The sequence below is a fragment of the Notolepis coatsorum genome (genome assembly GCF_963971535.1).
Source record: "Notolepis coatsorum genome assembly, chromosome: 1".
Taxonomy (NCBI): domain Eukaryota; kingdom Metazoa; phylum Chordata; class Actinopteri; order Aulopiformes; family Paralepididae; genus Notolepis; species Notolepis coatsorum.
The window spans coordinates 312,276,723-312,337,922 of NC_140165.1; the positions used below are offsets into that span (position 1 = coordinate 312,276,723).

A 61,200-nucleotide genomic window follows, 5' to 3' on the forward strand; every position below is an offset into this window, starting at 1 on the left:
CAGTTTTGTTTGTACAGTTGTACAGTGTCCCCCACCCACCCCTCCTACCCAACCCCCCCCCCCCCCCCCCCACTCCTACCCAACCCCCCCCCACCTCCAATGTACAGTCCCCCCCCCACCCCCACCTACCCAATCCAATGTACAGTTTCTACGTCAAATGTATATACTCTTTTTTTTCTGGACTCTTTTTGTATCACAAACAGTACTGTAATTGCAAATCTGGTATGTCATAAATGTATAGATGTAGCAGTACTGTCTATCTGTATGTCATGTATGTCATATATGTTACGATGAATTGAAAATGGGGGACCCTGATGTAAACAAGACGAAAGTCTTTCTCTGGTCTGCATCCCCTTAACAATTGTATGTATTGAGCTGTACTGTACTGTACCCATTCTGCAATCTGTTAATAAAGTTTTCAATCAATCAATCAATTCAGTCAACACTGAGCTCCTGGCAGGGACCTTCAGTCTTCCACCTGGGGCCAGGTTATTATATTCTAAGGAAAGCACACGGTAACCCATCAATTGACCTATCTCAAACCTGCCCTCTTTGCTTGATCCTCCAATCGCAGCCGTTGCTTGTCAGAGCAAAGCAACAGTTGTGATTGGAGGATCAAGGAAAGAGGGTGGGGTTTAAGATGGGTCCATTCAATCAAGAAGGAGCTCATTCTCTTCTCCACGTTCCTCACTTTAGATGAGCTGATTAGACAAGTCACGATCAACTGTGCTGGTATGGGCTTGCTGCTGCACAAGGTGAGGGATGAGAGCCGCATGACCATCGCTACCTACGAGACGCTGTACGAGAGCAGCATGGCCTTCGGCGTGAGGAAGGGCCTGCAGGCGGAGCAGGAAAAGTCTGACTTGGAGAAGAGGGTAATGTGACCTACCGACGAACATATAACATAGAAATTATAATCATTCTTTCATGCACACATCCAATCCAATCCAATCCAACTTTATTTATAAAGCGCTTTAACAGCCACAGGGGCACAAAGTGCTGTACAGGGGGAGCATATTAAAAACTATTAGCAGCACTAAAAATAGAAAAAAAAAAAAAACAAGAGTACCAAAACAGAGATAAAAAACATTTGGTAAATATAGGCAGCAATACAAGTTTAAATAGATCAGAGTACTTACAAAAAAAAAATTTAAAAGCAAGGGAAACAGTAACAAAACGATACAACAACAACACAGTAAGACAATAAGATCATAAAATCAACAAGCTACATGGTGTCGAAAGCCAGAGAGAAGAGGTGGGTCTTAAGGAGGCCTTTAAAACGGGGCAGTGATGAGGCCTGCCTAATCTGCAGTGGCAGCTCATTCCACATTTTGGGGGCGGCAACGGAGAAAGCACGGTCCCCCCTGAGCTTACGCCTAGTTGTAGGCACTACTAGGAGCAGCTGGTCAGCTGACCTGAGAGAGCGAGAAGGTGTATAGACCTGCAACAGCTCAGAGAGGTAGGGTGGAGCAAGGTCATGAAGGGCTTTAAAAGCAAATAAAATAATTTTAAAATGAATCCTAAAGTGCACATCAGTACGAGAAACACAGCAACACACCCTGTAGTTAGACATTAAGACCCAGTACAGATGAGAAGGATTACCTGTCATATTAATACTAGTCAGCAATATAAATACTTGTTGGGTTAGATACTAGTCTATATATAAATACTTGTTGGGTTAGATACTAGTCTATATATAAATACTTGTTGGGTTAGATACTAGTCTATATTTATAAATACTTGTTGGGTTAGGCTAAATTGCACCCGGCATAGTTGGTAAATTTGCTATCACTGTGTGCACAATTTAAAACAATCCAAATTCGAAACACACACACACGACACAAGGCACCCAAGAAAGTTCAGTTAGGTGTCCAGCAGAGGGCTCCATTTCTCTTCAGATAAATTCACTGTAAAAACCAAAGTAGCCGTCCAACTCCACCACCACCATCCTTTTACACAGGTGGTGACCTTGTTTGAAAGAAAAGTGTTACCAAAAGTCATGTTGACACAAAGACGTATGTTTATTATTAATCCTCCGTGTTTAGATTAGTGATCTGGAGAAGAAGACGCGGGTGAAGGAGAGGAAGCTGCATGAGGCGAAGGCTAACTGTGGAGAGGAGAGGGAGAGGGAGAATGAGAGGAGAGAGGCAGAGGAGAGGAAGCGTCAGGAAGAGGTGGAAAGCCGGAAGAACACCCTCATTGATCTGAAGGTGAGGAGCACAAGCACATGATAAACCTGTTATGTTGGAAGAATCAGACAACACGTAGTTTCAGCATGTCGGTTTTTACTGAACTCAAGACACATGCATTGTCACGTACACCAGAACATCAACGTCAACGTCACGTTCGGCCATATGCCGTAACGTCAACTCAACAGAATAACACGACACTGTCGCAATAGTTAGAACACTAGTTAAAGTGCTGGCACTCGCTAGAGTACCAGACGTAACATTTCCCCCCCCTTCACTCAACCTAGGAGTGATACTCAGTCTCAAAGTCATTCAGGTGTGCAGGCCTGTTGCGCGCTCGGAGTGGGCGGGGCCCGGGCACTGCAACAGCCAACGGCGGAGGTCCCGCAGCCTCAGGCTGAGCCGCGGGTGCTGGGGCTGCAACATCATCAAATTGTCTGTCCTGCAGAGCTATAGCCGCGGGTGCTGGGGCTGCAACGTCATTGAATCGTCTGTCCTGCAGAGCTACAGCCGCGGGCACACCCTGTCCCGGGGCAGCGGGAGCCTGCACCCTGCGCAGTCGGCCAGCATGCCAACGCGTCCCATCAGCCAGCCTGAATGAGGCCGGGCCAAGCTGCTGTCTGACCTGGACCGGGTCAGACCAGAATGACCGGAGCTTGTTGTCCCGGTGGGGTCGCCGAATCCTGACCCAGTCTGAGACGGCGATGGTAGGTGGTCTCGCATGTCGGGTCCTGTCGAAACGGTCCTTCATCCGGCGCTGGCGTGCGTTGACTGTGGCTTGAAGCGGGTGGGCTGGAGCCTGAGCCGGAGTAGGGCGCAGCCTGTCCAGGGGCAGCTGAAACTCGCGCCCTAGCATGAGGGAGGCTGGGGAGACGCCTGTGGTGGCATGTTGAGTGGCCCTGTAGTGCAGGAGCGTCTGTTGGAGACCGTTGATGAATGTGCACCCTTGTGCCAGGTGGGCCCTGATGCCATTCTTCAGGGATTGGTTCAGCCGTTCCACCCCCCCGTTCGCAGCCGGGTTGTAGAACGACGTGCGGATATGACGTATCCCCTTACCCCCCAGGTAGGAGGCCAGTTCGTGGGAGATCATTTGGGGCCCATTGTCTGTCGTGATCCTCTTGGGCAGGCCCCAGCGTGTGAACAGGGACTCGAGAATCTCAATCAGCACCCCGGCTGTGACCGAGCCCACGGGCGCCACCTCAGGCCACTTGGAGTGGAGGTCGTAGATCACAACGAGGAAACGCTGGTGATGCGGTACCCCGTGCAGTTCACCACAGACGTCGAGCTGCAGGTGCTCCCAGGGTTGGGACGGCCAGTCCAATGGCTGCATGGGTGGGGGCGGGGCTGGGGCCCTGGTCTTCCCGCTCAGAAGACAGGCAGTACAGTCCTTGACCAGGGTCTCGATTTCCCTGTCGATGCCTGGCCACCACACCAAGTCACGACACCGCTGTTTGAGCCTGACTATGCCCAAGTGGCCCTCGTGCGCCATAGCAAGGACACGCGCCCGAAGGACACTCGGGACCACAGTACAGAGCCCACGAGCGACGCAGGAGTCGTTCCAGCATGACAACTCGTCCCGGAGTCTGCTATAGGGAAGCAGCTCGTCAGGTGTCCTCGCCGGCCAACCCTGCCTGATGTAGGTTGAGAGCGCAGAGAGGACAGGGTCAGCAGACGAGGCGTCCTGGAGCTCCTGCAGCGATACTGTCTCTTGGAGGGGAGTGTGGAGGAGCTGGACCAGGTCATGCTCAGCCTGATCCCGATCGGGAGTCGAGGGCGGGGCCGTGGGGGAACTGGGGATGGTGCGTGACAGTAGGTCAGCTACTACGTTGTCCCGGCCCGGCGTGAATTGCAAACCGAAGTTGTACTGCTGCAGGCGGTCAGCCCAGCGGTGGAGGCGGAGCGGTTTGTGGCCAGTGCCTGACGTGGCGAGGAGGGTAGTGAGAGCCTGGTGGTCCGTCCTAAGCGTGAATGAGCGGCCGTAGAGGTACATATGCCAGCGCTCACATGCCCAGATGCAGGCCAGGGCCTCTCGCTCCCCCACTGAGTACCTCTGTTCTGTGGGGCTAAGGGCCCGTGAAGCGAAAGCGACCGGCCTCTCCACACCCCCGTGCAGCTGTGACAGTACCGCGCCCACGGCTGCGGCGGAGGCGTCACACGTGACGAGGGTGGTGCTGTCTAGGTCGAAAAACGCCAGGACTGGTGATGAGGTGAGCTGGGACTTGAGGAGGCGCACAGCCTTCGAGCAGGCAGGCGTCCAGAGCCAGGGCTCGTCCTGCTTCAACAGCTTCCGCAGCGGTGCAGTTGTGTCGGAGTAGTGTGGCAGGAAGCGGAGGTAGTACGCCGTCATGCCCAGGAAAGAGGCCACCTGGGCCGCTGAGGTGGGCTCTGGGACACTGTGTATGGCCTCTGTGTTTGACTGGAGCGGGTACATGCCGTCAGCCGAGAGGCGGAACCCAACAAAGTCAATGGTCGTGGTGGCAAAGACACACTTCTCGCCGTTGAGTGTGAGGTGGTGCTTCGCCATCGCACTTAAGACACTGTGGAGGCTCGCGTCGTGACTCTCGGCGTTGGCCCCGTGCACCACGATGTCATCGAGGTAGATGGCCACCCCGGGGATTCCGGCGAAGACGGAGGCCATGATCTTTTGGAAGCAGCTGGGGGCGGAGCTTAAGCCAAAAGCCATGCGTTTGTAACGGAAGACCCCCCTGTGGGTGATGAACGCGGTGAGGTTGCGGCTCTCTGGGTGTAGTGGCACCTGGAGGTACCCCTGACGAAGGTCCAGCTTAGAGAACACCTTGGACCCGTGGAACTGGGCGGTGAGCTCCTCTGTGGTTGGCAGGGGGTATTTATCAGGGACGATGGCCTTGTTTACCGCTCTCATGTCCACGCAGAGTCGCAGGTCCCCTGTCTTCTTCTTTGCTACCACCAAGTTGGAGATCCAGGGTGACGCGTTCACCTGTTCGATGATGTCGTCGTCCAGCATCTTCTGTAACTCGGTGGCGATGCCCCCACGGAGAGCCAGGGGGGAGCGGCGAAGGGGCTGGATGACCGGAGTCACTTTTTGGTCTAGCAGGGGCTGGTGAGCGAAACCCTGGAGGCAGCCCACGCCGTTGAACAGTGCCGGCCACTGTTGCTGCCAGGAGACAGCGGTGACGGTGTGGATCTCTGAGCCTGTGGTGTCCAGCAGAGAGAAACCGAGGCCACTGAAGAGGTCGAGGCCGAGGAGGTTGGTCCCTCGGCGTGCGATGTTGAAATTGAAGGCAGGCAGTGTCCTTTCTCCGTACCTCACCGGCAGCTGGAGGGAGCCAACGATGTCAATCTTGGAGTCGGCGTAGCCTTGCAGGGTGGTGGTGGGCGGGCCCAGTGGTTTGTGGGAGAAGAATTGAGAGTATGTCGCCCAATTCAATAGAGACACTGTGGCTCCAGTGTCGAGGAGGAGGGGCAGTGTGATGTCACCAACCACCAATGAGCATGTTTTGAATGGCACTCGTCCTGAGCTGACATTATGGATGATAGTGGTCGGTGGCTTGGAAGCGCTAGCTGGGGCTGACCTGCAGACCTTTTGGAAGTGGTTTAGCCTCCTGCAGTTGGAGCAGGCTTTGCCACGGGCAGGGCAGGTCTGGGCTCTGGAGTTGTGTGAAAGGGAGCCACAATTCCCGCACGGCTGGCGTGAGCGGTCACGTGACTGGGAGGCTAGCAGTATATTGTCCCCGCCGTCGTCTGCACTCACATTGAGGAGGGACACCCTTGAGCTGAGCGTGCTCGCAGCCTCTACTGGCATGTGTGTGTTGGGGCGGGGGGAGGTAGACAAACTAGCTGCACAGTTCATAGCAGATTCCACCTGCACTGCTAGTCTAATAGCTACTGCTAATGTCAGCTCGTCATTTTCCAACAGTAGTCTTTCCCTGATTTTATCACTGTCAGTGTTCAATATGAGTTGGTCTCTCACCATTTCATCCTGTAATGCCCCGAATTTGCATGAGCTAGCCAAGCCCCGTAGGTCCGCGACGTACTGCGTTATTGACTCGCCAGTACGTTGATGTCTCCGTCGGAACACAACTCGACGGAGGAGTGCAGTCTGTGGAGTGGCGAAATGTCCCTTTAGGAGCGCCACCACCGACGTATATGTGTCACTGTCTAATGTGCAGAGCGTTTCACACACACGCTGTCCCTCCACGCCTAAACAGTGCTGTAGTAATGCACGTTTTCTCACCGCGGACAAGTCCAAACCGGTAGCCAGGATATACGTCTCGAACGAGGAAATCCAACGCGCCCACGGGACGGGCGGCTCACCGGGCAGCGGTAGGAAGGGTGGAGGGGGTGGGATAGATAATTCAGCCATCTCTCGTCGCCAATGTTATGTTGGAAGAATCAGACAACACGTAGTTTCAGCATGTCGGTTTTTACTGAACTCAAGACACATGCATTGTCACGTACACCAGAACATCAACGTCAACGTCACGTTCGGCCATATGCCGTAACGTCAACTCAACAGAATAACACGACACTGTCGCAATAGTTAGAACACTAGTTAAAGTGCTGGCACTCGCTAGAGTACCAGACGTAACAAAACCTTGACGGAATAGCACTTAAAGTTCCTCCATTCAAGATGATACTTGACAAAGAGTTAAACGGCATTTACTTTAGGGATGTTCTTAAAAGTTTTAAAAGTAAATGGCTGTATTTATATAGCGCTTTATAAAAGTAAACGTAGTAGTTCAAGTTTTCAAGTTTTGTTTTATTTGTCACATGGTACATCATGTACATTACAGTGAACTGCTTGGTTCTGTATGAGCCCCCTGATCATGTGCTTCATACAGTCAAACAAATGTAAAAAGAATAAAGACCAAACACTAAAATATACAATATACAAACTAAAGTGCAAAATGCAAACAATGAGGTACAGAATGCAAACTTTTTTAAATGCTAAAATGTACACAGGGTTTGATTTCATGTGCTTGGGAGTGTTCATTCCTCAAAGTATCATAGACGACTCTAAACAAGTATTTAGCTATTGGTCCATTCCTGCTAGCTCTGTTACTCGGTCGACAGCAAGCGGATGCGAGGTATAATAAATGTTGACACTACTCTCTAGACTCTATAGAGCAAACACGACACCACACCGGTTTTTTAATGCATTCTGGAGGTGCTGTGAGTTGTGTGTGTGGAGACCACATTTACGGTGGCCAGTTTCGAAATGCATGCCTCCCCCGTAGGTGCTCTTTGAGATTGGTTTTGAATGTGGGTAGTGGTGGGAGCATCACGTTCTGTTCTCCCCAAACCCCACGAGAAAATGTTAGTTTAAACACTACTTATTAGGGATGTCCGATATTATCGGCCGACCGATATTATTGGCCGATATCGGCAGTAAAATGTGATATCGGAAAATATCGGTATCGGTAAAAAAAAAGAAAAACAATAACAATTTTTCTTTTTTTTTTTACATTTATTTAACCTTTATTTACCCAGGCAAGCAAGTAAGAACCAATTCTTATTTTATTTATTGTCAAAAGTATGCATGTTGGTTTAATTCAACAACAAGAGATATGTAATGTTAATTTTTACTTTTTTAATTATCATATTTTGCACAGATAATGCTTACATTTAGAAAGCCTTTTGAATGCATCCAGTGAAATTATTAGTTACCTGAAATTATTCAGTTTTTTTGGGGGGAAACCCTGCATATATCGGTATCGGTTGATATCGGTATCGGTATCGGTATCGAAATTAAGAGTTGGACAATATCGGAATATCGGTATCGGTAAAAAAGCCAATATCGAGCATCCCTACTACTTATACTAGTAGTCAACAACGTTTTAATTCATGGTAGAGTTGAAGTAAACCTAATAATGTCAACCAACGAGGAAAAGAAGAAGAAAGTACAAGGACGCGCCGCAATTGAAACTCGCTCAGCGACAAACAAACGGGACGAGCCGCACCATGAAGACGCAGAGGGTGAACTTGAACTTGACGCTGGGTGGTCGCGACGAGGCGAGTCAATGGGAAAATATCGCTGCCCGTGTGGTTCGCGATGTGACTGAAAAGATAAGTGCACCGATGGACCTAAAGCTTACTGCCCTGATTGCAACACTGGAGGGCTTTAATAGCCGACTGTCGGACAATACCAAACGCATTACAGAGGCGGAATCCCGCATCTCAGCGGCCCAATAACAGCCTGTTCCAGCTGCTGAGGTCAGGCAGACGCCTGCGAACCCCAGCTACTAGGACAGAGCGGCTTAGGCTCAGCTTCTTCCCCCAGGCCATCAGAGCCCTGAACAATGAACACTGAGTGCTCAGAACATTGAACTATCCACACACAAGCACACATGAACACACACATGACATGCACGCTGTGCACGCTCACACACGAGCAGCCACTTAACACTTTAACATGAGCGGGCACACACTCATGTCGCACACACGCACACTTATGGCCAAAAGGAAAGGACACTTTAAATTAGAATAACAGGAACAGTGTATTGCACTACCAAAGCTAACTAGCATGTCCCATATGCTCTGTAAATAACTATGTACAGATACCGAGATGTCACTCCATGTTACCTGTTACCTGTTTACTGCACAATGTTGTTTTTTAAAAAAATTTATTCTATTATGTTGTACCACTGTATTGCACATCGTTGCGGGCAAGACCACCCGCATTTCATTGTATACCTGTATGCCGTGACAATTAAAACTCTTGACTTGTTGACTTGACTTGAGGACAACACATCAACAATAGAAAACGGACTGAAAGAGCTGGAAAAAACAGTGACGACTAATGCAACAGCGGGCGGAAGATGCCGACAATCAAAGCCGACGTGAAAAAGCGTTTGTATCATGGGTCTGAAAGAGGGGACAGAGGGCACACAACCTGTCAAATTCTTCGAGACCATGGCTTCCAACTCTGCTTAATATCGATACAGAAAAAGGCAGTGTGAAGATTGACAGGTGTCGTAGGGCTGCAGGAGAAATCCAGCCTAATAAAACCAGACCTGTGGTCATAAATTATACTTCACATAAGGTTCTGTACTGTAACTATTATGAGACAGTAAGTTTGTAATTTTTGTTTACACCATATATCAACAGACCATTTTTCTTTATACATGAGAAACATTTGACTTCTGAGTATCACACAATAGTCGTTTCTGGAAAATGAATGCCAAATCGCTCACATAAAATAAGGATTCCAACTCATTAGCTGAAGGATGACGATGCAAAATGTCCCCTATTATATATAGGACATGAGGTGGTAATTCTCCGACAATGGCCTTAAAGATAAACAGATACCAATGATTATTGAGTATTGGATTATGCTTATTCTGAATTGACCCTTTCATTGGCCTTGAGGAAAACGAGGTTTCATGTATCTAGCTGTGGGCGTAGCTGTTTCCTGCTCACAGACTTCTCTGTAAGACCTTCTTCCATTTGTCTTCCTCTTCTTCAGGCCAAGCTGGCGAGTATCTTCAGCAAGTGACTTCAACACCAACGGTGTCATCAAATAGTGTGCTAGTTGTATGCTCCCATTGCACCCGCATCCCCCCAGACAACTTTCCATGCCACCTGGCTCTGCCCACCTGTTCAAGACTTCTGGAATTCCGTCATCTGTCAGTAAGAAAAAGCAAAAAAAAAAAAGGAATTGTGTGCTTGTTCTAATTGTTCCCAAACCACATAGTAATATAACCCAAAAGAAACATCCCAGACTACACTGGTATAGGGATGGGTACCGAATTCGGTACTTTTGAGGTACCGAACCGCAACACGTCGGTACTACAGAGTATCGATTCAAGTGAGATACAAAAAAAATCCAATTTTTATTTTTATTTTTTTACCTTTTTTCTTCTTCATGTCAACGTTCACACGCACAATATATGTTTACCTAGGATTTGACTTGATTCAACAACAAAGCAGTCGGAGCAATGGCAAGCCGAAAACGGTCGAAATTGTAGTTATTTGAAGTTTGGATTTTACACTGGTATAATTGTTGTCCTTTGTTAACTCGTCATCACTGTAAATGAGGGAAACCTCAGTGCTTTCACGAGTATAAATAAAGGTTTGAAATGAAATAATTAGTTACATATCATTCCCTCAGTATACGGTTAAAAATAGTCACAGCCTCTTGAACTTCAAGAGATTATTACATTTATAACATATGAATGAAAAATGAATTCCTTCCCTTTCACTGGGTCCTACTAATCACCACAAAGTACCAGAAAATACCCCAAAATACCCCAAAGTACCCCAAAGTATACCCCAAAATACCCCAAAGTACCCCATAATACCCCAAAGTACCCCAAAATACCCCAAAGTACCCTAAAATACCCCAAAGTACCCTAAAGTACCCCAAAATACCCCAAAGTACCCAAAAATAGCCCAAATTATACCCCAAAAATACCCCAAAGTATACCCTAAAATACCCCAGAATATCCCAAAGTACCCCATAATACCCCCAAAATACCCCAAAGTACACCTAAATACCCCAAAGTATACCCCAAAATACCCCAAGTACCCAGAAATACCCAAAAATACCCCAAAGTACCCCAAAGTATACCCCCAAAGTATACCCCCAAATACCCCAAAGAACCTCAAAGTTCCCCAAAGTATACCTAAATGTACCACAAAATACTGACTCAGAGGTAGAGCAGGTCAACTAATGATCATATGGTCAATGGTTTGGTCAGTGGTTTGAATCCCAGCTCCTTCTGTTCACATGCCGAAGTGTCCTTGGGCAAGACACTGAACCCTAAATTGCTCCCAATGAGTCTGGCTGCCATTGCATGGATGAGCAGAAACTTCCTGAAATTAAATGGCAGCTAAATTGAGGCCCTGCTCATCGGCTCCAAATCCACCCTCACCAAATCACAAAACACCCCAGTTCCAAACATCACCATCGACGGCTTCCCTGTACCCTTCTCCCCCCAAGTAAAAAGCCTTGCTGTCATCCTGGACGGTTCCCTCTCCTTTGCACCACACATCAAAAACATCACCCGGTCTGCCTTCTTTCACCTCCGTAATATCTCCAGACTCCGCCCATCCCTGTCCCAATCGAATACAGAAACCCTGGTCCACTCATTTGTCACATCCCGGATCGATTACTGCAACGCTCCTCACCGGCCTTCCCACTGTGGTAGAACTGGTTTTCCCCCACCACCCCAAATTGTAATTAACCCCTCCCTGACAGACAGCCCATTGTCCCCCAATATCCAAGTTCTGTCTAAACCTGTCTAACCGTCAACCCTACTTGCCTGTCACCACCCCAAGCGCGCCCCCCCCCCCGGAGCAGAACAAACCACACAACCCACCATTCCAGACAAACCACCTCAAAACACGTCACCCCCCCATCCAAGGACCCGAAACCCCCCCATGGAACAGACCACACCCTTCCAGTCCGACCACTCACAATGGACACACCTCTCACTTCTCTTGTATATAATGGACCCAATGTCATCGATCGAGGAGCTCAGTTGGGTACACTCGGCCAGTGTGCACTCTGAGTCATGCTGCCGTAACTCTGATTTACTTGAACCTATTTTGGTGTATTAAACCCATGTTTTTCAAGTCTACCTGACTGTCTACATTGATTGATCCGGGAACATTTCTCCCACAATTGGCCTCACGGACAACAGGATTTTTTTCTCCGAACCACTGGCAGAATTTCTTCACCTGGCAGCAGAGGAGGGGTATTATTATTATTACGTCGACAACACACGGTAAAGATTAAAGCCTCCGCCCCCCCTTGCCTCTACGCCAGGTGAAGTGGATTTTTGTCATATATATATATGTAAAGAGTTACGGTTGGATGGTGGGTACATTATATGTATTGACTCTGTATGGGTATGTATTTGGTATGTATTGGTATGTATCTGTATTTGGTATGTATTGGTTCTGTGAAGTCGCGTGTGCGCACATTCCTTACCTGTGTGGACAGCAGTGGCGTTGTTAGCCCTGGGCTTCCGGGGCTTTAGCCCCGGATGTTTTTCTCCTAGCCCCGGAGCTTTAAATATTTATTTTTTATTTTTTATTGTTTACATTTTTTATTTGTATTGAATTTTTAGGTGGCAGCATCCCCACTGTGTGCTGAATGTTTGTTAGTGTTTAGTATTTTTTGTTGGTTTTTAGTAGTAGTTTTCATTTCATTCGCCGATTTGTGGACTTTTTTTTTGTGTCCTGAAAGGCGCCTTGCCTTATAAATAAAATGCATTATTATTATTATTATCCAGGAGGGAAAAGACACTTTGGATAGTAGGGACTGCATCTCTGCCTGTCCTGGCCAGGAAACACTTTGCAACTGTGATCTCCTCTGGCAGTAGTTGGATATTGTAATGTATGGCGAGGGGTTGCAGCAATTCCACTGAGAGAAACTGGTCTGAGGCTGGATAACATGCCTGTATGCCTCTCATAAGTTGTTCTCCAACTCATGAGAACCTGCTCTCAAGCTCTTGCAGCATTCTGTCGAGGACTGGATAGAACAGTCTCTGGAGCCTTTCTCACTCACCAAACGGGATCGAATCAGCGCCCCCGGGGATGGGGGGGAGTGTTCTCACTCAGACGGACACACCCCTTTTGGGAGCGAAGCGGCGCTGATTCGTTTTACCCCCCGCTGAACCTGGGACGGTTGGAATAGGTGGTTTCGGATGCAGGCCAGTGGGAGCGGGGGGCGTGACACACACACAACGTCGTTACTGTAATGCTTTTCATGGTTGCTTGAATTTTGGGCAGATAAAACCACACAGCAACAACTGGACAATACCCACAAAAACGATATTTATGGGCAATTTGAGAGTTCAGACCGCAACCAAACAAGCATGTGGAGCCTCACAGCTCAGTGGATGAAAACATGAAGCCACGTTACAAACAGCACTTCCCTGGCTCGCATTAGGCCTGGCCATTTTGTTTGCCATGCTATGTCTATACATTGGTTTCTTGTTCAATGCATTTATTTCTATTAGACCAGTGGTGCCCAACCAGTCGGCCGTGGTCGACCAGTAGATCAATGACATGCAATATAATTGCCACGAGCGATGGGATAATGTGATGAACAGGCTAAGCCAACTAGCTTTAGCCGTTAGCTTAGCGTTTGCCACAATGCTATACTGTTATACTGGCATATTCCATTCACGTTAGCATGTAAGCTAACAAAATCAGCGCTGACGAGACTAAACTCAGCTTTTGGTGTTCAATTGTGTTGATGTTAGTTTTGTTTCATCAACAAATGAGAGGCAGAACACACAGTGAATGTATCCGTTTTGTTTATTGCACGTTCTTTGCTGAAAAATAAGTGCTACAGGCTATACTAGACTAGGCTAAGCTAACTAGCGTTAGCCGTTAGCTTAGCGTTAGCCCTGGGAAACGCTCAAAAGCGAACTCTACAACACCATCCATTCGTGATAAAATGGGGTGGGTTATATTGACAAGGCTTGACAACAGAGGTTCAAATATAACTTCATATTTATTGGTTATTTGTTCATTTTATATCAGCATCCAGTCTCCGCCGTCGTGTTAAGACACTTCCTGTTTACATTTTCGAACGTGACATCGCCTACGGCAAGCGTAAACGCTCAAAACGCAAACCGTAAACAGAACCCGGAGCGAACCAAGACTGAAGTGTGTATACAAACTAGAGGGGGGAGAGGGAGGGGGGAAGTTCGCATCAGATCTCGGAACGGGCTAGAACGGAATGGAATGGAAATGAATGGGTGAGTGAGAAAAGCCCCTCTGTCTCAGCTGATCTCCTGAGCTGAGGTTTGAGCTTGTGCCACAAGATGACTCAACTACATACTCGTCCATCCTTTTCTGCTTCCTCCTTTGGCTGGTAGTATGTTCCTCAATCCCAAGGCCATTACATATGGCCTTTGTCCTGTTATACATGTCCACTGCCATCTCTGAGGTGCGATAACCTTTGAGTGTGTCCTGCACTGTACTTTTAAATAGTACAGATAGGTATTGAAGATGTGCACTTTAACGCAGCAGCACCTGGAGCCATCTATACCCATGTCCAGTGTCCACTGACAAAGACATGCTCATGATACTGTGATAAACTATAAGCTTTAATCAAACCCTGGTTCATTTCCTCGGATAGTCCGGTTGGTTTGGGGTGGTGTGAAAGCTCATTCACTCTTGCAAGTGAACCCTGCTGCGGTTCATTTGAGATGTGAATGCAAAGCGGACCAAAGGCAGGAAAAGACCCAAAAATGTAATATTTTTTTTATGAGAAGACTGAAACATATGTATATAATGAAACACACAATACAGTTTTTTTCCGATTGCTTAAGCACGATTTTGAAAACAGGGCCCGGTGTTTCAAAACACTACACATTATTAGCACAACCACACACACAATTATCAGAACACCTCAGATCCTTTGCTAAATTAAACACTTGTCAAAACTATACACTAATTTATAAAAACTACACGTTGTTACCATATGAAACACACGTTTCATATGACATAATTCTGTTTGAACCAGTTACACACTGCTGTGCTTAACCTAAAACACATTTAGCAATTCTACTTCTCAGTGATTAGAGTAGTGAAGTGAAGTACACAGAGAATGCAAATATACAATAAATTCACCAAACACTACACAAGACCAAGGCTGTAGACTGATGAAAATATAATTTATTTATCTCCATATACCCAAATCAATGATGCAGACTGATGAAAATATATATGTTCTCCATATAACCAAATCAGTCAACATTTCAACATGGATAATCACAACAAAACATGTCCCAGTTTTCATGCTACTACAGTGTGCATAACACTAAGCTCAGCTAATATCAGACAAACATAAAATTCTGTATCCAGTACAGATTAAAATTGCAGTAAAACAAAAATAGAAAAAATTTAAATAGAGTACAGAAAATACTAGACATTATCTCTTTGCCTAGCTGGATCTGGCAAGAGAATTTTTTGTTGTGATTCTCCATGTTGACTGATTTGGGTATATGGAGAGAAAATGTATATTTTCATCAGTCTGCATCATTGGTTGTCTTTCTTGTGTAGTGTTTGGTGAATGTATTGTATATTTTCACGTTCTCTGTGTACAGTACTTCACTCTCCTTCCATTTTGGTTGAAGACAGGTGAACTCACCTGCTGCATTTTTATAGTGCTTAAACCTGATTGGTGTATCTACAATTAAGCAATGGTGTGTTTGTGCATCTGATGGCTGTGTTTAACCAATTGGCTCATATGTGTGGTAATGCAAGTGTGTTTAGTGTTTTGCAAATCACTGTGTGTATTGTTTTGCAAAGTGTGAGGCTGACTGTGCTTATAGGGGTGCAAATCTGGGCCTATCTTTTGCTCCTTGAGTGTAAGGTTTTGATAATTGTGTAATACTTTTGATTTGAGTGTTTATGCAATCGAAGAAAACTGAAAAGACTAGAGATTAACTGTTTATTTCTTTTGTACATACTAGGCTGTGCATATGTTTGTTTGTTTATTTGCTTATGTGTATGATTCTTAACTGTTTTTATTTTGTTATTGGTGTATATGTGTGTATTAGGGGTGTAACGGTACGTGTATTCGTCCCGCGAATTTACGGTACGGCCGTCACGGTGCGGTACGCGCAGCCATTCGACGAATACGCCCCACAGCGCACACACACGAGTCCCACATGCAGGCACTTGTGAGGTCCGTGCGAGAACAGCGCGTGGCACACAGAGTCCCCGACTTCAGTTCAGAGCGGCGAAAGTGCATGGAGAAAGGCACATTTACATTGGAACAGCTGCAGGGTCATTACAGTTTTCTTTCATTTTCTTGTTCGCCCAATAACGTTAACCAAATGAAACCAATGGAAAGAAACACACACGCGTCGCAGACACACACACACGTGCCAACAAACACATCAACATTCTCCCCCGCCGGACTCACAAGCACAGCTCATCAAATAAAAAAAAGAAACATACTTTTACGGACAGATCATCTGAGCTCCACTGTGTTTAAATCCAAATAATCTTCTGCCATTGTTGTAATATGTCATCTGTTCTCTAGTATTCAGTCTCGTCGTGAAGTTAAATTCTCTCTAGAAGTGAAACTGAAACTTAGCAAGGATAAGTTGTTAAAGGGGCAGTAGGCAAGTGGATGCCTGAACACAGAATTACACTAGAATCACTGACTACCACGGCAAGCCTATAGAAAATGATTCTATTTAATAATAATAATTATAATAATTATCATAAATATAATATATTATGTTTATTTTTTTTATTATATTAATAATAATTATTATACTTTTTTTCTTCTGTTGTACCGAACTCGTACCGAACCGTGACCCCAATACCGAGGTACGTACCGAACCGTGTACCGTTACACCCCTAGTGTGTATGTATGTATATGTATATATATATATATATGTATAGCGGCACGGTGGTGTAGTGGTTAACACTGTCGCCTCACAGCAAAAAGGTCCAGGGTTCGATTCCCGCTTGCGGACCAGGTTTCCATGATGCAAGGTACCCAGGTGGGGTATCTCCCAGGCCTTTCTGTGTGGAGTTTGCATGTTCTCCCCGTTCTCGCAAGGGTTTCCCCCCCCGATAAGATAAACCCAATGGAAAAACATGCACAACAACAGATCGCTAACGCTGTGGTGTCCTTGACGAAGACGGACAGGAGCACTTGGATTGGTCCCCGGGGCGCGGCTCACGTTGACGCCCTATCTGCTCCCGGCTGCCCATGGGGGGAAGGACGACGGGATGGGTCAAGCGCAGAGACTCAATCGCATCGGCGACCGAGGAAAGACAATGCATGTGTGTGTGTGTATCCCGGTGTGTGTGTGCCGCTCCAATTGCATGTCCAGTTCGTTGCATGCCGAATAAAGACCCCCCCCCCCCTGCATTACAATGTATGTATATGTGTATATTTGTACTCCTGTTGGGGCCTCTTGGACCAGATCAATGTTTTATCTGGCTAAATAAAGGTTAAATAAATAAATAAGAAACTGATGATTTGGTCCTGTTAACGTTAGGTTATGGCTATAACCAAGTTCTGTTAGTTAGGGGTGACGCTTGGCATCACTACTGCACTCCCTCGCGTACGTGCACGCGCACTGAATAAATTCCACAAATGTACCTTTAATACCAGTATTAGTCTGACCACACCCCTCATCAGCTTACCTTCATAAGCAGGTGTGTGGTCACCTGCTCTCCTTCCCAAGCTTTCACCACAAGGTGAGGTCAAGGGCTGCAGCGGCCGTCTGATGCCAAGCGTCACCCCTAACTAACAGAACTTGGTTATAGCCATAACCTAACGTTCTGTTTCGTTAAGGGGCTCCGCTTGGCATCACTACTGCACAAGGGGAGGCCAAGCGGAGCCGCTGGCTGACAAATACACCCCGCTGACAGCCCCCCACAACCATCAGAACAGGGAGGGCCGAGCCCCCCCGACCCCCCCTAATGGAGGGCATCCCCCCTATTAGGGGCTTCACGGGAGGGCGACGGACCCGACCGTGCGAAGAGGCACTCAAGCAACTCAACGCACAGGGTGAGCAGACCGTGGCTTGACCCCACGACTACACCCACGCACAACCCGCATGCCACCCGGGAACGAACGGAGGAACGACCTCGTTACTGCCCCCAGAATCACGGGGTCAAGGGCAAACCCAACCCCGTGGCAAGGCCGTAGCAGCGGAGCGCGAAGGAAGACCCAGACCCACCAAAAGGACTGGACTCCCCGGAATGGGGGCCCGGAGAAGTCCATGATGCCAGCATCAAGACCCCACCAGGTGGGCACGTAGTGCCCCGCCCCCCACATCGCCAGCGTATTCGGACAAAGGCCCCTCAGTTACTGCACCTGGTATTCCCAGGCGGTATCCCAACCAAGTACTAACCAGGCCAGAACCTGCCTAGCTTCCGAGATCGGACGAGATCGGGCGTGTTCAGGTCGGTATGGCCGTAAGCCGAGCGGGCCCTGTCCCCCCAATAGTACACCGCCTGGCACACTGACCCTGCAGAACAGGCAGTCAGCATGGCCGTAAGCACACAAAAAAGGTTAACCAACGGAAGCAGGCAGCGCACCGGGGAAAAACCAGGCAACAGGCTGTTAACCCTAGCCTGGAGACTGCGGACGAGACAGGCGCCAGAGGGGACAGCTGAACACAGCTGCCCCGGCGGAAGGGGCGTATGCTGGCGTTGTTGCATGACCAAGCCTCCATTTAAAAACCCCCACCCAGAGGGGTTGAGGCAGAGAAGGCTGACACGATTGGCAGACGTCATGAACGTGCAGGGGCACCCTCAACCGGGTAACCCGGGAGTTGACACTGCTCCAACACACCAGGGAATCAACCACCTTGGTGTTACCCAATGCGGTGGTTGTTCCTATAACCCCTCAAGAAAAAACTCCAAAACACACCTGCGGGTATACACCGGCTATACCGCAGTACAAGTGTCTCAGTTTTCAAAAAAGGGTTAACCCAGGCCTACGGGTCGACGAACATTACCTCGGACCGGGCCTGGCGGTACGGGAAGCACAGGGTCACCAGAGGAGGTCAAAGACCACCCCCAACAGGCCCCTCTTCGCCATGCGTGAGAGAGGAGCGAAAAATAATGGAGAACCAGCCCCTAAGCACACCGTACTTGGTATTCCCAGGCGGTCTCCCAACCAAGTACTAACCAGGACCAACCTGTGTAGCGGCCGAGATCCGACGAAATCGAGCGTGTACAGGTTGGCATGGCCGTAAGCTATTACGACAGTGCTGAGTAAAAACGTACCCAACCAGGGTCTCCATAGCGCTTAACCCCGTGACACCCGGACCGACCTGGCATTTTTCCCCCTGAAAAAAGCCCAAGTCCCTCAGGGTACCAGAACAGCAGATCTGCATCCCCGGCGGACAACGGGTTCAACTGATCCGGTCCAGCGTGACCAGAACCAGTCCAGAGTCCTAACCACGCCGACATGCCAACTCCAGGAGAAAGGGCAGATATGCGTGTCGATCTTAACATGAAAAAGAAGGCGCCACCCAGACGTTCGGCCGAACCGCGCCTGGTGGCCCACCCCAAGGGCGTGAGACCCCTCTACATATGTTCAGATCCATTCCGTCATCATCCCCCAGACATGAACGAGAATCCGTCGAAAAACCAACCCAGGTCGTGGGATTTGGTCGTCGGAAGAGGAAAAACCCCCATCTCAGTTGCTTTATAAAAACGCCGTTTCAACCACAAGCAACCAAGGCGTGCCAGTCAGTCGCCTGTTTACAGCGAGCTAGCACTATACGTGCGTCGGGACACACCCCCATCAATGAACAGGCTATTTAGACCTGTCATTGAATCCCCAAGGCGCCCAGGGGAACGACAAGAGGGGTGTGACACTCCCTAACTCCAAAACTTCTTGAATAGAAAAGAAGGAAGCATCAACAGTATGTATCCCAGTCTACACAGCCAGGGGTAAAAAAAATTCACATTTTTACATCCCACCACCCTCCCATAGGAAGGAGACGGGGATCCCCAGAGAGACTTCCCACGCGAGCTGTACAGATTGAAAAGAATATATTGCACCTTGAGCCATGTAAAAAATTGGTTTTAGGGCTCTCCGGGGAAGAGGCACTGAACCCATACACACTCAATAATCGAATTGAATCGAATACATATACAATAGAATAGGACCCTTCTAGAGGGTCCACTCACTTTGACAATCTGAGGAGGAAGGCTCTGTACTCAGATGGAGGCTCCCTCACATGGAAGAAGGAGTCCGAACTCACAGAAGACCCGAATAGGCCCTTGGTGAGGAGGAGCCCTGACCACCCTCCTGAAACAGATCCATCACATGGACCTGAACAGCACACGGAAGTCCTACCAACAGAGACGCGCACGGTGACGTACTCTATGGCGGGGGAATTCCTGCGGTGCACACGCCCAATATACCAGGCCGTGGGACCAGGAAACTCCCCCCCCCCCCCCCCCCCCCCGTAACGTGCCGAACCGCCACGTGACGGGAACCTTGAAGGACAGGGGGTGTACCCCTGACCGACAGAAACAAGGGGGAGAGGAAAGGTTACCAGTTCACCCCTTTACAACCCCACACCCATGATACGATGTAATGACAAAAAGAGAATATGACACAGTCATAGTCAGCTCTATGAAGCGTTTGACAGCTCCACACAGCGCATGAGCTAACCTGCTATCTGATTTTTACTAAGGAAAAACACAGAATAGAGAGGGCTCTAAGAGCCCCGGTCCAACATACACATGTGCTTCTGTGGCCAGTCCAACCCAGTTGTAGGTCACATGACACACACAACCCATCATCACCTACAAAAAATGGCAAAAACACTCAACAGAGGAACGCCGTTTTTCACAATGAGAGAATACATCATTCTCGATTAGTATCGGCCACAGGCCTTGCTAAGCACACACGACAGCGACCAAACCATTTTTTCTTTTAGGAAAATAAAGTTTCTCCAGCTGTTTTAGCACAACCTCAGCAATCAAGCTAAGAGTTACATCGCATCCCTACCACACAAAAGACACAATTAGTGCACAAACATGTCTGATAGGAGGATGAAAAAGTCCCCAGGGAACCGGGGGGAAACACAATCCTCTTGTTTTACCCTCAATACGGCCAGTTAAAACAGGAAAACCTGTTAATATGTGAACACACTGTTCATTGTCATCACAGGCTGAGAAAAGAACATTCTTTTACTCACTTGTCACCAAGCATAGCTTCATAGGTTAGTTACCTTAGTTGTGAGTACACGGTACATATAAACACCATGATGTTTCTCACACAACAACCAGATCATTACATCCCGATTTGCACGGAGAAGCTAACTGCCAGTGACAAAAACAGCTCACACATAACCCGCGCCGTATCCCAAATGCATTGCAGCAACACACGTTTTGGGAAAAACATCGTTATTCACAATACATTTAGAAAAGTAAAACCAGAAAACGTGTTATAAGGTCTGGTCAAACCTGTTCCTACCCGGAACGTAGATCAGCGAAGTGCAGTCACAGACACCGTAGGAACACAGCCGCTCCTGTGTTGTTCGAACTGGGCAGCGTCGCCGCTCCAACCCGCACTACAGTCCTTTGTTGATGCAACCTTGCCGTCCTGGCTCAGGGCAGGGTCGACGAAACATCCCCTGTCAAGGATGACGTCGTAGTCAAGAGTGTAAAACATGTTCAAATCAAAGCACGTTCAACAGAATAGCATCAAGCTAACGGCCGCTCCAACCGTTCGGGTGCTACTGCTCCTGCTCGCGAGACGCCGAGCTAACGACGCACGCGACCAGAAGCGAGCTCACGGCGGCGCGCGAGAAGCTAAGCTACCCCGCGCCAGGCCATGGCCTATAGCAGCAAGCTAACGTTACCTAGCGATCACGACATGCTAGCACCGCAGCTAACAGCTGACTGGCTAACAGTAGGCCCAACCTGAGCAGGCCATGCAGCGATCCCAGCAGGCTAACGCAGCAGTTAACAGCTGACTGGCTAACCGTAAGCTAAGCAGCTATCAACTGAACCTGTAAACAATGACATAACACTCACCCAGACAGGCCGCCGTTCTGAACCTCTCCTCACTTTTTAAGAGAAAAGAGAAAACAAGATGTCAACACCGCTTCACAACGGTGATTTTACCAACACCCGACGGAATCAGCACAATACCAACTGGCCTGTGTAGCTGACTTTGAACATGGATCTGCCGCTATCGCACATCCATGCACATATCCCCTCGTGAAGGAATACTCTCATTTGGATATGAAAGATGGGGCCTTAATACGGTGACAGAGAGAATCCACTCGTCCAAAACACACAGGGATCACCAGTGTTAATGGTCGCGGCCCACTAGTTAAACTATAATGGTCTTCAGACCAAGGCCTTCTGTCGCCTAGGTGGCTGAACAAAGAACCCTAGCCTGGGGCCGGTTTCCATAAACATTGTCAAGTAGCCCCCATAGCACTAACAGACAAGTGGAGCCTGCCAGCAAAACACTACTCACCCAACCTGGAACGCACCGCTTCTCACAACAGCGGCATGTCCGACAGTTCAGCTGTGGCCTGACAGGTTTCACCCCAACAAACACAGCAAGGAACTGCAGTTGAGAAGCATGCAGCGGCGTGCTCCCAATACGAAAACCGGTGGAGGATTTTTAGAATGATCAACATCTTCCAGACACTCCAGTACGAAGACAATATCGCCGTATTTTCTCGAAAATAGTGAGAGAGAAAATAAAGATATGATGTCAACGTATCTCCTTGTAAACAATATTTTTCTCCACGTCAACTAACAACACGTCAAGTGGGGTACTACCGAGGCACTTCCTTGTGGTGAAAGCGAGAAGGAGGAGAGCAGGTGACCACACACCTGCTTATGAAGGTAAGCTGATGAGGGGTGTGGTCAGACTAATACTGGTATTAAAGGTACATTTGTGGAATACGCGAGGGAGTGCAGTAGTGATGCCAAGCGGAGCCCCTTAACGAAACAGAACTTTGAATTTTCTATGGGCACTGCCCAGATCCCTCTCATGGACCTGGACCTCACTTTAAAAACCTCTAATCTAGTTCTTCAGTATTCGTCTAATTACTCTAAAATTGCATATTTCTGTGTAAAAACAAAAAAAGGGGTGGCAACGCCCCCCCTCCACCCGCCGGGCTGAAGCCCCCAATGTATTCTAACCCTAAAAACGCCCCTGGTGGACAGGGTGCTCCTTGATCTGTGTGGACACATCGCAAATTCTCCTTGATCTGTGTGGACAGATCGCAAATTCCTTCCTTACCTGTGTGGACAGGGTGCTCTTTGATCTGTGTGGACAGATCGCAAATTCCTTACCTGTGTGGACAGGGTGCTTCGGTTATCAGGGCCAGTGCGGAATCAATACAAATAATTCTCATTCTTTTGTTTTGTATTCACGGCGTACGCCTATATTTACTGTTGTAAGTTTGTCAGTCTCGTTTCAGCGTTTCACGTTACTCGTTTGTGTCCCTGTTTAACGTCTGTCTGTGTGTGTGTCTCGTATGTGCGCGCTGTGAATTTTGTTTGTTTATGTATCGTAATCAGACTAGAGGGTTTCCTGATCATATAATCTACTCTGCGTTGTGTTCTATAGCCCTAAGTCTGTTACTAAAAATTGCTGTTGTTGCACGGCGGAGGAAAAAGAATCAATGAGAGATTTGTTATTTCTCAAGTGGTGGTTTTATTCAAAGTACCAGGGCCCTCATTCATCAACGTGTTCTACGCACAGATCTGTGCTTACCCTGTGCGTACGATCATTTCTAAGCAAAGAGTGGGATTCATCAATTTCGATTTGAACTTGACTCCGTGCTTACATCTACGCACAGGTCAGACCTGGCGTACCTCGCGCCCAGTGGTAGAATATATTATTACAACAAGGAAATGAGCGTCTGTGCATAATAACACTGGATGTTCTGTACGAACCGTAGTTCATTATAGTTCATTGTAAAATAGCAACAGTAGTGTAATTATGGTCAAAACCCTATAAATAGCATTTGGAATAATAGATCTTTCTCTCAGAATGAATGCAGCATGGTTTATATAGCGTTATCGGAATATACGGGGTGTAGGCTACTGACTGACTGCGCTCCGCGTAGCTTGATTGATTGATTGATTGAAAAGTTTATTAACAGATTGCAGAATGGGTACAGTACAGTACAGCTCAGTACATACAATTGTTAATTGGGGATGCAGACCAACTTTCGTCTTGTTTACATCAGGGTCCCCCATTTTCAATTCATCATAAATCATAAAGCTCAACTCGTTATTATTTTGCGCACAGACCGCCGAAACACGGGAACGTTTTGATTATATTTAAAAGGCTTTACGTTAAACGAAACAAGTGGAATTTCGAAGCTGTAAGCAGAATAAGTCATATGAATATAGTGTTCTTCCCCCTTTTTACTGTATAAGAAAGAATAGAAAACGCATTGCAATGACACCATGCAGATAGTGGACAGACTATATGATGGGATTCAAGTTCGCGTTTTTGTTGCTCATAGGCATGCTGTCAGAGTATGATATCTTAATCAAACATTCTAGAACATTTGTCATCACAGATCATGTCCTAATAGAACATAGGCTATGGCATGGATCGTGATATTGTGTGGACTGTAATTATTACTGTACCGGCGGTACCACCCATTGTGACAACAGCCTTGTGAGTCCCGCACACAAACATGATGGAATTCAAGTTCATGTATTGAAAGGCATGCAGGCTACATCATACATGCAGTGAGATTCATTGTTCTTGTATATGCTCTCGTATTATATTGTTTATATAGGCTACCCAATACTGACATCAAAATAGATTGTAGTATGCCTCTAGAAATCATATGCAGCAGGTAGAAAATTGACGGAAGATCCATCGCGATTTGGAATAAAATTGAGGAGAACTTTAATCCCTGCCCCTGGGTATTAATCAAACAACACGGGAAAAGGCAGTCATATTCCAGCGCGGTCTTTATTAGCCGACAACAAAATAGATGCCTCTAAAAATCATATAGCCAATCGAACACAACTAATAAAGGCATTCATATTACAGCACGGTTATAATGACACACAACCAACGCCAAACAGTGGTCAACGAACGGTCTTTATTAGTATTTTGAGCTGTCCAGGCAGAATTGCAGCAATGGTCTTAGGGAGCCGTTGATATCTGACATCACCGTTTACAAATCCGCCTTTTATTTATCCCATAATACGCGATAGTGTCTTCTTGGTTCGACAGCAGTGAATTCTCCGTGGAGTTTCTCAGAGTCCCGCTCGGGTCAGTCCATTATTTCACATCCCATGGGGGGTGTTTCCTCATTTTCATGACCATATATGGATAATCATGCACAAGCATTGACGGTAGAACAAAGTGGTATTCATCAACACGGAGGAGCATAGAGCCTGCTTACGCACCGTGTGATGAATCCCGACTTCCCTGTGCGTACACTAGTTCTACATTCTGTGCTTACGTGTGGAAATAGAAATGTTCTACGCACACTATTGATGAATGAGGGCCCAGGAGTGTACAAGAATACTCTGATTCAATCAAAATGAATGTGCAATGATATTAATGTACCAAAGCACTATGCCGCTTGTCATTAATATCAGTCTAAAAAAGTTGTTTAAAGAATATAATCTTCATTGGCGTCGGTTGTTGATTTCTTGTTGCCAGGAGACAAAGGATGGTATTCTCGTTCAGCGTCTTCAAGCAGTTCTCTCTCCGTCTTGCTGTGCATAGAATGTTCACGAGCGGCTTCTCGTCTGCCTTTGTGCAGCCGGTTTTAAAGGTTAAATCCCTCCTCTGAGAGAACGTTAAACTAGTACGTCAGAGGGCGGATCTTCTACGTCCTGATTGGCTAAGGCTCATAGCGGCCATTTTGGATTTAGAGTCAGCGGCCATCTTGTTTCTTAAAGAGGCAGTCCCTCTATCTTTAAGGACAAAATACTGTTTCTGGAGTTTTAGCATTCAAGTATACAGCATTTAATTTTACCAACTAAAAGATTAGAGATTAGTTATGACTATACTTAAACAGTGAATGTAAGTCTTTTCCTGGTTTTAATAGGTATCTAGAAACTGTATTTAGCCCTATTTGGTGTTTTTAACAAGAACAAAGGAATCTATAATTTTGATTATAGGATCTTCAAATGATTATCTATTATCATGCCCCAAATGCGTACCGTTCGGTACGACCTCCACGGTTCGGGGCATGTGTGTATTGTTCGGTACACGGTTCGAATGCGTACCGTTCCACCCCTAGTGGACACTAAAGACACAGACTAGAGAGAGCGCAGGCAGGACACAGACTGACTAAGAAACAACTGGTTGACCATCAAAATACTTGCATTAACGTAAATTAAGCTTTACAGAAACCAAGGATAACCCGACAAATTCATAGTGATACTTGAAATGCAGATTTCTCCTTGTTCCCACCAAGGTCCGCCTCGATGAATGGTAGTGGGGAACACACAACGAAACACAACGTTGATATGCAGGTTTCTCCCTGTGCCCCACCGAAACGTACTTAGCAATAAGATTGCACCCCAGCCGGGGAACGCACAACGAAACACAATGCAATATTTTAAAATTAACTTATCTTTGTTTATTTATACAACTTACCTTAGACACAGGTGATGATGTTGCCGTCATGAAAGGCTACCTATTTTCCCATACTAACCAAATAATTAACCAGTCATTTTCATCATCTCTCTGTTCACGAAGGCACAATAATTAGAGATACGCGTTCTGATTAAAATCAGACAAAAGTAGAATTGCCCAAATAAAAGATTAATGATGAAAATAACAACTTGCATGCTATCGCCTCCTTCCATCCTCTGCTTATAACGACTAAATCTCTACCATTTCAAATACTTTCCATGACTGCAAGTATCAACTACCAGAACTAACTATACACATGATACACATTAGCTCATAATTTACACAATGATTATCAAAATATACAAAGTGTACATTTACATTGTCGTCATTTAGCTGACGCTTTTATCCAAAGCAACCTACACGTTTTATACAACAAGACAGCAAGAAGGGTACAAATCTATGAGCTGAGTAACAATGTTCATCAGAGTGTTGAGTGCTACAGTACAGGTTAGTATATATTAGGACAAGTGCATGACAGTAAGGTTAGTTAGGAGTAGATTTTTTTTGTTGGTGTATTAGAAGTAAATTAATTAATACGATTTAGGAGTAGACGAGACAATAAATGAGTATATTTCATGCAAAACACCTGGCTGCCTAGATTCTTTTTCTTTTCTATGTGAGCGGCAAGAATACCAAAGTGGAAAGAACCAGAGAGGTCATGACTAGGGATGTCCGATATTATCGGCCTACCGATATTATCGGCCGATATCGGCATTAAAATGTGATATCGGAAAATATCTGTATCGGTTTTCAATTTATTTTTTTCGATTTTCTTTTTACATTTCTATAACCTTTATTTACCCAGGCAAGCAAGTAAGAACAAATTCTGATTTTATTTATTGTCAAAAGTATGCATAATGTTGTGTTAATTCCACAACAAGAGATATGTAATGTTAATTACCTGAAATTATTCCATTTTTTGGGGGGGGAAACCCTGCATATATCGGTTGATATCGGTTGATATCGGTATTGGAAATTAAGAGTTGGACAATATCGGTATATCAGTATCGGTAAAAAAGCCAATATCGAGCATCCCTATTCATGACCCAAACACCTTCCAAGACATGACACCGTTAAGGACAGGTTAGTACGAAGATGCTTCCACTCAATGGTAAGTTCAAGCTAATCACAAAAAAATAAAGAACATGCATAATGGTATTACACAATGAATTGAACTATGAATTGAAATAATCCTAAATGATTTTTCCTCTTTAGCAGAAAGGTGATGACCTATGTATGAGGATTGAGGAATTATCTAAATTGCATATTTTATCCCCCTCAGATTTATTGGTGAGAGGACACGATGAGTGAGAAGGCGTGACACGATGACCAACCTGAACCACGCAGGGCCTAAGCGACCGCCAAAGAACCAACCAGACGGGATCGATGGAAGGGCAACTACAGCGACCACGGCAGAACCACCATCCAACCCAGCCCACGCAACACAGACGTCCCCAAGGGAGAGAAGCAGACGCAAAAAGGATGACACACAACAACCGCCAGCAAAACCATGGCGAAACCGTTGCGGACCAGCAGCTACTTTCCTAAGAGGGCAGTGGAGCAGCGTCTGAGCACAAAGCAGGCCTAACGCCCACAGTCAAAATAAGACTTCTTACAAGGACAACCAAACGAACCTCATCTGTTCACTTTGTTATGTTTTTTTATATTTTATTTTCTTATTACTGTCTGGCCGTGCCATACGACCAGTGAAGGGAAATAACGGCGTTACTAATGGTGTTAGTTTTTTCAGTAACGAGTAATCTCTTCCAATCTTAATAACGCTGTTACCGTTACTGCCAAAAAATGCGGCACGTTACTATGATTGAAGCTGTTTTTTTCATCAGACCAACTAGATCTCTGCGCAGAGAGGCAATACTTTTTTTCTTCCTTGTTAGTGGGCAGTGCACAAGACAAGCGCATACATGCTGACGATTGGCTGAGGTTGAGTACAATGTCATGGTAAGCCAATCAGAGGTAGAGGTTGGCGGGTGTTCGAAATCAGCAGAGTCTGACACACAGCGACAACACAGTCAACGACAGACCGCGGTCCCCAGGTCCGTGTACGTTTTGATATTTTGTTTGGCGAGCCCAAATAATCCAAAACGAATCCAACGAACAACACAAGCGAGCAGTCAACGACAGACCGCGGGTCCATGAGCGTTTTTTGTTCACTCTTGTGCTAGTTGTGTTGCAGCCAGGGCCGCCTGGGAGAAATGCGAGGCCCTGTGCGAGATTTACACGCGAGCCCCCCCCCCCCCCCCCTAAAAGGTCAACATATTCTTAAATAATAGCACTGCCCGAGGCTGGGCATGATACAGTCAACATATAGCAAGAGAGAGAGCGAAAGAGAGCTCCCGTTCTACAGTCAATATACAGTGTTATCGCTGCACCGACCCGGCAATGCCCCTGACCCTCCACCAGAGCAAGGCCAGAGAGAGAGAGAGAGAGAGAGAGACACACATTGGAAAGAAACAACCCAAAACCAGAGCAAATTGAAATGCTATTTGGCCCTAAACAGAGAGTACACAGTGGCAGAATACCTGAGCACTGTGACTGACCCAATACTAAGAAGATCCTTGACTAGGTACAGACTCAGCGAGCACAGCCTAGCCATCAAGAAAGGCCGCCATAGGCAGACCTAGCTCCCAAGCGAAGACAGACCCACTGCACACAAGATGAGGTGGAAACCGAGCTCCACTTCTTAACAACCTGCCCACTATACCAAGACATATACTTCCCACAAATTGCAAAGACCCAAAGAGACTTTGAAAACATGGACAATAACTCAAAACTCCCATACCTACTGGGAGAAATACAAGAATGTGAAATAAAGCCCATTTGAATTGAAGAGAGAGAGATAGATAGAGCATGTCTGTGTGTGTTAGAAAGAGAGAGATAGAGAGAGAGCATGTCTGTTTGTGTGTGTGTGTTAGAGAGAGAGCATGTATATGTGTGTTAGAAAGAGAGAGAAATATATAGAGAGAGAGCATGTCATTTTGTGTGTTAGAGAGAGATATAGAGCATGTCTGTGTGTGTTAGAAAGAGAGAGAGAGAGAGAGCATGTGTGTTTGTGTGTTAGAGAGAGAGAACATGTCTGTGTGTGTGTGTTAGAGAGAGAGCATGTATGAGAGAGATAAGCAAGACAGCTAAGATGAGCCCCTAAAGGATATTCAACTTTTAATGGAAGAACAAAACAGAAGGAAAAGATAACTTCACAAAGGCAACATGAATATACATAGATCCAAAAGGACAAAGATCAACACTTAAATCCAAAGAGAAGAGGGTCTATACCAGAGAAAACAAAGTAGCAAGGAGCCAACGGCCGACATCAGCTAAATAGGCTAACTGCAAATAGAGTAGCCAGGTACTGACACCAGGTACACACCGTTAGCTACAACAGCTAGCCGGCCCGTTTGGCTAAATATAACGTTAGCTACGTTAGCTAGCCGGCCCGCTTTGGCTCAATATAACATTAGCTACAACAGCTAGCCGGCCCGTTTGGCTCAATATAACGTTAGCTACGTTAGCTAGCCGGCCCGCTTGGCTCAATATAACATTAGCTACAACAGCTAGCCGGCCCGTTTGGCTCAATATAATGTTAGCTACGTTAGCTAGCCGGCCCGCTTGGCTCAATATAACATTAGCTACAACAGCTAGCCGGCCCGTTTGGCTCAATATAGCGTTAGCTACGTTAGCTAGCCGGCCCGCTTTGGCTCAATATAACATTAGCTACAACAGCTAGCCGGCCCGCTTGGCTCAACATAACGTTAGCCAACATAACGTTAGCCTTAGCCACGATAGCTAGCCAGCCCGAGAGAGAGAGAGAGAGAGAGATATCCACGGCGGGAATAGAATAGAGTGCATTAAAAACTCACCAAACGTCCAAGAGGATGGAGACAACCGCGTGGAGTTGACGAAGTTCATCTGCCGAACAACCGTCCTCTTCATCTTGGCATAACAATGCTGCACGCGCTCTCTCAAGGTTAGCTAACGCTAGTTAGCCTTTAGCTAAAGCTACTAGCCGACATGGCTATCCCGACTGAACCACACGTTAGCACTCGATATTATAACGTAGCTAAAGCTAACTAGCTGTCCCTGCCTTTAGCTAAGCCGACATGGCTAGCCTGACTGAACTGTCTAACATGCAACAACTTTCATCTTCAGTCCATCTGCCGAACGACCGTCCTCTTCGTCTTGGCTGGCATAAGCATAACCTCCAATGCTGCACGCGCGAAATAGTCAAACGCAGCTGACGCACGCCGGCTGACTGTACACACATGTAACCCCTCCCTTCGTTGAAACCAATAGTATGTCTGCTGCAGAGCCCCAGAGCTCCAATAGTGAGTATGTCTGCTGCAGAGCCGCAGAGCCAGGAACAAGTCAGACACATTCTACAAACATGTCTAATGTGAAATATATAAGCATATAAGCAAAACTAGATTTTAGGTCTGTGATGAAAAGGGGCCTTTTTTATTTTTCTTTGTGCGAGGCCCCCCTTCCCGCGAGGCCCTGTGCGACCGCACTGCTCGCACACCCCCTGAGGCGGCCCTGGTTGCAGCGCAGGACACTACAGTAGTGGAGGCTCTACTGCTGACAGCCTTATCAACATACAGCAGTGCTGCACTTCCTGGTTTAATAGCAGTCTTCAGGTGCTCAGAGATATATATATATCTGTATGTCATGCATGTCTTAAATGTCATGATTAGATTAGATTCTTATATCTGTATGTTGTGTATGTCATAAATGTCATGAATTGAAAATGGGCGACCCTGATGTAAACAAGATGAAAGTCTTTCTCTGGTCTGCATCCCCTTAACACATTCATGGCCATTTGGATCCGTCTAAAATCACTGTAGACGGCCAGCATTTCTAAACAGACTTGCATAGTCCGTGGGGCTGTTTGTAGAGCTAAATCTATACTTTATAGTATTGCTATCTGTCCATTCTCATTGTCAATTGAGACCATAAACCGTCCCTTCAAAATGGCTTAAAGAAATAATTTTTTCATCAATACGTTCTCATTTTATAGCGTCTTGAATATAAGCGTTATAAGGGATTTTGGCTGGGATATTTCCTGGAACGCGAGATACAGGGCTAATAGCTACTAACGTTAAATCCAATGGCATGTCGGATATACAGAAGCTACAGTTAAAACTCAAACTGCATATGATCGGTATGATGGTCCACCACGAATGCATGAAAGAGGGGGGGGGGGGGGCGGGGGACATCGTTTCTGATTCAAGTTTCAAGTTTCTTTAATAGTTGTCATACAGAAGTACAGAATATTTTTATACAAAATGCTTCTTTCTGTTACGCTCCAGAGACTGTGCTAGACAAAAGATAAGTATGAAATAAAATAGTATATCATGTAAAAATAGAAGTAAAAAAAAGAAGTCACGTACGTAGACACAGTGTTCAGTATATACATATGTACAATGTTCAATGCAGAATAGAAGTAACTGAGTTACCATACAATATACAATATACTATGCAATATACTAATATACAATATACTATATAGTGCAAAGCAGAAATGGGATGAGGTACAATTTAGGTACAATTTACAGTAAGGTGTACTGAGGTATGGGGTGTAGTGCAAATCCTTTACCAATAAATATAAAGTGTGTTTAGGTGTTCTAAAGTGTGGAGAGTGGGTGCTGCAGTGTGTTGTTTGTTTAAAGTGAGTGTGTGCATGTGGATGTGTGTGTTGTGAGTGCATTTGATGGTTGTTGCATAGTGTTATTGTTCGTTGAGCAACCTGATGGCCTGGGGATAGAAGCTTCTTCTGAGTCTTTCTGTGCTTGTCATGAGACTCCGGTATCGCTTGCCTGACCGCAGCAGTTCAAAGAGGCAGTTGTTTGGGTGGCTGGAGTCCTTGATAATTCTCTTAGCCTTACCCCTGCACCGCTTGTTGTAAATGTTCTGGAGAGTGGAAAGCCCCCCTCCAATTGTGCGTTTGGCTGAACGTGCCACTCTCTGTAGTCTGCTACGGTCTTGTGCGGTGCTATTCCCAAACCAGGAGGTGATATTGCCAGTCAGGATGCTCTCTATTGTACATGAATAGAAGTTCTTAAGGATCTTCTGACTGACTTGGAACTTCCTTAGGCGCCTGAGGAAGTAGAGGCGTTGTCGTGCCTTCTTCACAACACTGTCAATGTGTGTGGTCCATGTCAAGTCCTCGGATATGTGGGCTCTGAGGTACTTGAAACTGTTCACTCTCTCAACCGGTGCCCCGTCGATGCTGAGGGGGCTGTAGTCCCTGACCCCCGACCTCCTAAAGTCCACAAATATCTCCTTTGTTTTGCTGACGTTCAGGGAGAGGCTGTTCTCCTGGCACCATCCCGCCAGGACCTTGACCTCTTCCAGGTAGGCCCGCTCGTCGTTTGCAGAGATCAGGCCCACCACTACTGTGTCGTCAGCAACTTTGATGATTGTGTTGTTGTTCCGCTGAGCCACACAGTCATGTGTGTACAGGGAGTAGAGGAGGGGACTCAGAACACAGCCCTGGGGGGCCCCTATGTTGAGGGTGATGGATGAGGAGGTGCAGTTGCCTGCTCTCACCACCTGGGGTCTGCCCATCAGGAAGTCCAAGACCCACTGGCAGAGGTCATAGTTCAAGCCCAGGTCCCTGAGCTTGGCTATGAGTTTGGAGGGGACTATGGTATTGAATGCTGAGCTGTAGTCGATGAATAGCATTCTCACATAGTTCCCCTGCCTCTTGTCCAGGTGTGATGCTGCTGTGTGCAGCACATGGCTATGGCGTCCTCCGTGGACCTGTTGTGGCGGTATGCAAATTGCAGGGGGTCCAGGTTGATGGGGAGGGAGGAGCAGATGTAGCCCTTTACTAGCTTCTCAAAGCACTTCATGGCTATGGAGGTGATAGCTACAGGGCGGTAGTAGTTGAGGCAAGCAGGCTTGGATTTTTTAGGTACAGGGATGATAGTGGACTTCTTCAGGCAGGTGGGGATGACAGCCTGTTCCAAGGACAGGTTAAATATGTCAGTGAATACCGGGGCCAGTTGGTCGGCACAGACTTTTAGGACGCGGCCGGGGATGCTGTCCGGTCCTGCTGCCTTCCTGATATTGGCGTTGTATGCTGTGGTGCGTGCTTTCAGAGCTTCACGGATGGACTTTTCTACCCAGGGTTTTTGATTTGGGTAAACTCTAATTGTGGTAGTGGGGATTGTTTCCAAGGTATCCAAGCTACTATGCTGCACATCCAGAATCCAGCTACTGGAAACTACATTGAAAGTAAAAAAAAAGAATGCACCGTTCTGCCACAGGGCACACTGCATTATCGAGACAGCACCCCTAAGAGGATCTGGCCGGTAATGCACTTTTCAGAATTCGAAGAGGAGGGTAGATCTGCAGTGCCGCTCGGTGACATCGAGTAGGTTATTACAATGGAATAAAAGCCAAAACAACCTTGCCACGGACATGTCCGGGGTTGGTCCTCAACCGTTGGATTCGAAACATGGATTTATCCGTGGCCCGTCCCGAATGTGTTAACAATTGTGTGTATTGAGCTGTACTGTACTGTACCCATTCTGCAATCTTAATTAAAATGTTCAATCAATCAGTATATATTTGTTATTTATTTTTGGTATAGTGCTTAACAAGCATACTTTAATGTTGCCCAGTTGTGGCCTGTTGAGGGGCAATACATATCAAAAGTTCCAAAACATCTATTGTATTTGTATGATCCACTATATAAACATAGTAATTATAATATCTACATACATGGCATTTGATTGGAGGCTAGTCTCACTTTGTCCCACAGCAACATTAAAATAGTTTAGATTTGTGTATGTTGTTTATGTAAAAAATGTACTTGAAAGTAACGCAATAGTTACTTTCTGAAGTAACTAGTTACTTTTATAATTTGTAACTGAGTAAGTAATTTAGTTACTTTTTGGAAGAAGTAACTAGTTACTTTTTCAAAGTAACTTGCCCAACACTGCATACGACAGACTCACAGAAACATAAACTCAACACACAGTAAATCACCACGAAAGAACGCAACCCTGACATGACAGCTTATCAACAAGCGAAGCGGCATCTGTCAGATTAATACATTCACAAACAAGAACAGCTTCACAATGTTATATGTATCTGGAAAATTATGAACTAGGAATGTGATGAAATGTAATCAATGAGATCGCATTAACAATGTTTAGTAATAATGAGCTCAAATGCATTTCTGAAGGAAGAAGTGGTCACATGATCACATTACATCACATTTGAATTACTTAAAGGGGACATGCGTTGCTATTCCTAGCACTATTTGGGCAACTTTACACAATTCCTGTGAGTCTATTGAAGACATCTGTAAGGTTTTAAAAAAAAATGCATTGTTTTATATTTCTAATCAAGTACTCAAAAAGAGAGAAAAAAGACAGGCCGTTATTGATAAGGCCCCCTCTCTCCCTCTCTCCTCCTCTCCCTCTCTCTCTCCCTCTCGGGTGTGCCGCGCGGCAGCTTGTGGGGGGGGGGGGCCCTCCCTTCCTCCCTTCCTCCCTCTCTCTTCCTTTTTTTCCCTCCCTCACTCTCCTGTTCGGAGGTGTGTGCCGCGCGGCAGGTCCCCCCCCCCCCAAGTGCTCCCGAATGCTCTATCTCTCTCTCTCTCCCTCCAGAGATGGGTTAATCGCAGATACGAATTGCATGCATGCATCGCATGTGTGCCAATTGATGACCTCGGAGCAGGTCCTAAATTACTAAATTACTACTAATTACAGAGTGCATGCGGAAGTATGAGGAAGTGGTTTCCACTCGCTGTGTACAGTCAGTCTAGGTAGATTGTGGGCGGGCATTAGCTACAACCACAGAGCCAATCACATCACTGTCTGCTACCCAGAGCCTGAGTAACGTCACGCAGGCCTTCAAATCAGGATGGCCTAATTTACTGGAGCAGGAAATGATCTGAGCTGAATCAGAGCAATCCGCCAATATGGTATTTAGACACTAAAACACATTGATACTAACTCCTATTACTATAATACAATGCTAGAGACTGAAAATGTACATTTATAATGCATGTCACCTTTAAGTTACAAAATTGTATTGTTAGACAAGAAAGAATCAGTTGGTTTGTTCTCTCATAAATGAGGACATAACGTTTTTGTTTTGCCACCTAACAAATGGTGGAGAGTTGATAGTATGCACTACAATTATATACAGGAACGATGCATAAGGCGTTTTATCTCCTCATTTATAGAGAAGAAATGGAGAAAATTGTCTGATTCTAAGTAAAGACCAACAAAACTGAGACAATCACAGATGAAAGTGGCACTCAAATACAACTGGATCTTAAGTAATTTCACCAAGAATCATATTATAAATTGTATATATGTATATATTTTGGAACATTTGACCATAATCACCCTTTATGTTAGTTTTTATTAACCACTAGGTTAACGGTTTTCAATTTTTATTTTTGATTCATTAGTCACTAGGTTAATGTCTATTGTAAATATTTTATTTTTGATTCATTAATCACTAGGTTAATGTCCATTGTAAATATTTAATTTTTTATTCATTAATCACTAGGTTAATGTCTATTGCAAATATTATTTTGTAATCCCTTCATCCCACATCCTATTGATTGTACAATGAATATACCAACTCTTATCAGATGAGAGAAAGTGTGAATTGTGGTAGAACTGGATTTCCCCCACCACCCCAAATTGTAATTAACCCCTCCCTGACAGACAGCCCATTGTCCCCCAATAGCCAGGTTCTGTCTAAACCTGTCTAACCGTCAACCCTACCCCCCTGTCACCACCCCAAGCCCCCCCCCCCCACAGAGCAGAACAAACCACACAACCCACCATTCCAGACAAACCACCTCAAAACACGCCACCCCCCCCCCCCCCCCCATCCAAGGACCCGAAACCCCCCCATTGAACAGACCAATCACCCACCCTTCCAGTCCGACCACTCACAATGGACACACCTCTCACTTCTCTTGTATATAATGTACCCAATGTCATTGATCGAGGAGTTCAGTTGGGTACACTCGGCCAGTGTGTACTCTGAGTCATCCTGCCGTAACTCTGATTTACTTGAACCTATTTTGGTGTATTAAACCCATGTTTTTCAAGTCTACCTGACTGTCTACATTGATTGATCCGGGAACATTTCTCCCACACCACCAAACTCCTCAACAGACTCCAAATCATGCAAAACTCTGCTGCCAGGATCATCACCCGCACAAACTCATCCGACCACATCACCCCCATCCTCATTCAACTACACTGGCTCCCTGTGCACTACCGGATTGATTTCAAAAACCTCTTACTCACCTTCAAAGCCCTCCACAATCTAGCCCCCATCTACATCACTGACCTCCTCCAGGATTACACCCCCTCCCGCACCTTCCGCTCATCCTCTACTGGACTCCTCTCCATCCCCAGCTCACGCCTCAGCACCATGGGTGCCCGAGCGTTCAGCTGCTCGGCTCCCAGACTCTGGAACTCCCTGCCCCCACATATCTGACAGTCTGACTCACTCTCGTATTTTCTTTTTTTTTTTTATTATTTTTTAAACATAACATAAAATTAGACACACAAGCATTAGTAAACATCAAATGTAAATCACAGGACTATACATTCCATTTGAATCAATATAAATGTAGTTTACGAGATATATACCTAATACTTGCTATCTAATACAATACATACATATGCTCGCTCTCCCCCCCCGGACCCCCACTTGGATAATCCATCCATTTTCATTCGTTTCTAACCAGGCACTACAATTCATATGATATAGCTTTTATTCTCTCCACCACTTCTAACCAGATTGCAATGTTGGTTTCACTGACACCTAACATTCTTGCTGTAGATATCTCTAGATAAATCACATCGAGATAGGTAAGAACCCATACCTTCCGGCACATTTTATCCAGTTGAATCCATCGTGATGCTATCAGCTTTTTAGCAGCTGTGAGACCGGATAAAACTAGTCTCTTTAGCTGTATAGGGGCTGCAAACTGAAAAACATCATTCAACAGCAATACAGAGGGATGTAAAGGTATGTTCAGAAATAAGAATTCTGATAATTGCTGGGTCACCTCTTCCCAGAATATCTTAACCGGTGGGCAATCCCAATACATGTGCATAAATGTACCCTCATCCCCATTTGTACATAAGGAACATAGAGAATATTGTCCCATTCTGTTCAATCTTATAGGAGTCAGGTATATCCTATGAATATAATTAAGATTAATTTGTTGATGGTCCGGGTTGCGTGACGCAATTCGAACGTTTGCCCAGACTTCTTGCCAATCAAAATCTATTTCCAAGTCTGGTATATCCCTCCTCCAGACTGAGTCTAGGGGAAGGATTCCATACGAAGACGTTAGTAAGTGATGATAAAAATCAGATACGAAGCCTCTCGATGTCTCTCTTTCATAGAAGAATTTGTGATATCTGTGGTGCTCAATTGGTATGACTCACTCTCATCATTCAGATCACAATTGAAAACCCACCGTGGATCACATCGAAGTCTCACAATTTAATAACATCTGGGAATTGCTTGTGGATAATCTAGGCTCCTAATCACAGGATATTGACCTGTGAGCCATCATAACCCACCCTTCTCTCAATTCCCATCCTCACCCCCTACTTTACTTACTCCCCTCTCTGCCCCCCCCTTTCCCTTATCATGTGTATTCGTTGTTGTCCTTCATTGTCCTTAGTTGTAATTTGTTTGTCAATGTCTAGTCTGAGTCCCCCCCTCCGAGAGGGCAATGAAATGTCACTATTTTTCTTATTTTACTATACACTTTTTATTTAATTTTGCACTGTAAATAGTTAAAACGTATAATAAATAATAAAGTTGTCCCCCGAAGAGGAGGGGCTGATGGAGTGCCCTCAAAAAAGGTCAGGGAAAAAAGCTAAAAATAAATAAAACCCACCTGTTCAAACTCGCATATATATATCCTCTTTCATTGGTCTATGTTGACCACGCCCATAGTTTGGCTCCTCCCACTTTGTGTATCTTTTGAACCGTTTGTTGTAGAGACTTGCGGGTTGTGTCATTGTACGCAGTAGGGATATCCTCTTTCATTGGTCTATGTTGACCACGCCCCCATGGTTCGGTCCCTCCCCTTGTCATTAGGCCACGCCCCCTTTTGTATCTTTTGAACCGTTTGTCGTAGATACTTGCGGGTTGTGGCATTGTACTCAGTAGGGATGTCCTCTTTCATTGGTCTATGTTGACCACGCCCATAGTTTGGCTCCTCCCCCTTTGTGTATCTTCTGAACCGTTTGTCGTAGAGACTTGCGGGTTGTGTCATTGTACTCAGTAGGGATATCCTCTTTCATTGGTCTATGTTGACCACGCCCCCATGGTTCGGCTCATCCCCCTTACCATTAAGCCACGCCCCCTTTTTGTATCTTTTTAACCGTTTGTCATAGAGACTTGCGGGTTGTGCTATTGTACTCAGTAGGGAAGTCCTCTTTCATTGGTCTATGTTGACCACGCCCATAGTTTGGCTCCTCCCCCTTTGTATATCTTTTGAACCGGTTGTCGTAGAGACTTGCGGGTTGTGTCATTGTACTCAGTAGGGATATCCTCTTTCATTGGTCTATGTTGACCACGCCCCATGGTTTGGCTCCTTTTTATATCTTTTAAACCGTTTGTCATAGAGACTTGCGGGTTGTGCCATTGTACTCAGTAGGGATATCCTCTTTCATTGGTCTATGTTGACCACTCCCCCGATCCTTAGGCCACGCCCCCTTTTTGTATATTTTTTACCGTTTGTCATAGAGACAATACAGACCCTCTCACATTGGCTGGCGGTGCACAGGCGTCACCCACACTTTCACAATTTCCCCCACGCGGAATTGTCTAGTCTATACTATTTATTTATTTATTATTCCGCCGATTTTTGCCCGCTAACTCTCCTCACAGAGCCTTCGCACCACATACACGTGTAAGGTATCAAAACGACCGGCTTGCTCCAACTTGAGTTGCTATTACATTTTGGCAAGTTTCACTGCACCGTTTGGCTACAAATCCACTTTAAACGGGACATTTCATAATAGAACATTCTAGAACATTTGTGATGTCACAGTATGATGTCATAATAGAACATTTTGTCACAGTATGATGTCATAATAGAACATTCTAGAACATTTGTGTATCTATTCAACAATTCATAGACCCTCTCCCGTTGGCCGGCGGTGCACAGGCATCACCCACACTTTCACAATTTCACCGCGATTGGACAACGGGCAGTGAGGGGCGTGGCTTTGTGAATGTTAAATTCTGGTAAATTCTCTCAAGATCTCATTCCGTATAACTCCTAAAGTTAGAACATTCGCGTTAATTTAGTTATTTAACAGAAGTACCTGGATTTCTCAAACAAGATGACAACAGTGCTGTTTCAAAAAAAGTCCAGGAAGATGGTAACTGTCACTCTGTGCTCAGTGATGCAGTGAGGCACAGTGATGCATTGTATAGTCTGATGGCTGTTGGAATGAAGGACTTGTTTTTAGACATGTCTATTATTCAAATGGGAGCTAAATATAATATACTTTATTCTAGGGCTGTCGCGGTATGACATTTTCTCACCGCGGTTGTGTGGGTGGCTAATTTCATATTTCTTTTATATATATATTTTTAATATACCTGTATATATATATTTTTTAGGCCGGGCCGTTAATGCCTTTACCGGGCTAAGTTAACGGCGGACTCTTTTAGCGCGATAAAAAAATTACGTTAATATTCTCAAAGTTGGACCTAATGTTGTTGTGATGACGTATTTAAAATGCGGCTACAGTCACATAACGCGAGGGGCTGAGCAGTACCCACACTGTAGTTTAAAGGGGAACTATTTTACTATTTCTTTCACTATTTGGGCAATTTTACACAATTCCTGTGAGTTTATGGAACACATCTGTAAGTTTTTTTTTTTTTTTTAATGAAGTTTTGTATTTTTAATCAAGTACTCAAAAACAGCATTTTTCTACCTTAAAGTGTTAAGCCGTTTCCAGAGAGAGAGAGAGAGAGAGAGAGAGAGAGAGAGAGAGAGAGAGAGAGAGAGAGAGAGAGAAGCGCAGGGGCCTGGCAGTTGGCTACAAGCATAGATGCATAGCTGGCAGTTGTTATTGTGAGATTACAAAATCTGATGTGATATTACAGAGGATTTTGATTGCAGTATTTTATTGTGAAATAATAATTAAATTATGTGAAATCAAAGGATACTGTCTTTTTTACATGTATTTGTTGGGATATTACAGGGGGCCTTGATTACAATATGTCACTGTAAGATAATACTGTTCAATGTTGTGAAATGCTGGTAATTGTTTACAGTGTATGTTTTATAACCTCCCAAGCCAATGTCCCGCCCAGCTGATGCCACCAAGCACCAACCAGAGGAAATCCTGAATACCATCTTTCGTCCTGGGTATGATCTTTGGTTAGGCTACGTCTCTAGCCTATATTTAGTACTATTTTGACACACAATACTCCAAATAGACCTGGTTACCAAACTACCCAAAAGTATCATGGTGATATTACCATCAGTATCATGATTTAAATGTTACCGTCATGGTATTACTTAAGGTTTTATGGTGATATTACCATCAGTATCACGATTTAAATGTTACCATCATGGTATTACTTAAGGTTTTATGGTGATATTACCATCAGTATCATGATTTAAATGTACCGTCATGGTATTACTTAAGGTTTTATGGTGATATTACCATCAGTATCATGATTTAAATGTTACGGTCATGGTATCACTTAAGGTTTTATGGTGATATTACCATCAGTATCATGATTTAAATGTTACGGTCATGGTATCACTTAAGGTTTTATGGTGATATTACTATCAGTATCATGATTTAAACTGTCTGTGTGTCTGTCTGTCTGTGTGTCTGTGTGTCTGTCTGTCTGTCTGTCTGTCTGTCTGTCTGTCTGTCTGTCTGTCTGTCTGTCTGTCTGTCTTGCAGCGAATGGATGGAGGATTCGTTGCTGAAATATGAACGCCCACTCAGGGTGAAGATAAAAACAACAGACAATAAATCAGCAAAGGTAGGTTTGCCAAGCTATAGTGGCTAACGACATTATGGCGGTTGGTTAGTTTAGGAAGAGTTTGCAACAACCTTGTCGAATCCACTTGCACTAATCCAGGAAAAGTATTTGTTATTCCCCATCTTGTACAATGCTTGCAAATTGACAAATTGTAAAACAAAATATATCCATCTAACAAATCGATTATAAAAAAAATAGTTGCCAACTATGTTTTACAATCGATTAGCTGTCGATTAGTTGTTGCAGCCCCTTAGTTGGTTAACCCTTTTAATTCCTATCTTTTTATTCATTTGAATGTTTTTCTTGTTTTAAGCCTTTTTATTCTATTTTTAATTTTGTTTTCCTTCTGCTGTGAAGCACCTTGAGAGCTCACTGAGTTTAAAGTGTGCTATATAAAATAAATCTATTATTATTAGTTGTGTCACATTTTACTTAGGTCAGAAAGAAATCCTGCAGTAATGTTCACTATTACAGGGACGTCCGCTGAGAGTGAGTCCCCAGCCGGGTGTTCTGACTGGCCCTGTGCCGCGGCTGCCACCTCCCAAGCCAAAGTCCCGCCCAACTGATGCCACCAAGCACCAACCAGAGGAAATCCTGAATACCATCTTTCCTCCTAGGTATGATCTTTGGTTAGGCTACGTCTCTAGCCTATATTTAGTACTATTTTGACTAGGGATGTCCGATATTATCGGCCGACCGATATTATCGGCCGATATCGGCAGTAAAATGTGATATCGGAAAATATCGGTATCGATAAAAAAAGAAAACAATTTTTTTTTTTTTACATTTATTTAACCTTTATTTACCCAGGCAAGCAAGTAAGAACCAATTCTTATTTTATTTATTGTCAAAAGTATGCATGTTGGTTTAATTCAACAACAAGAGATATGTAATGTTAATTTTTACTTTTTTAATTATCATATTTTGCACAGATAATGCTTACATTTAGAAAGCCTTTTGAATGCATCCAGTGAAATTATTAATTACCTGAAATTATTCAGTTTTTTTGGGGGGAAACCCTGCATATATCGGTATCGGTTGATATCGGTATCGGTATCGGTATCGAAATTAAGAGTTGGACAATATCGGAATATCGGTATCGGTAAAAAAGCCAATATCGAGCATCCCTAATTTTGACTATACTCCAAATAGACCTGGTTACCAAACTACCCAAAAGTATCATGGTGATATTACCATCAGTATCATGATTTAAATGTTACCGTCATGTTATATATCGTATAGCATCGCGTCCCGCTCTGAGCCTTACGAGATACTCATATCTCCTGTGATACCTAATGTATCTCCCACGAACAAAAACACATGCACCCCACCTGTATGGGGCCCCGCCCCTTATGGTGGCCACCGCCCATATAACCATGACCCTGGTCATGGAACACCCTTCCTCTATTTTCGTCCCAGCGTGTTGGATGCGTGCACCATACGAGCTAGCGGAATGAAAAGATTAAGGAAGATTAATAATGTTGGAAGCTTACCGGAGGTTGCTGGCCCCTGGCATCTTCGACGCATGTTTTCGGCGACACGACGGGCCTGTGATGTTCCTCGTTTGATGACTGCACATCGAGGTTCAGCTGTACAAGGCTGGCTGTCGGGCCAGCTTGTACTCAGGTAGGCCCTGTGTCTTCAGGCATGGGTATTAGTGTTAGTAATGCTGGTTTGTGTTGTTAACACAACCTTGTTGTGTGTTGGCGCCAGGGGCAGGATGGTTTGGTGAACGTTCTCTGCAGGGAACGGTTTCCAAGCTGTCTTGGGCGTGCTGCTAAAACATCTAAAGCTATGCTAACATGCTATCGCTACTGCCGCATGCTATCACTACTGCTAATTGCTATGCTGTTTTAATGTCTCCGCCGTGAGATGTTGTCACTCTCCCGCCTCTTGCCCGGTTCATCAATGAAGGTCAGTCGGTAGCTGTTGTGGGGTTTTGAGTTCTATTTACCTTTTTCGGGTAAATGGGTTGACAACGGGGTAGGTCGTGGCTAGGTTCTAGCCAGGTATTACCTTGTGTTCCGGCGGGGTTTGTTGAACGGTGTTCCCATCTGGGTTGGCGTCGGGTAGTGGGGCTATGGGTCCAGCCGACATGGTACACATGTTGCGTGTCTGTGCACAGGCAATTGTTGTCTTGGGTTCCACATTGCCTGGCGTTAGGCTGCAGTAGTATAAGGGCAGGGCCGCTTGGGAGAAATGTGAGGCCCTGTGCGTTTTTAGACGCGAGGCCCCCCATCTCCTGGGGCGGCCCTGTGTAGGGGGCTATTGTTTCATTTTGTCACTCTGCTATGAGAAGGTCTGTCTTGCTACAGCTTTCTCTCCTCTCAAACCATTCATACTGACGGTCAATCGGTATACTGGGGGAGTAGTGCGGGGGGGGGCTTTGTTTACCTTTTTTGGTAAATGGGCTAAACTAGGGCTGGTGTTCTGTTGTGAATATTTTGAATGAAGACGGGTCTGGTCCGTCTCCCCTTAAACTTTGTGTGTATGGGTTTGCTCATTCTACAGTTTTTGTGGTTTAGCTCTTTTATTCATTTAACCTTTTCATGGTCCACACCACAGTGGAGGGTGCTGTTTGCAATCACCACTGGTGCTCCATGTTAACATCAGTCCTTTGTTTTTGATATATTGAAACAATGCCCCGCCCGGCCGACACCATGGGTCGGCCTGGCGAGTGGCTGGTGGGCTGTTAAGGCTTGTACCGCCACGGTATGGAATTGGCAACGATTAGAACTGTGTTCGAATTGGTGTTTTTTCTATTACAGAAATGGTGTCTGGTGGAGGGGCCTTGAGGGCCGGCCGACGTCGACACATCGCGCACGGTGTTGGTAAACCACTCCGTCGAGGATGTTGACGTTATTAGCTTTGACCCAGCCGCAAGCTATAACCGCTCAGGGTTCCCCTCTCCGCAGGGGATTTTGGTCTTCTGCTGGAGCGCGGGCGGTATTGTCCTAGGCCCTACACCGCCTCACACCGCGCAGCCAGAAGAAGAGAGAGCACGGCCTCGTCAGCGGCGATGACGGGGCCCTCGACAGGCGGCCATGTTTCCCCCGCCAGTGGTGCCCTGGTTGGAGAATCGACAGGGTATCGCGAGGCCGACAGTCTTGGCGGCCGAGGGATCGGCCATTTTGGGTGATTTCGGTGTTGGTAAACCACTCCGTCGTCATTTTGCCGCGAGCAGCCCGCTCCCCGTTCAATCCTCTCTCTGGTATCCCCAGAAGCGGGGCTCTGAGCGTTCTCCTTTGGCTGCGGGCCGCGAACCTTCATTGAGGCGTATGCGGCCCCATTCTTCGCTTCTCATGGAGACAGGGGCTGACACCCAGTTGATGGCTGAGCCTGGGTCTGTCCGTGAGAATGTTGTGCTGTCAAGCGGCTCCCACACCTTGAACTGTGTTGGTTGAGCCTGGTGTTACGTCTGTCAACTTAAGTGTTGTCAGCAGGGGGGCTCGAAACCTTTTGAGGCACACAGTGCGGGCTTCCCCGGCCTCGCCTTCGCCAGGCCAGGTATCATGTTGGTGCTCCCACTCCTGGAATATTGGCAAGTGGTCGCAGCTCACATGGTTTGGGGTGGTAGTGATATCACTGCAGGGCTACGGTGTGTAGGAACCCATGGGGGCCTTACACCTTGCATGTCCGGCTGCAGAACGACTCCTTCAGCATGTTCTGGAGGGGTGTTCAGTGGGGGGGCTTTTTTGATCGGAAGCCCCCCGTATCAGACAGGCCCTTTTTCTGTCGGGGTTCCCCCTTGGGTGCGATTGCCTCGTGGGTGGTGTCAGGGTCAGGTGTTCCGACACGGAACGCGCTCCTCGCACGATTCCAGGGTTGTCTTCGCACAGCGGGGGGGACCGGGCCAACTATCTACAGTTCCTGGCGGACCTGCGCCACGTGACGGCGGGTGCGTTGGGAGTGTCGTCACATATGACTACGGCAGTACCATATGTCGAGGTAGATGGAGAGAATGGTGAGGCGGGGACTTGTGTTTACACAACCCCACCCGTTTTCAGGTTTGGTACAGACCCTGTTGTCGGGGTCTCCAGCAGGGACAGCTCTGGTCGACGAGATCCAATCTCTGTGGACGAAGCAAGCCATCGTCGTGGCGTTCTCCTCCCGGTGTTCTCTGCCCGAGAAGTCGGGAGGGAGGGGTGTAAGACCCAGGCTGGACCTGTCCCATGGGAAGGTTCAGCATTTTTTGGATCGTCTCCTACCTGTTGAACACTGTCAGGTGGGGGTCTGGTTCTCCTCCATAGACCTGTAGGATGCGTATGCGCATCCCCGATCTTCCATCCTAGGGCTTACCTACGCTTCCTTTGCAGGGTTAGCGTATGAGTACCAGAGGCTGCCGTTCGGTTTTCTCTGGCTCCCCGCATCTTCACCAAGTGCGTGGAGGCCGCACTGGGGCCTCTGCGTCATCCGGGGTTACGGAGTGTTCTGCCCTGATGACGTTCTGGTCCTTCGCGGTCAAGGTGGATCGTCAGGTCTCGTACCAGGCAGGTCTCTACCAGCCTGGGGTTGCTGTACACTGGATGTAGAGTATTCCTCTTCCCAGTCAACGGTTGGAGGGCTATGGGCATCCATCTCGGAGCGTGTTGTCAACACGCTCGGGAGGTTCCGTCCTAGGACGGTTACGGCGCTGTCTCACGTCGCGTTTTCACCGACGCCTCCCTCGCTGGTGATGCGTCGGGCCAACGCAGTAGGGGGCAGCTGGCAAACCATGCTGCCCGGTCTGCGCTACGTTCAATGTGTTGGTGTTGAAAGCGGTCCTTCTGGTCCACAAATGGTGTTGATCAGGACGGACGATACGACGTCAGTGTCGTGTATCGACAGACAGGGAGGAGTACGCTCCCCCTGTCTGCACCAGGCGGCGGGCGGCTGGCTATGGGCGTCCTCCATCTGCGCGGCCTAAGGGCTCCCCACATCCCCGGCAGGGAGAATGTGGGTGCAGGTGTACTGTCGCGGGGCGGCCCTCATCCTGACGGGTGAGGATTGCGTCTGGACATGGCCAGGCAGGTCTGGGACCGATGCCGTGCCGCCAGGGATTCTTCCCCATACATCTGTTAGGTCAGTTGTTGGGACGGGTACGTTGAGGGGCGCAGGTTCTTGATCCTGATGGTGTTACCATCTGGACTGCACATGCTCCCTCCACTGTCGCGCTTACGCGGGCAGATGACGTATGTTCCAAGTGTGGTGTAAGGCGGGGGGCCTGGACTCAGTCTCCTGCCCCCTGGTTGCTGTCCTTAGTTACCTCCAGTCTCTCCTTGATAGACTGTCGGCTTCGACGGTGAGGGTATATGCAGCAGCTATATCCTCCTATCATGAGGGGTTTGAGGGGATGTCTTGTTCAGCCACCCTCTTGTGAAGCGTTTCCTGCTTGGCGCTCGATGCGTTAAGCCGGTGCAACGCTCCTTGGCTCCGACTTGGGATCTTCAATTGGTCCTCGGTCGGTTGTCCTTGGCCCCGTTTGAGCCGCTCGAGCGGGCGCCGTTGGGACAGCTGTCCTTCAGGACCGCGTTCCTTCTGGCTGTCACTTCCGCTAAACGCGTAGGTGAGCTCTGTGCTCTCTCGGTACATCCAGAGTGCCTGTCTTTTCGGACCGATTGCGGTGTCACTCTGCGACCTAATCCTGCTTTCGTGCCTGAGAATATCCGGAGTTCCTTCCGCTCCCGGGATATTGTGGTTCAGGCGTTTCGTCCTCCTCCTCACACTGGTGAGTTAGATGCGGGCCTTCACCTGTCATGTCCAGTCCGTGCTTGGGGATTTACCTCAGCCGTACTCAGGATTTCAGGGTTACCAACCAGCTTTTTGTCTGTTACGGTGGGGCTCGTGCTGGTAAGGCACTGTCGGAGCAGCGCCTGTCCCATTGGTTGTGCGAGGGTGTTACCCTCTGCTACACGCTGGCTGGGCAGGATCCCCCTGGGGGCGTCAGGGCGCACTCCACTCGTGGGGTGGCTGCCTCTGCCGCTCTCCTGGGTGGGGCCTCGGTGGAGGCCATCTGTGCTGCAGCTTCATGGTCCTCCCCGGGCTCCTTTGTAAGGTTTTTCCTCATGGACATGACCGGGGGTTCTGTCTCCCAGGCGGTTCTGGGGTCTGTGGCCTTTCCTGCTTCCCGTCCTTTGGTCGGGTAGCAGGAGTGTATGGGTATGGGCCGCAGTGTGTTGAGTCACACATGGTTCCGCCTGTACGGTGTGTTCAAGGGGTTCTGGCTCCCTCTTGTTCGCATTCAGGTGGAGTTGACTGCGCCCCCCCTTCGTTAGGAAGGATGGGGTGACAGGGCTCCCCGCACCCCTTGATGTGGGCTTACGGGTCCTCAGGGGGTACATCTGTCGGGTCTCGCGCCCGCTCTTCCCCATTATCTCGTAAGGCTCAGAGCGGGACGCGATGCTATACGATATATAACGATAGGTTATGTAGATAACCTAGTTATATTAGTATAGGCTAAGCGTCCCGCTCTGCGCGCCCTGAGTTCCCTCTTGAGGGATCTTTTCCTGGGACGGGTTTTGGCGAGGAAGGGTGTTCCATGACCAGGGTCATGGTTATATGGGCGGTGGCCACCATAAGGGGCGGGGCCCCATACAGGTGGGGTGCATGTGTTTTTGTTCGTGGGAGATACATTAGGTATCACAGGAGATATGAGTATCTCGTAAGGCTCAGAGCGGGACGCTTAGCCTATACTAATATAACTAGGTTATCTACATAACCTATCGGTATTACTTAAGGTTTTATGGTGATATTACCATCAGTATCATGATTTAAATGTTACCGTCATGGTATTACTTAAGGTTTTATGGTGATATTACCATCAGTATCACGATTTAAATGTTACCGTCATGGTATTACTTAAGGTTTTGTGGTGATATTACTATCAGTATCATGATTTAAATTAACGTATCATGGTGATACATACATTTCTACCATGTTTGTTTGTCTGTCTGTCTGTCTGTCTGTCTGTCTGTCTGTCTGTCTGTCTGTCTGTCTGTCTGTCTGTCTGTCTGTCTGTCTTGCAGGGAATGGACAAAGGACAACCAGCTGTGGGTGCAGTTCGCCTCCAGCAGCCCCTCCAGCCTCAAGGATGTGGTGCACCTGACGGAGCTGCTGGCCCTCAAGCTGCAGGGGAGGCGGGCCAGGGAGTCGGCCCTCTGCCCTGTCCGCAGGGAGGACTACTTCCAGTGCTTCGGTAAGCGGGCTGCTCGGCTGAGGCTGAACATACAGGTGTTAGTCAACACTGAGCTCCTGGCAGGGACCTTCAGTCCTCCACCTGGGGCCACAAGGTTCTTCTGCTTCCTACGTCATGCCGCATCAGTATAACCACAGATGAAGATACACAGAGCACTATATACAGCTTATATACACATACATACAGTACAAAAAAGGGCATATCGATGGCTGAAACGCAAACCTGCACAATTCAGATTTTCTGATTTCACTTTGGATGACGAGAAACCTCCTATCTGCACCTGTCTGCAAGATATTTTCCAAAAGCAGTGTATTGTATTGGGTATCCTTAAAAAATAGCATTCTGCAAGAAAACAACACGTTTTTAAAAGGTGAAATATATATATACTGTATATATCCCCATATTTCTCTACATACTTGCATATAATCCTTTTTGCACATCTGTAGATACTATATCTATATTTGTACATATCCCTTACCTACTCATACTAGTTACGCTGCTGGCCAGTATGACTTACTACCATAGTGTCTTTATACCTGCATCACTGTACATATTAATACTACAACCCTGTACATACATCCGATTAGTACTATTACTCAGTAACAATTTACTGTATATATTTTATACCCAGTTTAATCACCTGTACATTGTATGTTACTATTGTAGGCTATGTGGTATATCTTAAGTCAATACATTAGATTAATCACAGTGCAAACAGGTTGCTAACTGGAGGGGAAAAGGCAGAATGATAGAAAAGGTCCTCATCTGACTCCAAATAGCCAGCAGAGAAATAACGGTGTAGTCAGACAACAAGAGTTCTAATTCAAACTCATATATTTATTGCCTCTGGGCCCAAAGGTGGAGAAAAGGTTATTTACATACAGGGATTATTTCATATTACATCAAACGTGCTGTACAAAAGGATTGTTGAGATTTACACATCAAACAAGTCTGTACACAAAACAGTAGTCATGTTATGTCAATGAAGAGAGAATGTACTGAGCCATATACATGGTTAAACCTGGTCAAAGATAGGGATCTTTACATTTTACACTAAACAACACCAACAGTGGGTTCCATGATTTTACTCACATGTATGGCAACATCATTGGCTCTGGCAGAACAGTGGAGACGCAGGCCCCTGGGTGGGGTCTGGCCTGGCCTCTCTAACAATGCGTTTCTATACACAGACATATTGATTATGAAAATGCCAGTCAATGGTACCACAGATACTTTACTGTTACATTGGCAGTCTGGTTGGATGCCAAACTTATTTTCATTGTACTGTACTTGTGCTGTATAATGACAATACATTTTAATCTAATCTAATCTAATTTCACAGTACCATTATCATGTACTCAAAAATTATCTTGATTTATGGTCTGATGTCGGCTAATACCGGTAACTGTCCCATCCCAAATTCTCTCTCTCTCTTAACTATAACTACGATTTTATTCTGGTGGGTTGCCAGGTTATTATATTCTAAGGAAAGCACATGGTAACCCATCAATTGACCTATCTCAAACCTGCCCTCTTTGCTTGATCCTCCAATCGCAGCCGTTGCTTGTCAGAGCAAAGCAACAGTTGTGATTGGAGGATCAAGGAAAGAGGGTGGGGTTTAAGATAGGTCCATTCAATCAAGAAGGAGCTCATTCTCTTCTCCACGTTCCTCACTTTAGATGAGCTGATTAGACAAGTCACCATCAACTGTGCTGAGAGGGGCTTGCTGCTGCACAAGGTGAGGGATGAGAGCCGCATGACCATCGCTACCTACGAGACGCTGTACGAGAGCAGCAAGGCCTACGGCGATAGGAAGGGCCTGCAGTCGGAGCAGGACAAGTCTGACATGGAGAAGAGGGTAATGTGACCTACCGACTAACATATAACATAGAAATTATAATCATTCATTCATGCACACATCAGTACGAGAAACACAGCAACACACCCTGTAGTTAGACATTAAGACCCAGTACAGATGAGAAGGATTACCTGTCATATTAAGACTAGTCAGAAATAGTTGGGTTAGATACTAGTCTATATATAAATACTTGTTGGGTTAGATACTAGTCTATATATAAATACTTGTTGGGTTAGGCTAAATTGCACCCGGCATAGTTGGTAAATTTGCTATCACTGTGTGCACAATTTAAAACAATCCAAATTCGAAACACACACACACAAGCAGTGTTAATTTTGTTGACTAAATTGATGACGAAAGATGTTCGTCAACGAAGGTTTTTTTCATGACGACAACGAGATGTGACGTCACGTTATTGAATACCATGTGACGCTAACGAGACTAAATAGTTTATTAAATATCGTTGACCACAACTGACGACACAAAAATGTAATTTATAAAAACCGAAATTTCTCTTCATGTATGTTGAGATTGTTGACTAAAACAAGACGAGACAAACTAATTATAACTTTTCTTAATGCCATCATCCCGACAGAACAGTGTGACGGCTGACGGGAGCTCTGTGTTATTAGCATTAGCTGGAGCTATTTGAAAAGCTAGTTTTAGCTTAACGTTACCTTGGCTAAAGTTGGGACTATTCATAATCCAGCTGCAGACCTGCAAGCAAAGTACAGCAAGTTGGCAAAGGAGTATTCCAAGGTAAATAACTTTGTCACCAGTAACGTTACATTGTTTGTATTTCTATCTAGATCGCGTTAGCTAGTGGCTAAGCTAGCTCACGCTAATGTGGCTAACTGCACACAATTAATGACATAATGCAGACAGCCATACCGGTGACAATGTTTAGCTTTTAGTGCCAAATGATAAGAGTCTGAGGCGGAGTCTCAAAGGAGAATGTTGAATATTTATTTTGCATTAAAAATCACAACAGAGAGCCTCTGCTAGGAGCTAACTGAACCACCGGAGCCGACTGGATAGGAAGTGCGCAACAACGTGTAACGTCCGTGTGGAACCAATGTGCCAACAACCTTTCCGTGGGTGAAGCATAGTTGAGCATAGTTGTCATTTAATGATACTAATACTAATACAACCACCTGTTGAATAAATACCATTACTTTCTAGTTATTACTAAAAAAACAGTATATATAAAACAGTAGCTGTAAAAAAAGAAAAGAAAAAAAAAGTTTTATCATTTATATAATATAATTTTTTTTAGTACATTAACTAAAAATAGACAAAAATGTCATCCGTTTGTCAACTAAATCTAGACTAAAACAAAAAAGACAAAATTGAGACAAAAACTGACTAAGACTAAAATGCTCAGACATTTAGTTGACTAAAACTGACTAAACGAAAAATAAATGAAGATGACTAAATATGATGAAAACGAAAAAGGAGCACTTGACACATGACTAAAGGCCTCTGCATGCTACAGAAACTTCAGAGCAACTGCAACACAACATCGACAAAGCAACGGTGTTTTAGACACTCTGCCTTTATGCTTCTGCAACATCGACGCGCAAAGTTAGTTTAACTAAAGTTAGTTTAGGTTCGTGTTAACGTTAGACAATGTACAAAATAAACGTATTTCCGGTGATTTTAGACGTCGCTCTTTTATTTTGAAACCCCCCGACCGGAAGTGTTATAGTGTCTGTTGCTAGCAGCTTAACTTTCTGTGCTTTTCGAGCTAACGTTACCGTAACATCATTAGTTTCCAATGGAGAGGACCTCGGCTCACATGCAGCTCAAACTACCTATTGGAATAAATTAATTGATTGATGTTTAACTTGTCCCTGTGTGTGTCCAGTCATTTCGACTAGCAAACGTTGTATTTAACGTTACCTCAGGACGGATACCATTGTATTTACTTGGTTAGCTATGTAGCTAATGTGGATAGCATTTTGAATAGACCCAATGCTAGCTGGCTGGCTACAGCTTTATTTACTAAATTATGGAGGCTTTTTAATCGTCAAGGTAAGAGAGGATTTGTCATGATCAACTGAAGGCGTATGCTATGGAACAATATGTGCTTGGGTTTTCAGAAAAAGGCGAGCTATGTGACGCTAATTATTTAGCGTCAACGCTGGAAACAACAATGGAGGATTATTCTCTGCGGGACTAATATTATTCTATGACAGCCCCGCCCCCATTCGCTAACCAACCAATCACTGCTACGCAATATCAACGCAACGGTTGTTTAGGTTAGATTTGAGGGACATGTACGCAACGTCCAAGCAACACAGTCTACAAGACCCTCTAAAACAACCGCGCTGAAATCTCGCCGATGTTGTGTTGCAGTTGCTCTGAAGTTTCTGTAGCATGCAGAGGCCTTAAGACTAAAACTAAAATGAAAATAGCTGCCAAAAGTAACACTGCACACAAGGCACCCAAGAAAGTTCAGTTAGGTGTCCAGCAGAGGGCTCCATTTCTCTTCAGATAAATTCACTGTAAAACCAAAGTAGCCGTCCAACTCCACCATCCTGCGTTAATTTTTTTCCTAGCCGCATTTCTCGGAGACGCTCTCTGATTGGCCGACGCCTGTTTCTACACTGGTTAAGCTTAGGCACTCTTTCGAAGTTGGTTAAGGTTAGAGTTTGTCTTAGAGCGTGACGGCAAGTTCTTTCGACGGTTAAGCTTAGGCACTCTTTTCGAAGTTGGTTAAGGTTAGAGTTTGTCTTAGAGCATGGCGATAGAACGCCAGGTAGTTTGCAGGCTGTTCGACGCGGAAATGGGCAAAGACACAGCTCGTCACGCAATTGGGCAAACATGTCAGTGGCCAATCAGAGAGCGTCAGTCAGTGGCCAATCAGAGAGCGTCTCCGAGAAATGCGGCTAGGAAAAAAAATAACGCAGGTGACCATGTCTGAAAGAAAAGTGTTACCAAAAGTAATGTTGACAAAGACGTATGTTTATTATTAATCCTCCATGTTTAGATTAGTGATCTGGAGGACAAGAACCGGGCGCTGGAGAGGCAGCTGAATGAGCAGAACTATGACGAAACAGAGGAGGAGAGGAGAGGGGCAGAGGAGAAGAAGCGTCAGGAAAAGGTGGAAAAGCTGAAGAACACCCTCATTGAGCTGAAGGTGAGGAGGAGCACAAGCACTCTCACATGATAAACCTTGACGGAATAGCACTTAAAGTTCCTCCATTCAAGATGATACTTGACAGAGAGAGTTAAACGGCATTTACTTTAGGGATGTTCTTAAAAGTATGGTAAAAGTAAATGGCTGTATTTATATAGCGCTTTATAAAAGAAAAAGTAGTAGTTCAAGTTTTCAAGTTTTGTTTTATTTGTCACATGGTACATCATGTACATTACAGTGAACTGCTTGGTTCTGTATGAGCCCCCTGATCATGTGCTTCATACAGTCAAACAAATGTAAAAAGAATAAAGACCAAACACTAAAATATACAATATACAAACTAAAGTGCAAAATGAAAACAATGAGGTACAGAATGCAAACTTTTTAAAATGCAAAAATGTACACAGGGTTTGATTTCAGTGCTTGGGAGTGTTCATTCCTCAAAGTATCATAGACGACTCTAAACAAGTATTTAGCTATTGGTCCATTCCTGCTAGCTCTGGTTACTCGGTCGACAGCAAGCGGATGCGAGGTATAATAAATGTTGACACTACTCTCTAGACTCTATAATGACTAGAGCAAACACACCACACCGGTTTTTTTATGCATTCTGGAGGTGCTGCGAGTTGTGTGTGGAGACCACATTTACGGTAGCCAGTTTCGAAATGCATGCCTCCCATAGGTGCTCTTTGAGAGTGGTTTTGAATGTGGGTAGTGATTCACATTCCTTTACGGCTCGTGGGTAGGGCATTCCACATTGTTGTGGCATAATTGCGAAATGTATTTAGTCCCTTGTTTGTGCCGAATCTGGGTTGCACATGATTTGTGGAACTCCCTCTGGTGTTGTGGGCGTGGTATTCACTGACCTTTGGGAAGTATTTCGACATGTACATGGGTACCTGAGTGGTGTAGACCAGGCCCATTGCAAGTTGCTGTACTCTGTCGTCTACTCTAAGCCATCCTAGGTTGTCAAAGTGGGCAGGGGTGAGGTGAGTTTTAGGAGTAAGGTCAAGTAGTAGTCTGATCAGTTTGTTTTGTGATGTTTGTAATCTTGTTTTTAGTGCCTTTGAGGTGCTTTGGTACCATGAGGTGCAAGCATAGTCGTAGTACCCTTGAATTAGTGCTCCTGCCAGAGTCTTCAGGGTATTCCTGTTTACCAGAGAGGAGATCCGGTACAAGAATCGTGTTCGTTGGTTGACTTTTTTGATTACATTGGATGCCATTTTGTCACAGGAAAGATTTGCCTGTAGGATGGAACCCAGGTATGTAATTTCATCTTTCCTTGTGACAATATTGTCACCTACTGTAACTGAGAAGCCGTCGGCCTTGCTGAGTTTGTTATTTGATCGGAAGAGAATGGACTCTGTTTTACCCAGGTGTAATGATAGTTTGTTATCAGCGAGCCAGGTGCAGATTCTGCCGAGTTCCGAGCTGAGGGTTTTTTCAACCTGTAACTTGTTCTTGTCAGAGACCAGCAGGGCTGAGTCGTCTGCGAACAAGAGCAAGTTGCAGTACTTGAGTAATAGTACTTAGTTACTTCTCACCCCTGTAATGTGAGGCTCAAGTGGTCATCTGTCCTCTGAACCTTGCATTGCTGTACAAAAAACAACCAAGAGTTCACATAACGTTATTCCTATGTCCCTGTGTGAACAATAAAACAAATTTAAAAACTGAAACCTACTGGGCCATGTCCCCGGGATGGAATGGGGCCAGGCAGGATACAGATTTCTTTGTTGTTATCAGACACTCGAGATCAGATGTCAGTTTGACAGATTGTCTTGCCATGACGCAATAAGCTCCAACGTGAATAATAATAGTGTGGACAGAGCCTGCTCTAAAAGCATCTATAACTTAAAAACCGGAAAAACAAAAAAGTAATGCCAACGTAGTGGTTCAGGAGGTAGTGACAGGTAGAGCGGTCGTCTGGTAGTCGGAAGGTTCCTGGTTTGATTGCCGCTCCTCCCGGGCAGCGTGTTGATGTGTCCTTGAACAAGACACTTAACCCCAAATTGCTCCCGATGTGCAGGTCGGGCACCTTGCATGGTTGCCTCCACCATCGGTGTGTGAATGTGTGTGAATGGGTGAACGTCAGGATTTTTTTTTTTAAAGCACTTTGGATACAAGTGCTATATAAAACACACCATTTATATAAAATGCACCATTTATTCATCCCGCTCAAGAAAATCTACATAAATGGAGGACATTTGACTAATAAGTACTTCCCTTACATCCTCGTAGACAGGACAGTAAAACAAAAGTTTAACCTCATTCTCAATTTCACCTAGACACCAAACAAAGTCTGTCCTCCTCTGAAGTGGCATTAAACCTGCCGCTCTAGGGCTGATCGCATCTGTGCACATGGGGATCTTTGTCTTCTGTTTAAATTATACTTCACATAAGGTTCTGTACTGTAACTATTATGAGACAGTAAGTTTGTAATTTTTGTTTACACCATATATCAACAGACCATTTTTCTTTATACATGACAAACATTTGACTTCTGAGTATCACACAATAGTAGTTTCTGGAAAATGAATGCCAAATCGCTCCCATAAAATAAGGATTCCAACTCGTTAGCTGAAGGATGACGATGCAAAATGTCCCCTATTAGGACATACGACATGAGGTGGTAATTCTCCGACAATGGCCTTAAAGATAAACAGATACCAATGATTATTGAGTATTGGATTATGCTTATTCCGAATTCACCCTTTCATTGGCCTTGAGGAAAACGAGGTTTCATGTATCTAGCAGTGGGCGTATAGCCGTTTCCTGCTTACAGACTTCTGTAAGACCTTCCATTTGTCTTCCTCTTCTTCAGGACAAGCTTCAGGACCAGCTCAGCAAGTGACTTCAACACCAACGGTGTCATCAAATAGTGTGCTAGTTGTATGCTCCCATTGCACCCTCAACACTCCAGACAACTATTTCCATGCCACCTGTTCAAGACTTCTGGAATTCCATCATCAATACACTATCCCGGGTCATGAGCTGCAGCATTCCTCTCTCCCCCTCCCCCTGTCTACTTGGGGATACTACTGCTATCAATTTATTAGTCCAGAACACCAAACCCCTGCTCGTTTCCCTAGCTGTTGCCAAGAAAACTATCCTCTTAAACTGGAAGACAAGAAAAAATTTGTATTCGTTGTGGTCCTTCATTGTCCTTAGTTGTAATTTGTTTGTCAATGCCTAGTCTGAGTTCCCCCCCTCCGAGAGGGCAATGAAATGTCACAATTTCTCTTATTTTACTACACTTTTTATTTAATTTTGCACTCTAAATAGTTAAACGTATAATAAATAATAAAGTTGTCCCCTGACCATGATAATAAGTTGACCTGCTCTACCTCTGAGCCAGTATTTAGTGGTACATTGAGGTATTCGTATACTTTGGGGAACTTTGAGGTTCTTTGGGGTATTCCGTGATACTTTGTGGTATACTTTGGGGTACTTTGAGGTATTTTATGGTATTTTGGGGTATACTTTGGGGTGTTGGTGTATTTTTGGGGTATTTTAGGGTAGGGATTGTACAGTCCCCCCTTGCTGCACCTCTAGTATTCCTGCTTGAGGCAGACTTAAGGTTGATGAAACCAGACAAATGAGGAGGAGCCAATCCACACTTTATTTTAAAAACAAACTATAAAGTCTCAAATTAATTCGATTAACAATTTTAATCGAGTCCCACCACTAATTTATATATAAATGTATTGGATTGTATAGAGATAGTTTATACATATAATTAAGTGGAGGTGGGCTGCAGAGGCTTTGTAGCCAGTTCCACCACAAGGCTCCTGAAGGAAGTAGGGATCAGAGGACAGGCCCAACGAAAGGCAATCAAAGAACTTGCCACTGCAGCAGAACGGAGCAGTCACTGGTTGTGGCTGAAACGTAGAGACGCATCATGGGCTGCTAAATGAACACGTGGTGCCACCGTGCGACACACACCCAGGCCTGATCAGCCTGTGGTGGGCCAACCTCGGCAGAGGGTGTATTGTGATAAATGGCCGAAACACCCAATGAGGTCGGGGAACACAACTGAAGATGTGTCGTACTGGTGATCATCACGTGATCATTGCCAAATTCCACCCCACTCCAACCTCATTCAATTGTTGTGCTGAATATTTAGGGATCTTTAACAACTAGTCCTATTAAGAATCCCAACAATAGATTAAATTATAATTTGTGATGGTTAAAAAGGGGTAGGAATTTTTTTAAGTATACTTCCTACTCCCTTTTCAAACAGGGTAAACTATGATTTGTTTATCGGTTTCTCTTTTTGTTGTCTTTTTTTTATTATCTTTTGTATGTCAAAAGAACAGATATATTTTGGTTTTTATACTTGTTCGAAAATAAAAAATCTTTCATCCATTCAAAAGGTAGTCTGATGAGCCGTTAAACCAATTCAGGTTAAAGATTTATGCCTCACATTCACACACCGATGGCGGAGGTAACCGTGCAAAGTGCCAACCAGCTCACGGGAGCAGTTAGGGGTCAAGTGTCTCACTCTCAGACGTGCTGCCGGGAGGAGCTGGAATACAACCCGGGAACACTGGGACTTTCTGGAGATGCAAAATGTTCCCATTTTAACTGTGTTATGTGTCAACTTGAACAGAGAAGCATGCAGTAGTGGAAGAAGTACACAGTTCCTTTACTCCGATAAAAGAGTACTCTGGTCAAAGTAAAAGTCCTCCATTCAAATTCTACTTCAGTAAAAGTAGAGAAGTATTTGTTCGGATCTTTCAAAAATGTTCTATTTGAATCCCTCCGAAAGGGCTGACAGGCACCACACAATGGATGACTCAATGGTTAGTCATTAGAGTTTGTTTATTTAAACAAACTAGTTGAGATGTTTTCTCCACAATACAACCTTTATAATTCCCACAGTTGACCACAGGCTTACGATAGGTCAAAAACCTGTGAAACAGAACAAAATGCAGTGCATACACATTAATCATAATATTAATATACAATATATATTAATATCAATACCAATCAATCAATCAATATTAATATTAATATCAATATACATATTAATATATCAATACCACTATCAAATATACATACACTATTCATTTTATATATTATATATATAATTTATATTTATATATATACATTCCACTATCATACATACACTATCAAACCAGCATGTCATGTCCCCTTTAATTGTGGGTGAAAGGATAGAGAACTAGAATGACTCCATTTCCCAGAATGCATGGCAATGTTTACTTCCTCCTCCGTAAGATGAGCAACTGCTCCTCACACACAGCGCGACCCACAAGCAGTTCTCATTCATCAAAGCACACACACACACAAAAGTTCCCCACATGAATCTCACCGTGACAAACCGGGAAAGCCACCAAGACACCAGCTCAGCCCTGCACCCTCGGCGAAGAGCGTTAGCCTAGCCACAAGCTAGCGGCAAACATTCAGACACAACGTTCATTCATTCAGCCAGCATCACTAACACCGTGCACTATGCAAATATTATCCGCAGGCTGCATTAGCAGCCAGCAGCTAACGTGATACATTACATTGTACATTATGTGACACAGCCAAGTTAACATTGCAATCCCTTAATAAAGTCCACTTACCAATGGGCGATGTGATCCTGTCAGTGCTATAGTGAGAAGTGACAGCCCGCCACCATTTGAAAGGCAGCTGCGCGAACTGCGCATGCTCAGTCCCAATCACAAACACCTGTTAACTTATTTAGACCCCTTTACACATCTGATCCTTATATTAAATAAACCAAAAGTCTTGACACCTCCCACTTGGCCGACTGATACAATCCAAGGAGGCCACTAAAATACAGGCCACTATAAATTCAAGTCACTAGAGTGTTAATGGGCATAAAGTCAGACACTAAACATAAACAACTTTCAGTGCCCATCACGTCATATGACGTTTTATCAGCCCAATGCCTGAATGCCCACGACTTGTATTAGCGTTTAATTTTTTTATATGCGATCCGATTTCATATTTCATCAATCGAGTCTCCCGTTGGTACAGCAGCTCCTCCAGCAGCTCAGAATGGAAAAAAGCGCCCCCTATCGTCTATCCCTGAGTAACTGCACGTCAGTCGCTCAGACTGACCTGGGATCAGTCGATATGTAGAGGCGGAGCCAGCTGGCTCCCTGAGCTGGCAAGCTGTCTGGTCAACATGGAAGTCATCGCGGGACGGGAATCAGCCTGGAATATATATTCACAGTAGCCAATCGATAGACAGTAGTGATCGATTTTTGGAATGGCGATCAGGAATTGGAATGATCTTTTTGGAGAACATCTGATCTGAGGTAAGGAATCTATTTTACCAGTCTTGGGATAATCAGAGTTGTATTCGCTGAGATATCAACGTGTCCCCTGTGTGTGTGTGTGCGCGATCGCTGATGAGGAACTCAGATAATCGATTTTCAGCTCGTGCATACGTACATACATGTGTGTACATATGTGCATACGTACACATATACTATCGATAATCTAGCGTTTATTTGAAAACGATTCATAAATAGGCCGAAAAATTTCAAAGTTTTTGTGTATTCTAGAATATTCCAGTAACGTCTTTTATCATGGAATCTTTTTATTTTCCTTGAAAACGAGGGCTTTTCAAAATGCTATAAAACGAAAATGAACCGATAAAAAAACAATCCGCTTCAACAATGTTGACTGGAAAACGAGTCATTGATAAGCGACGGGCAGACTAGACACAGCCATAATTTAAAACATAGATTAGGTGTTATTAACGCTAACATTGAAGTGGATGGTGGGCATTCAACCGGTAAATTAAGGTTAAGCTTGGGCTCTGAAAGTGTTAGAGATAATCATGAAAGAAATCCTTAACATTAAACATATTTGAGGTGAACTTAACATGAAACATATTTGAGGTGAACTTAACTGGTTGAGTTCCAATCTGTTTTTCTCACGGTATTTCTTTTAATGGCTATTGCCATTCATAATTCAGCGGGGCACCTTGTGCATACTGTTCCGAGTGTGTCTGAGCTGGCAGACGGTCTTATACAGCCCTCTAACGCCTTCAGCGATTATTGCACCCCATTAGAAACGGGTTCGTTTATTTTCTCTACCGAGCTGCGTCGTGGGGGCGGGTCCTAATCACTCCGGCAAAACACACGCTTGTAGGGATGGTTTGACCAACTGCCCCTGCCCGCCCGTTGATGAGCAATGCCCAACAACGTCGGAGACAGGATCGCTGTGGATAACTGGAATGGCGATCAGATAATTGGATTATTTTTTGCATTACATCAGATACCAGGTAAGGACACTATGAAAGCTTGCGTTGATCTGATATTTATTTTTACCGTGATTGAAGCCATCTGTGTTTTATGTGTGTGGGTGCAAGATGGGGGGGGGGGGGGGCACGTCGGTCTAAACCACATTGCATGCTTGCACGAGGAAGGATAATAATGATGATCTAGCATTGATTTCAGGAAGATCCGATAATCAGGCGAAAAATGACGTGTTTATTGAATTACACAAAAACGCTTTTTCCCCTGGAATTACTCAGAAGCACCCACACTATATTCATATTCAAAACGGAAATGTACAGATGAAAAAATAATCAGTTTTCTGCACGTTAACTGGAAGCAACTCACCGACGCTCGACGGCGTTATTAGACCCATAGCTATACTATAAAATGCGTGATTTTTTTCCATAGCCGCAGTTTGCGAAGACGCTCTTTGATTGGCTAGCCC

At 45.4% G+C, this 61,200-nt stretch overlaps 1 protein-coding gene across 1 annotated transcript; it reads left to right on the top strand.

Annotated features, from left to right (window-relative positions):
* Nucleotides 1-8,129: 8,129 nt before the first annotated feature.
* LOC311226136 (33 kDa inner dynein arm light chain, axonemal-like) lies at nt 8,130-56,347 on the top strand (the record flags this gene model as incomplete). Its single annotated transcript, XM_084311510.1, has 6 exons — nt 8,130-8,144; nt 9,634-9,659; nt 48,327-48,496; nt 50,176-50,354; nt 53,347-53,496; nt 56,318-56,347. 6 exons carry the CDS (start codon nt 8,130-8,132, stop codon nt 56,345-56,347), a joined length of 570 nt encoding a protein of 189 aa, XP_084167636.1.
* Nucleotides 56,348-61,200: the final 4,853 nt, after the last annotated feature.